This window comes from Elgaria multicarinata, chromosome 14 (genome assembly GCF_023053635.1).
Source record: "Elgaria multicarinata webbii isolate HBS135686 ecotype San Diego chromosome 14, rElgMul1.1.pri, whole genome shotgun sequence".
Lineage (NCBI taxonomy): Eukaryota > Metazoa > Chordata > Lepidosauria > Squamata > Anguidae > Elgaria > Elgaria multicarinata.
Genome location: NC_086184.1, coordinates 16,095,836 through 16,167,924, shown reverse-complemented (window position 1 = coordinate 16,167,924; position 72,089 = coordinate 16,095,836). Strand labels below are relative to the sequence as shown.

The 72,089-nt window shown below is 40.4% G+C and overlaps 2 protein-coding genes across 2 annotated transcripts in view; both read right to left on the bottom strand.

Moving 5' to 3' along the window:
• The window catches only part of DPY19L3 (dpy-19 like C-mannosyltransferase 3), a 38,255-nt gene extending 11,423 nt beyond the window's left edge, over window positions 1–26,832 (bottom strand). The window contains exons 1-15 of the mRNA XM_063141199.1: window positions 26,695–26,832; window positions 24,014–24,138; window positions 18,513–18,603; window positions 17,398–17,519; window positions 16,907–17,052; window positions 15,709–15,832; window positions 14,928–15,062; window positions 13,442–13,573; window positions 9,181–9,282; window positions 7,414–7,487; window positions 7,066–7,224; window positions 5,035–5,157; window positions 4,530–4,641; window positions 3,946–4,002; window positions 172–254 (exon numbers count right to left, since the gene is read on the bottom strand). Coding sequence (XP_062997269.1) covers window positions 172–254; window positions 3,946–4,002; window positions 4,530–4,641; window positions 5,035–5,157; window positions 7,066–7,224; window positions 7,414–7,487; window positions 9,181–9,282; window positions 13,442–13,573; window positions 14,928–15,062; window positions 15,709–15,832; window positions 16,907–17,052; window positions 17,398–17,519; window positions 18,513–18,603; window positions 24,014–24,138; window positions 26,695–26,797 — 1,688 coding nt within the window. The 5' untranslated portion in view covers window positions 26,798–26,832. The remainder of the gene's footprint in view (window positions 1–171; window positions 255–3,945; window positions 4,003–4,529; window positions 4,642–5,034; window positions 5,158–7,065; window positions 7,225–7,413; window positions 7,488–9,180; window positions 9,283–13,441; window positions 13,574–14,927; window positions 15,063–15,708; window positions 15,833–16,906; window positions 17,053–17,397; window positions 17,520–18,512; window positions 18,604–24,013; window positions 24,139–26,694) is intronic.
• Window positions 26,833–35,829: 8,997 nt separating this feature from the next.
• ZNF507 (zinc finger protein 507) lies at window positions 35,830–55,568 on the bottom strand. Its single transcript, XM_063141511.1, has 7 exons — window positions 55,540–55,568; window positions 47,133–49,243; window positions 46,000–46,105; window positions 43,519–43,633; window positions 42,760–42,864; window positions 41,469–41,603; window positions 35,830–40,494 (listed from the first exon to the last, which is right to left on the bottom strand). Exons 2-7 carry the CDS (start codon window positions 49,236–49,238, stop codon window positions 40,131–40,133), a joined length of 2,931 nt encoding a protein of 976 aa, XP_062997581.1. The 5' UTR covers window positions 49,239–49,243; window positions 55,540–55,568; the 3' UTR covers window positions 35,830–40,130.
• Between the last annotated feature and the right edge of the window lie 16,521 nt (window positions 55,569–72,089).

Sequence of the window (72,089 nt, the reverse complement as noted above, 5' to 3'; positions counted from 1 at the left end):
TTGTGATTTCAACAGTCTCACTAACTGTGGCCAAATGCTTCCATGTGCTACGTAGCCCACTTTTTAGAATCGGTCAATGTAGGTCACTGGTAGAACCACAGGGCACCACCGCTGAGTACATGAGCTCACTCTAAACAGCATCTAATTTAGATAAAGTAAAAACCTTCTTACTTAATCCAGTTCATAAGCTCCACTGTGTCTGGGTCATAGAATTCTCTCAGCTCGGACAGCTCAGCCATCACTCCGGGCCAGAACTAGAAGAAAAATGAGCACACGAAAAAGCCACAGAGAATAAGCCACGTCAGATACTAGAAAAGAATGTAAGCCTATGCGGCAGGGTCTTGCTATTTACTGTTTTACTCTGTACAGCACCATGTACATTATGGTGCTATATAAATCATCATCATCATCATCATCATCATCATCATCATCCACGCTTTTAAAGCACTGGTGAGAAAAGTAACCACTGACACACGAAGCATCATCTCTTTTTCTCCACTCAGCAATGGTTGTCTAGTATGTTAAAATGTGGCAAACAAGAATTGTACAGAACAAAGCAGGACAGTAGGACAGTAAATGGGGAGACTGCACTGGAATATATCTCATATATTGCTCTAAACGTCGTATCAGAAAGTAACTTGCAGATCATCAGCCACTTGAAGGAAAGGTGCTTTTCCATGGGAGCACCTGATAGGGCCAAAAATAATCTTAAGTCTGATGGCAAAACTAGACAATACATGCAAACACATGTTTCTAAACCCCAGTGGCCACTTGGTTTATGAAAAAAACAGATGGCAAGGAGTAAATTACAGTAGAAAAGTGGTGGTGGTATGTTTAACTCTCTTCCCTGCCTGCCATTTTTCACCCCCATGAGCCAAGCTTTCCCTTGTGACATCCCAGGTGTGTTGGTAAGGGTAAAAACACATCTAGAATCCCACAGGGAGAAAAATAATATGTGTGGGGGAGGTGGTAGATATTCAGTGGAAAAGTGGAAGGCAGGGAAAGGGTTAAACATACCAGAGCCGTCTTGTAAATTTCGTGACACACTGTGGGACGACTCTAAGTCGGCTTGCAAAGCAACCAAAGCTGAAGCTGAACAAATAAACCTTTCAAGCAATGTATCTGGACTTAACAGCGGCCACATGCCTCCAAAGAGGCTTTCATTAGCTTATTTGAGATTAGGTTATAATCCCACAGAAAACCTACACGTTTGGTGGGGGGACGGGGGGGGGGGGCGGGAGGGGAGGACAGCTAATGCAAATTTGGCTTGATAACCTGTAACAACAGGGGGAGAAAAACAGATGTGAAAGACGGGCAGTTAAAAAGTTTAAGGAAGACACAGAGCTGAATGCGGAAAAAACCGAGGGGATTCAGGACGAGTAGAAAGAGAATTCTAGCCTTTGAATAACTTTCCACGTCTGTGTCGGCAGACAGAGAAGGTGATGCATAGGGGAACCAACAGGCTGGTCGTGCAGAGGGCATCCAGTGCCTAGGGTTGAATGCACAGTGCTTTGATATGCATAAAGAAGTGATTGGACAGCTTTGAGCACCAGTTTGAGGTGGGGGGACTGAATTGAGGCATACCCTTCTCTGACTACCCCAGTAGAGGTGATCATGGCTGTCAGAAGTGATGGTACCAGTCATCTGTTCAGTGAGAAGAGAGAGGGCGATCTTTTCAAACATCAGCCGCTATGAAGCCTGCTTCTGGATGTTTGGACTGGGGAAATGCTTTTAGATATCTATGAACAAAAGATGGAATCTGCCATCCTTTGCTCCCGAGAAAGAGCTAAAAATAAGGCACCTTGCAGCACTTTCTATTTTTAAAGAGTGTTGTGAAATAAACACTAATTGGTAGAGACTATACAGTTAATTATTTGTTGCTCTAGAAGTGGCTCATACACAGCAAATACGATGCAACAAGTATTTAAGGGCTCAGTCCTATGCATGTTTAGACAGAAAAGGTTCTACAACTCCCAGCATTCCCCAGCCAAAATGGAGGATTGGTATGTTTAGAAAACAATTAATGCAGAATATTACTTAGATATTTAGTTGTTCATTTACACAGGTAATTACTGGATGAGGAAAAACAAACTGGAGCTGAATCCAAACAAGATGGAGGTGCTTGCTGTCAAAGGTCATAACCTGGGTTTGGAGGTGTGTCAACCAGTTCTGGATGGGGTTACACTCCCCCTGAAAGACTGTGTTCGTAGCTTGGGGGTGCTTCTAGACCTGTCGCTCCAAATGACAGCCCAGATAGATGTGACAGCCAGGAGTGCCTACTATCAGCTTCGGCTGATACGCCAGCTGCACCCCTTCCTAGAGTCGGAAGACCTAAAGACGGTAGTGCACGCGCTGGTAACTTCAAGTCTTGACTTCTGCAATGCGCTCTACATAGGGGTACCTTTGTGCCTAGTCCGGAAACTTCAACTAGTTCAAAATATGGCAGCCAGGTTGGTCACCAGTACACCTAGGGGTTACACATTACACCAGTCTTAAAATCCCTTCACTTGGCTGCCAATTAGTTTCCAGGCAAAGTATAAAGTGTTGGTTATCACCTTTAAAGACCGACATGGTTTGGGTCTAGGCTACCTGTGGGATCGCCTGATCCGCCCTGCACACTCAGGTCCTCTGGGAAGAATTTACACCAGCCAATAAAAACAAGGCTGACAACTATTACCCAGAGGACCTTTTCTTCTGCCGCTCCCAGTTTGTGGAATGGCTTGCCGGGAGAGATCCGTCAACATAACAGTCTTCCAGAATTTAAGAATGCAATGGTTCTAAACGTTTGAATTAGTTGTATGTATTTTATGGTGTTTTTATTAGTGTTGTACCGCGCCTCGATCCAGAGGGAGAGGCGAGTAACAAATAAATAAATATATTATTATTATTATTATTATCATCATCATCATCATTGTTTGTATGTATGTATGTATGTATGCATGATGTTTTTATGTTTGAGATATGGATATCTTGCCTTTACAGTAACTTCCTCACAAGGCAACTTAAGTAATTAAACATTAACAACAAAACCAATAAATTAACAGTTAGAAAAGCAGCACTTAGAACATGAAGTCAAATAAAGCTGTTAATAAGGCCAAGTGGAATAAAGATGGTTATACAATTTGCTTAAATGACACTAATGGCGGGTAAAAACACATCTCCCTAGGGAGGAAATTCCAATGATGTGGGGCCTCCACTTGACAGGCCCTGTCCCTGGCAACCTGATGATTCATAATAGCAGGCCATAGAACTGGGCTTCTGAGACCTATTTCAGGTCCTGGGCAGATTCTTATAAATACAGTATGTTATGATGCAAGTAGAATGTTGTTTGGATTTTCACCAAACACCAAAGTTTAAATAAGAAAATAGGAAGATCTACAGATGATGGATGAGCAAAAATCTGCTTTTTAAAAGAGGCAATTGGCTTTAATTGGACCAACTTGGGTTTGGTTCTGGAATATGTCTCCGTTTTCAGACTGAATGAAAATGCAACTATTATTCATCAACTATTACCCCAGGTGGTTATGAATGCTAATATTTTTATGGAGTTTTCCCAGGTTACATTTTCATTCTCACAAATTCTTAGGGGTTGTTCACATGTAATGGCAGCAAATCTTCGGTTCATTAACCCATGAACTGCGGGGATGCAGTTAACACATAAGCCACTTCTAGTTGCAAGCCACAACCTACAAAAGTCACATTCATAGGTTGTTACTATGATGACTGAACCTGGGTACTTTTGTGTTGTTCATGGGTTAAATAACACAAAGTTAATCCATGGTTTGTTCTTTACATCCTTATACAAGACAATATGGACAAATTTAATAGTGTGAGAACTGACCCACAGTGACTTAGAAATTTGCTTTATACTTAAATAGGTACTTTGTCATAAAAATAATAATCTTGACAAATGAAAAAAGAAAAAATACTAAGTAAAAGTCCTACCTTATAGCAAAGATACAGTAATATGAGCACTGGAGTTAAATATCTAATCACAGATACCTAGGCAGAAAAGAAAACAAGTATATTTCAACCACCATACGGATCAGCTTCATAAATCACATTTTGAAGTCAAGAGAGTAACTTTACTATGTTAATAATCACCCTTTTTGAAATACATTCTATTAAGAACTTTTAAAAATACCATGCATCAATTTAGCTTCTGTGCATTGCAAAATATGTTATTATCCTGTATGTGAAAAATATACTGTTGTTCTTACTATTTTTCATGAAAAGCATTATTTTGTTTATGCCTTCCATAGCTTCTGCAACATCACCATCTAGTGGACTAACAGCACAGTCCTATTCATGTTTAGACACGAAAAAGTCCTACTACAACTCCCAGCATTTCCCAGCCATGATGGGATTTAAGGACTGGGCCTTTAAATAGCATTCCTTTTAAAAAAAAGTATTACACTCCCCAAATACACCCTAAACAAATTAAATCATATCTACATCTAAATAGTTCTGGTCCAGTGAATTACAAATCCATTTTAAGCATTTAAACGTCCAAACATAACGGCTCAAACCCTTTGAGGTGTGTAAAGATGGACAAATCTCAAGATCAGTCCCCACATGTCACTACTGCACAAACCAGAAGCTGCAAACACACATATATGGGAAGTCCAGAGATATTTCATCCTGCAAGATGAAAAAGAATAGTAATAATAATGTGACATGTAAAGGAAAGCTGAATAGCATTTATGTTGTCTATACCAGCGTGCACATGTGAACATAATTTTAATTTGTTTCCAGAATATTCAATATTTAAAAGCAATTATAGAGACAAGGTCATAATCAACTTTGGGATCCCATCATGAAGAGCTGGAAGTGAAATTCCTCTCTCCTCTCCCTATTTCTGAGTGGTTTTGTTTTTTTGGGTAGAATTGATATAGTGCAACAGGGATGCACATATTATGAAAAAGGAAGCTGAACGGGCAGTAGAGATATTTATAGCCTGCCTTATTTGTTATTTCATATTGCACACTGAGTCTCCAGTGTTTTGCATGCTAAGATATGTCAAGTAAAGCATACCTCATTGTGCTAAAAGCCAGTAATCCAAACAGAATAGTGTGTACTAAGTTGTAAGCAGCACCAGGTTTCAGTAGTGTTGCACACTTTTGTAGTTTATCCGTGGCTTTGATGTTTGCAGAACCACTGAGTTAGAGGGAAATAATAATAATAATAATAATAATAATAATAATAAGAAGAAGAAGAAGAAGAAGAAGAAGAACACAGCTATGTTATACTAAGCAATATGTTATTTTAAAACAGGACATTTGTATGCACTTCATAGTAACCTCTTGGTTTCAGGGAAAATAAAACATTCTAAGGCAGTACTAATAGATTTTTCATTCTTACCAAGTGCTTTAAATATTCCCCTGTGCAAGATTTTCCATTTCCATGCAGGACTGGCAAATCATGGTGCAGGAGTGATGATACCCATTAAAGGTTTCAGAACTCTAGAGAACATGCAAGGTGTCCACAGGTTCTCCAATATGTATTTCAACCAAGTGTAGTTCCGGGCAGGTGGACAACAATATAGTACTTTTTTTTAATTGCTAAATTTAATCCAGGATTACAGTAGCAGCAGCAATAAAGTCAGTAAAAACGATATAATCCAGCAGAGCCCATCAAAACTCAACCTAACACCAGCTATAAAACATGCAGGAAGGCCTTGACAAATAGAAAATTGTTTGCCTTCTGTTGAAAAGATAGCAGTCAGTGCCAGGCAAGCTTTACTGGGGAAGGTATTTCATATGTGTGGCGTCCCAACCAAGAAAGTATTCATGTGTGGTGCCCCAACCAAGGAAGTGAAACAGTGGAGGGCTTCCTTCAAATCAAAAGGCAAGCATCAAGGCAGGGCCATATTGTAGAAGGCGATCCTTCTGATAACTGGATCCTTTTAGGGCTAGAAAATTTTCAGTACTTTGAATTGTGCCTGGAAATGGCATTCCAATATAGCTCGTCGCAGTGAGACTCCAAACAGCTGTGTTTTGTACTAACGGACGCTTCCAGCCATCAAAGACAGTCTGACTAGATGTCAGTGAGAGGGTTCTAGCCTTCTCCTTTGTAGGAAAGCGCTATAGCTCAGGGGTAGAGCATGTGCTCTAAGTCCTGGGTTCAATCTTCAAAGTCTGAAATCCTGGATAGCTGCTGATAATACTGATAATACTAGGTAATTCTGAGCTAGGTAGACCAAAGGTCTAACATGGTATAAGGCAGCTTCCAAAATTCTCTGTGAACGACAATTTCTTATTTGAAGGAATTTGTGTGTATAGAGGAACATTCCATCATGTGAGGCCCGCTTGCAGCCTGAAGCGGTATAGCCCAGACACAGCTTTATTGCCTGAATGTCTCTAGGCCTTAGTGATGTCAAATATCCATACTCCAGTGTGACTGAACTTGCTGTAATCTGAGGACTGCAACTTTATCTCTCAGTCACAAACATCTGTGGCCTCAAACTTGGATGGCTTTAAAAGGGGATTACATAGATTCATGGAGGAAAAGGCTAACAATGGCTACAAGTCAAGATGGCTGTATATCACTTTCAGTATCAGAAGAAACAATCCCCTAACTTTCAGTTGTTGAGGAAGACAAGTGCTTCAGGGATTCCCAGAGGCATCTGATTGTCCATTGGTGGAGCAGAGTGTTGGACTAGATATGCCTTTATTCTGATCCAGCACAACTGGGCTAGCTACTGACCTTGCTAGCTACTTGCCTGAAATGAAGTAGTAATGCAACCTTGTTGTGCTGATATGACTTTAGTTAGTAAAGCGGTACATATGCACTTCAATCTAAGCACTCATCTTGTTGTTAGCAAACCTTATGACTGAGGCTGCAAGAGTTGCAGCTTTTGGATTCAGAAGACCAAATTCAATCCAATTAGGACGTTTCCTAACACCAAACTTGGAATAACCAATTCAATCCTTTCACAACACAGCTTTTAGATATTTGTTTCAAATCTGTGGTGAGTATACACTGCTGTGTATTCTTGTTCTTAGCAACCAGAAAAAGAAAGACACACATTAAAAGTAAAATCTTACAAGTTATAAGCAGACATACCTGAGATTTTGAAAACTAACAAATACAGCTGTTATGGCCATCACAAAAAGCACAAATATGTAGGCATAAAAAACTAAAGTGTCTGAAAGTCTTGTGAAAGTATTAAAAGGTAAAACACGAAAAGCTTCTTCACACAGATACAGGTTAGCATCAAAATCTCTAAAGAAAGAGAAGAGAGGAAATATTACAACTTGAGGTGCATATAAACTAATATAAAATTATTCACTCAGTTGCCTGTTACAAAGGCTTAATGTGAGACCAAGAATTACTATTCAGCATTTATAAGCAGAAGTAACTGATGCTTTATATTGAGAAGATATAGGGAAACATTTTACTTTTGAAAAGTACCTTGTGGCTCCAAATCCAAATTTTGCTTTCAGGAATTTAAATATATGCTCGTCTGACTCCAGATTAAGAACTTTCTATGAAGAGAGAAAAATAAAATCATAATGTTCTCCTACCTATGAAGATTAAGAACTCTCTATGAGGAAAAAAAATTAAAGTTATAAGGCTATGAAAATTAATACACAACTGCTCCGCTACGAACAATCCCATTGTGACATTTCATAAGTGCAACACAATTTTACTTTGGCTTTTCTTAGAACTGTAGAACAATTCATATCAATTCAGGTCTACAAGCAGAGTGCTGCATCAATAAGCAGCGGGCACAAATACCACTGCCACAATCGCATAACAATTCTCACTGCCGTATATTGTTTTAGCTTGCAAGGCCAGCATGCAATCTGATATTTAACTGGATTCCCCCCCCATAGTGTACATCTTTTATAGAAATAAATAATAATTTATTATATTTGCTATTTTGATACAAATTTGTAGTCTTAAGACTTCACAAATGTGGAAATCCAAGGAGTCTCTAGTCTAAGCCTGACATGTACGCTCTTCAGTGTGAACAAAGATGAAGGAAAAGCTCCTTGTTCAGCAGGGTTAGATATGCTTCTCCTATAAACCTCACAGCTGCTGGGAAGGGATGGACCCCTGGGCCCGGATTGCTTGCCCAAGAAAGTATAGATGAAGTGGCAGCATCTAGGACGTGGAACCCCTTGCCCGGGGAGATCTGTCTAACCCCCTCTGTGCTTTCCGCCATCCATTTTCTTTTATTGTAAAATCTTTAACTGGTTGCTTTATTGTGTTCTATTATTGATAGGTTGTTTTATTCTTTAATCTTATTCTGCATCTTGAGTGCTTTATAGTGGAAACGCGGGATATAAATTATCTTATAAAGGAACAAACAAGAAAGAAAGTCTAAACTGATTGAGGGAGGATAGGAAAAGGGGAAAACAGGGCGGCCAGCATGTAGTGGTGAATGTTATGGAGCTCGTTATGTATCGGGACATTCCAAACAGAAAGCAGCACATTTCATTTCTCTCTCCCCACCTCGCCCCCTGCATTTGTAGTGGGAGGAATTCAAGCTGTCTATTGAACAGACAAATAAGAAACCACATTCTTTATCATCTCAGTGGCATCTCTCTGTCCTGAATCTCCCACCAATCAGCTCTGTGAGACGACCCTGGGTTCTAGTATTTTGAGAGAGGGATAAATCCTTGTTCAAAATTCTTATCGGAGTTGTTTGTGGCAGGGAAGAGTAAAACAACCTCCCTGGAATTGTTCTTTCCCTGGCTAATATATGGGGCTGGGTTGGTCTCCCACTTGCCATGAGGGTCTTCCTGGAAAACAGGTGATGCAGTGGCTTATGTGTTGTGTAGTGATTTTCATATTGGGCTGTGATCTAAATGTACATTGGGTTATTTGTGTAATTTTGTATACATCCAACTGTGTCCATCCACGGATGGAATGGCATTCATCAGCGGGGCAGAAATCCCTTCTCCATGCAGCCCCCTGTGCCCTCCCAAACTCTGCTTAGAACGGCTGGGGGACCCTCTGGAGCAGGTTGGGGTGGTGGTGGAAGGGGATGCAGAGGTAGGAAGAGGACTTGAAATATTTGTTGTTGTATGAATGGAAGTCAGCGCATGCCATGTTGGATATAGCCCACTATGATTTAATCCACAGAGCCACTCAAATTCACTACCAACATCTAACGAGATGCTAGATAGATATAAATTGGAAAACAACAGGAAAGAAAGCACATTTACCCACCTTAATAAAATTATTTACAAGAAACGTCAAACATAGCACTAAGAGGACATGAACGAAAAGTTTCCCAAGCCTGCTAAACAAACCTCCAGTTTTCAGGTTATTCTGGAAAATGAAAGCAATAACATTTTAAAGTTTAAAACATAGCTATCAAAAGACAAATTATGTCACTCAACATTACTGATTTATCTATTTTAATTTAAAAATTACTGTTAACAGTCGTGTTAGACATAGTGCTATGACACAAAGGGCATTTCAGCGTCACTTTCAGATTAGTATTAACGGGAGGAGCCGTTGCTGAAGCGAAAAGCCAAGGGCATTTTCAAACCACTGACTCTGCCAGAGCAAATACAAAATCAGTTGTAAGGACCTGAATATGGCTACAGTAGGCAGTGGCAGCATGAAACTGGAGCCATACATCTTGCAGAGATCTTGTTGTGAGAACAGGAGCTCATATTGAGCAAGACGCTAAATAGGATGCAGGGGAAAATACTGTATATATATACTTGGCAAAAATATAAGGGAATTCTGATCTAAAAGAAATTTATGACTTCTGCATGAGAGGATGCATAAGGATAACAGGTCCCAGGTTTCCTTTCCCGCTACTGCCTGCTTAGCACTTCTGCTTTCGAACTAAAGAAAGCCATTGTCCAAGAGTGATGTGGCCATCAAATGACTGACTCCATCTGCTAAATGGTCCTTGTGTGCCATCCAAATGCAGCTTTCAGTTGAAGGCTGCACTTGACTGTCTTGTCAATTAATCTCAGAGTTCTCTCTCATTTGACCAAGAACTCCCAACTGCTCTGTGTGCTCTCCAAGGTACTAAGATCAGTAATGACTTCCTAAGGTCAGTTCCTTTGGTACGTGTTCAAGTAGACGTCTCATCGCAAACTCTTGCAGCCCAATCCTCTGCATGTTTATCTTGAAGTAAGTCTCACTCTGCTCAATTACTCCCAAGTAAGTGTCCATGGGGTCAGACCCCAAGTTAACCTAGAACTACTATGTTACATTTAGAATTGGTGCCTCAGCTTGCTCACTGCGCTCAACATCCAAGGTCCTCCTCCGGGTGCCTACTCCGAGGGAAGCTCAGAGGACGGCAACAAGGGAGAGGGCCTTTTCTGTGGTGGCCCCCCAATTGTGGAACAACCTCGCTGATGAGGGTTGCCTGGTGCCAACATTGTTAGCTTTTCGGCGCCAGGTCAAGACTTTTCTCTTCTCCCAGGCATTTAGCAATATGTAATTAGCCTGGGTTAATTGTTATGTTTTTGGGGTTTTAAATTGTATGATTTTGTGATTTAAATTTTTTTGTACATTGTTTTTAAGTGTTTTTATCCTACGTAAACTGCCCAGAGAGCCTCGGCTATAGGGCGGTATACAAATGTAATAAATCCTCCTCCTCCTCCTCCTCTTCCCTCCTATCTTTTCTGTTATATCGTTTAGATTGTATGCCTATGGATAGGGACTGTTTTGTTTTTCTTGAGCTTAAATAACCTTAACAGCTGAAGAGCAGGGTACAATTGCTTTAAATACACAAAATTTCAGAGTAAGAAACCATCAGTCTCATCTAATGCTGATTAATATCAGAAAGCAGATAGCTGCACTATCTTCCTAGCATTCCTAACATTTTGGTAATGGACCAAAATGTACATTACCACTTAATAAGTTCTTCTTATAAGCCTGAATCTCTGTGTATAAAGAAGTATCATGTTAAATCAGCTCTTCACGTACTAAGAGAAAGACAAGATCTCAAAGCAGCATGGCTGTAAGCCAAGCCACACAGAATTCTTAAGATTATCTGTTTCAGTTCTGCCATCTGTTTGGCTCTCACTTCCATGAAATCTTGAGTAGAAGGGTGGTATTGTTGAACTGGGGTCACACACCTGGTATCAATCTGCTACATAAGGATGGATTAGAAACTTTGGTTACAGTTTATGCTACCATTTTTGTCACCAATCTCATTTAGTATCTGTTTCCAGAGGGTAGCTGTGTAAGCCTATTGCAGCACAAACAACACAGTCTTGTGGCATCTTAAAGACCAACACATTTATTTTGGCATAAGATTTTATGGACTCTGGTGCAGTGGTGCACTTCATAAGATGCATGGAGGATTATGGAGAGTTTCAGATTTAGATAGATAGAACATTAAAACTTGACTAGGTGGGACTTGAGACAATTACTGGAATAAAAAAGGATTACAAGGGTTGTAGACTGCTGCAGAGTCCAAAGAGAAAAGTGAACACCAGACATTGGAGAAAAATTGGAATCCCTCTTCAGACCACATGGGATTACATTTAGGACTTAGAGGAGTTGCAGAGCTGTCTAGGCACAAAGGTGGGTGTGGTTGGGGGTACTCTAGAATTAAAACATCACAGCAGAGATATTCATGATTAAACAAAAAAGTATTCTATAGTCAAAGAGACAGCACAGACAAATCATCAAGCAAAGAGTCCTCGAGATAGGAGTTCAAATGGTCATAGCTGCGTTTTGTCCCCTTTAAGCGCTGCACACTGGTTAGCAAGTGGAAAATGTCAGCATCAACATGAAAAAATACTTGACATTCTCCATGAAAGCTTTTACTCATGTTTGTTTTGAACAGATGGAATCAATGGTTCAACTGGGGAGATTCTTGGACATACAAGCTAAAGACTGATTATGCATTTGTGGGGCAACAGTATTGGAGGGTTTGCCTTACGATATTTTGGAATGTTTGGCTATACTCTGCTATTAGAGAGCACTATCTAGAACCTTATTAAAGAAAATGAAATACCAGAATGTGAAAGGAAAAAAAATAAGCCTTTTACTATAAGAAACTAATCAGTATATAACTCAGAGAATAGCTTCCTTAGAAGTAAAGACTTCCAGACTTAGGAAAAAAAGTTATCTAGAATCCATCTGGTGAAGATTCTGAGCTCTGAGAATATAAAACCCACACTGGTAAGTACCTCTTCAATTTTTAAATTCTATCGCTTTTGGAATACTTTTAACCTTAATTCTTAGTCTTGTTTAGTAAAGCCCAAATATTAAATGCTGCCCTTTGTATAATTTTGTGTGTGGGATTTTAACATGTATTTTGTTTTGCTCTCTTTTAATATGATGTGCACCTACTTTTACATGGAATTTTTCATGTATTGTATCTTGTTCTCTTTGATATAGTCTTCAGTCTAACTCAATAACCTCCTATTCTGTTCTATTCTATTCAATATAGAAGCTTGTTTTGTTCATTGAGTGTTCCTGAAATAATGGTCACTAACTTGAAATACTTTTTTTTAGTACATCCTTGAAATTCCCTCTGTCATTGTTTCCTCATTAGTGCCCTCAGTTCTTTCCTTCCTTAGGGTCAGGTGAAGGTCTGATATGCTGCCAAGGGAGCTCACTTGATAAGAACGTAAGAGGAACTTCTGATGGATCAGACTATTAAGTCTAAAATCCTGTTTCCAACAGTGACTAGATTCTGAGATGTCCACAGCAGGGCAAGAAGGCAACAAAATATCCCTGCAATTTGCAACCATATCTCCAGCAAAACTAGCAAAAAATGCCTTTGACTCTGGAGGTTCCATTTAGCTATCATGGCTAATACCCAGTCATAGACCTGTCTATCATAAATTTGTCTCATCTTCTTTTTAAGCTTGCGGCCATCAGGAAGAGGGTCTTTTCTACTGTTGTGTCCTGGCTGTGGAATGAGCTCCTTAGAGAGGTTCGCCTGGCACCTACTTTGTACACATTTCAGCACAAGGTGAAGACATTTTTATTTCCCCAGTATTTTAGCATTCTACCAGCCTAGTTTTTTAGCTCCACTATCTTAAATCTGTGTTTTAAATCACTGTATTGCTGCCTGGTTTTATTCTGGCTGTACTTTTATATTGTGGTTTTACACTGTGGTCATAAGCTTCTTATTTTATATTTTCCACTGTACTTTATGGTTTAATTTTTGTGAATTGCCCAGAGAGCTTTGGCTATTGGGTGGTACAGAAATGAAATAAATGGCAGATAATTTCATAAGTAAATTATGTGTTGCGTGAAGAAGTACTTTCGCTTCCCTGTGACCTTGTCCTGAATCTGCTTCCAAAAACCTCTATTTATTGACCCCGAGTTCTAATATTATGAGAGCGGAGAAACATTTCTCTCCATCCCCTCTCATTGCACCATGTGTAATTTTATAAAACTGAGCCACAAAAAATAAGCAACAGAGTAGACAAGTGCATAGTGTGTTCTATTTACTGACTACTTTAAAAACAAAAGTAATCACGTTAAAATGCATACATACCTGAAGTTTTCTTGCTAACAGGGCAGACGTATTAAAGCTTACAAGTAATGATCCTACTATCATGGAATTAAAGAACTGTAAAAGACAAACAAGCAGCAAACTAGCCACTTGTATGATATAGATCCAAGTCACCTGCAAAAATCAAAATAAGAAATTATGCATGCCAGTTTTTTAAAAATGCCTGTACAAAAGCGAGGCTTTATTCCATTACGCTCTCTGCATTTCTTTAACAACTGATGTTTAAAAGTGAAGTATTTAACTTGAACAACATTCACTGCAGTCCCGTGATAAGGAAATTGGCACAGGAAACAGAGAGAGTAAAACCCTCACTAGGAGAACTGAGCTTACCTGCAAAACTTCGTGTTGTTTGTTTAAAATGAAAAAGAAAGAAAGAAACCAAAACTGCATAGAATTAGTTTAGATGGCCTTTTGGAATTTTTAGATACACAGGACTTAGGTTTTAAGTCGCTTTCAAAACCGACTTTCTAGTATTCAATGAAAAATATGAAATGAAAGGACATGCCATCCTAAATATATGTAGCAAATCACTTTCTTTTAGACAGATACTATTCATTGCTTTTTTAAATTGGTTACACACTGGCTGAAAATAGTTTTAAGGTCCTGTGTTGTTGTTATTATTATTAGTAATTTTATTATTAGAGTCTATAGCTGTTTTTATGGTATTTTGATATGTTATTCACTTAAATTATGTGTTTTATACGTTGGAAGCCAACTTGTGAGTCTTCTGCACTAAAAGGTGGCCTAGAAATCTCTTAAATCATAGAAACATAGGATCATAGAATAGTAGAGTTGGAAGGGGCCTATGAGGCCATTGAGTCCAGCCCCCCCACTTAGTACAGGAATTAACCCTACAGCATCCCTGACAGATGGTTCTCCAGCTGCCTCTTGAATGTCTCTAGTGTGGGAAAGCCCACAACCTCCCTAGGTAACTGGTTCCATTGTCATACTGCTCTAACAGTCAGGGAGTTTTTCCTGATGTCCAGACGGAATCTGGCTTCCTGTAACTTGAGCCCATTATTCCGTGTCCTGCACTCTGGGATGATTGAGAAGAGATCCTGGCCCTCCTCTGTGTGACAACCTTTCAAGTATTTGAAGAGTGCTATCATGTCTCCCCTCAATCTTCTTTTCTCCAGGCTAAACATGCCCAGTTCTTTCAGTCTCTCTTCATAGGGCTTTGTTTCCAGACCCCTGATCATCCTGGTTGCCCTCCTTTGAACACGCTCCAGATAGGTAGATAGATAGATGATAGATAGTGTCTGTGAATACCAATTTCATTTTACATCTAGTATAGTATAATGTCACTATAGTTTTGTCTCTCTCTAAAGCTTCAAATTATATACAGTGGCTGCAATGGAGCATACAATCAGGTACACCTAAATATGATTGTTTTCCGCTATTTCAAGGAGACTTACTGTAAGTGTGCATAATTGTGTGCCAATGTTGCCATATCCAGCCATTAACTTACTTTTCCTCTAGGAAGCAAGTCAAGACAGTCAAGTGTAAACAAAACCAACGCCTGTATCAACAGCATAAATTGATTAAACTGCCAAGCCAAACTGAAGAGGAAGGTTGAAATAAATACTGCAAGAAGTGTCAATCTCTGGGGGGGGGAAAAAAAAAAGAAACATCAACTAAATGAGAAACATGAGGAAAGATCATTGTAGACAAAACAGAACATAATGGTTGGCTTTTCCAATGTAGCAACCAGTTGCTTTTTAAAACCACCCAAACCTCAACATCTGCAAAAAATATACTCTCTGACTGTGATCTAACAGAACACACACGGACTCAGAAGCCTTTTAAAAACCCTTGAAACTTCAACTATTAGGTGTTTGGTGGGCAAAGGGGCACAGGGGGGCAGAATAGAATCTAGATACACTTCCGCTCCTGAATAATCTAGTCTGCAAGGCTGCTGCTTTTTTTTTAAAAAAAAATCTATATGTGCAGCCCTTTCTTCTAGTTCTTGCTCTGGAATTGGGTGCTCCACGTTCATCTGTGCACACAATTCCTTGTCCACGAGGAATGCATGAAAGCCTACTTCTGTGGAAATATGACTTCAGTACTCAACCAAAGATATTACATTTAACTATGTAAAAACAGAAGCCATTATTTTTAATAGCATATGTATCTGCTATATATTTTTGTTTTGACAGTTTTGTCAATACTAACTTAGTTTTATCAAAGACGTTTGCCATTACATTTTAATAGGAAAACATTTCCGCTATTAAAAAAAAAAAAAGACTCACTTCATGAGTAGGCCGTAAATGAGGTCTGAACAGGAATGTAATTGCTGCTATCTGAACAGCAAAGAATGGCAGTGCCCAGTTTTCTCTTAATGGAATGGTGAATTCCACCCTGGTGGTATCTATTCTGCATAAAAGAAAAGGTTCATGTAAGCATGAGTGGGCAAAGATGGAAGTACTCAGAATTGAAAATGGACTTGGAATATTAATTGGCTACTTCCAAATATGGCAGAAGCTCTTTCAGGCTAATCAGATTAATGCGTTACAGAAAGGCATCAATGCTAAACAAAAAACAAACAAAAAAGATTTCAACCAGAGATGAATACTGAGAAGAGGAATTTAGTGCTGTTATAGATCACCTAAATCTACAGCAGCAATGTCTTCACAGTGGCTTTCAAATACTAAATGCCACAGACTTCCAAAATTCCAAAAAGACTCAATTATTGGCCCTTGCTATTTAGTCAAGAAAATATGAACAGCTTAATTGAGCATCCTCAAAATATCATCTGCAGTGAAATATTGTAGCAATTATTTTTCTTAATTGATTAAAAGCCAGTTAATGGATAACTTATTGACTGTTTCATGTCTATGTTCTATATACTGTCTAGCACTCTAATGGCACTAAATAAATATTTAGCAGCAATAAAATACCTTTAAATGGCTGACAGCCCTACTTTCAACAATTTCTAAACAAAGGAAGGTTTTTTCCCCCTTAGGGATGCTCTAAATTTTAAAACTAATGCAGGCTTTTTAAATGGTTTTATTATACTGGGCCTTCAGAGTTCCAGCCCATCAATCCAATCCACCTGAACCTCCCTGGGTATCATGTTTTGGTCATCTACATCATTCTGTTCCCATTGTATTCTCCCCTCCACTAATTTCTCAGTAAGTCATGTGTCCAACTCTGAGGAACCCTGGAATAAATCCACATATAAAGGAAAGTCTTGTGAATGGGAGATCTAAAACAAGGGTAGAGAAGCTGTAGAGTCCAGATCCTGTTGGACTCTAAGTCCCATCAGCCCCAGCCAACATGATCAATGGTCAGGGATGATGGAAGTTGTAATCTAACAACATCTGAAGAGCAAAACGTTCCCCACTTCTGATCTAAAGCCAGCATACCTTTACTAGAGTTTGCATATACGCCTTTCTATAGCATGGCAAAAATCATATTGTTGTAGAAGGATTTACAAATAATCCTCACCTGTTTGTGATATACCAGAAGGCCACTAATACACCTGAAAGCCAAGTTCCACTAAGAAGCCAGCTGGTGACATATAAAGCAGTGACATAGACTGCCTGAAGACTAAACAATGTGTAGATGTAAAAATAAACAGGTTCTAAAAATTTCTGTGAAGGAAGGATATATGAGATAGTTAAATATGCATTGTTTGTTTTAGCATGAAATCAACTGTTCATATCATAAGTAACATCTATAAATTAAAGCTGCAATTCTTCACACACTTATTAGGAAGTAAGTCTCACTGAAATATATGGGATGTGTTTCGAAGGAACATGCACAGGATTGCACTGTAAGACTGCAACAGTATGCATTTTTACTTCTGAGTAAGCATGTTTAGGTTTACACTATAAATTTGGTCAGTTTCCACAGAACCTGTGAGCAAGGTCCATACTATACTGACATGGGGGATTCAGTTCATTGTGTATTTCAGGAATTTATAATTGATCACTTACCTTCATATGAAAAACTGAATATAGAATGCTGAGAAATACTTCTTGGTAAACATTCATTCTTCCAAGTATGTTAATTGTCCGCAATGATTCAGTTTTATTGTCATAGATCAAGCCATGTAAACCTGTATAGTAAGAAGGAAGTAAAATGAGGACATGCCTACTTTTTTAAAAAAACAAACAACATTAAAATGTTAAAGTCTATGGAAAACAAGAATTTACAAAGTTAGAAACCAAAATAATTTAAGTATGCAATACCACTTTTTAACAGCCCTTTGGCTTCCTGCTTTAACATTTTAAACATTAAGTACAACTTATGTATCATTAGTAATATGGAACACATATCTCCATTATCTATGTGTTGGGCTTATACGTGTCTTTCCAAACCCAATTAAAAATGTTGGTGTTGACCTTTAAAGCACTAAAAGGCTTTGGACCAGAGAATTTAAAGGCATGTCTTCTCCTGCATGTTCCTGCTTGATCCCTAGCTCATCTTCAAGAAGATGGACCCTCTCCCAGGCGCTCCCAGCAAAGGAGGTGGCTAAAAGAGAGAGGGTCTTCTCAGCTGTGGCACTGCTTATGGAATAAACTCCCCAGATAGGTTTGGTTGCCATTTGCGTCATTATATTTTTTTGGCACCCGGGAATGACCTTTCTTTTCTCTCAGGCATTTTAGAACCTACTTCTAGGTTATTATCACTGTTTCTTTGATTCCTCTGCTGTTTACTGCTTATTATATTGCAGTTTATTCTGTTAAATATTTGTATTTTATATTTTAAACTGTTTTAAAATGGCATTTTAGTTTTTAACTAGTTGCAATCTGGCCCAGAGAGCATTAGTTATTGGGTGGATTAAAAATGTACTAAACAAACAATGATTTCTATAATATCAAGAAACCAGAAACACCTCCAGATGTGACAAGCACTGACAACATATATAGCCATTTAAAACAAAACAAAAAAGGTGTGTTCTTTGGAGTTGTACCCAAAGCCCTATGACAAACAAGATAGGAGATGATAGTCAAGCACTATCCTTAAACACAGAAGAGGTGGTCTTCAGAGAGCTATTTGTGCTTTATGCAGTTCCGAAAATCAAAGGTTAAAAAAGATATTACAATACCTAGCTGAATGGATGGAGCCCGCAACATCTGCTTGTAATAAGAGTAATAAAGGCCACATTCTGTCCTAAATGAAATCTCCCGCTCTACCTCCTGTAAGGAAACAAGGCAGTTAAGATACAAGGAAACACTTAACCTGATGCATGACTTAGTTTTGGTGCACCTTCACCTGTTTAATAATATTAGTATAATGTAGTTAAAATGCAAAAAACACAGTTTTAATTAATAGGAAAACTACCCTTGCTAACCCTCACTACAACAAGTCCATGCAATAGATCATCCTCCTTCTTAATTCAACCAGTGGGGAACTGAGACTCAGAAATTAATCAAGGGCATTTGATGAGTTGATAGCACAGAGATTTAAGCCCAAATCTCCAAGGTCCAAATCTACCAGACAACTTTGGCTTTGGTCCAAAAAGTAAACTAATAGAGATAAAAAGCAGCTATAACTTTCCCTTCATTTTGGATAGTCAGTATATTGGCAAGAATCAAGAGAAAAACTAATTAATATGATCTCCTAAATGTTACTTCAGTGTATCAGCTGTCAAAGAGTATGCTACTAAACATGCTTATTCTGAAGAGAGTAGTGTATACTTGTATAAGAGCAAATGTGTTCTTGGACACGGCCCACTAGTCAATTTAAGCCTGGCAATTTGACTCCCTTTAAAAAGGGGGGGGGAGATTTCCAATCCAAATCTAGGAAGAAACATGGGGTTGTATCCAGACTGACTGGTCATGTTTAGAGTAGACCCACTGAAATCAATGGAACTTCAGTTAATCCTGATTAACTTAGGTCCCTTTGATTTGAGTGGGTCTACTGTAAGCCTGGACCCAACCCACAGGTTTGACGATTTGTAAATAATAATAATAATAATAATAATAATAATAATAATAATAATAATTTTCAATTTATACGCCACCTACCTACAAAATCCCCTAGGTGGCTTACTGTCCCCTAAGCCCTTTCCTCATTCTTTTTTTGAAGCCATTTCTATGCTAACAACATTACCATGATATTTTCTGATCCCCAGTTTTGGAACCTGTGTTTAAAATAAACATGTCTTCTATTGTCTGGCTAAGATGTTTTTATTTTGGCTGCAGGCATCTGGTCTGCTGGGTTTAGGGGTTTTAATTGCCTATTCTTTGTTTTAAAGCAGCCCACAAATTTTATTGTTTGTAATGTTTGATTGTATTGCTGATTGTATTGCACTGTTTTTAAATTGTTTTTAAATCATACGTTGCAAGTATGAATATACGTTTTCTTACTAAGAATATAGTCAAATTCTCACGATTCAAACCAAAGTTGCATCCAAATTTGAGCCAAACCGATGAAGAAACAAAGAATGACAGATGGCTCAACCTGTACTCTTTACATGATAAATGATTTGAGTACCAATGGAATGTCACTAAAGTACCTGAAATACTGGAAGTCCCATCTTAAATTCAATCAGCTTATAATGACGAGTTAACACAACTGAAGTTTCCATGTTAGATGTATGTCTTCTTGAAGTATATGGAGGGAAAAATAATGTCTATGTATTAAAAACTGAAAGGTCTCTGATGCATTTTGGAATTTATTTTGGAGGTCTGGGCATAGAGGGGGATCTAATTAGCAGGAATGCATCAAACATGAATGATTAATTTGTAAGCCTGGCACCAGCTGTATTCAACCAAATGCCATACTTTACGAGGTAAACACTACTGTTTTACATCTGTTTCATACCAAGATAACATCTGCTTTCCTCATTCACAACAAATTTCCAGTTCTATAGCAATTTATACTTTTCCTAGAGTCGTATCTCAATAAATTGGCCACAGCTATAGGTTAATATTTTAAGACGAATATTTAGAAAATAGGGTATGTTCTACACATGCAATGCTGACTACATCATATGCAGTTGACTATATATAGCCCCATGATACTTTGCTGAGAATCCTGATGTTTAAATGTGTTTATATGCCAATCCTAAACATTGTTATTTGGAAATTAAATGTACATTGTTTTTGAGATATCTGATAAACTGAAAGTACAAAACCATCCTCAGTCATCATCGCATGATCAACTGCTTCCTCCATGTAGTGATTACAGAACAATGGAAGCTAAACTACAAGGATATACCTATTGAATATTTGATCATCCTACACAGTGGTCACGAGCCATTACCTTTTACCTATGTAGACTACAAGTGTTGGAATTGATTCACTTGTCTATGTACATCACTTGATTTCACTACACTATTATTTATTTCATTTATGAGTCACCCTATAACTGAAGCTATCAGAACGACATACATAATAAACCCTTCAAAAAACCAATAGCATCCCCTAAAAATCAAAAAATTCAAAAGCGCTAATAACAACATTTTAAAAGAAGAAGGTAAATATGAAAGCAGCATGGAGAAGGGAATATTCAAAATACAGCTATAAAACACATGAGTAAAACAAAGAGTAAGCTAAAAAAATATTTATTTTTACTAGACGTTTGATGACTGACAGTGGAATATGTGACCTGACTATTAAAACTCAATGTGTTCGATGTAATATAAGGCAATATGAACGTGCTATCTGTGGTATTGTGTCAGTGATGGATGATTCATGCGTGAATGACATGACTTGTTGTTGCATTCATCAAGTGGAGAACATGCATGTGTGAACAGGCCTCGCAGTCAATTTGTGAGCAAGTTTCATTCCTAGGAAACCCTGGAAACCAGAACTCATGGCTCCAGAATGAAATCAGTTGCAACTAGAAACGTGAAGGCCTAGAAGAAAACCCAAAACGATTTCTGCACGTGGCAGAGCCAAATGTGAATGTCTTCATTTAGGAACTAGATCAGTTGAAGCTAGATATAGTCCTTTAGAACAGCCTTTCTCAACCTGAGGTGCTCCAGATGTGTTGGACTACAACTCCCAGAATGCCCCAGCCAGCTCTGCTGGCTGGGGCATTCTGGGAGATGCAGTCCAACACATCTGGAGCGCCCCAGGTTGAGAAAGGCTGCTTTAGAACAACACAATCTCATACACTGAGGACAGTCTTTGCCTTTCAATATTTTGTTTGTTTAATAAAAGCAAAAATGAAAAAGAAGAACAAAAATAAAAGAAAATTGCCTCTAAAAATGTAGTCCAATTAATTTAGCAAATTTTCTCAGGAATCAAAGTGATATGACCAAGGCTTCATAGTGTGCCTTCAACAAACATAGTTAATACACACAGAACAATTGGTCAATTGACCTCAAGCCCTCTTGTTTCGACCTGAGTGTTTATTCAGCTTTGAGGAAGGAAGGAAAGAAGGAAGGAATAAATTTATTTTTATAGTGATTACTCAAGTATTGAAACAAAATTGAGGTTCAATTCCCATCTTAGATATAGTAAATCATTATTTCCTATCCAAGGCATTGGGAATAGGAGAGATTATAAGCCTAAATAAAATCACTCACAAATATGTTGTTCTCTTCTAAATCACTGGAGGAAATACCAATTCATATTTGCGCATTATAGGCTTGCAAGAACTACGACAAGCAAAAGATGTGTCCAGACTAAGCTCTCTATCCTGTATAAATCATTTACTTCTCTCTTTACAGAAAGAACCTGTGCTCAAAGCACCAAGCTTTCACTCTCTTCTTTGCATATTTTTTGTCACCATTCAACCCGATTTATCCTGTGAAAGCTGACAACAAATTGCCACTGAGTTTGCCCTAATAGAAACGTAAAAAAAAAAAAGTGCTATTAACATATCATAATTAGATGAAAATATTTTAATGTACCACATAGTGAATTCTACTACTGCAGGGTGTGATCCCAACCTGCTGCAGTCAGGGAGGAAAACATCAAGACTTTGATTTCATGAACTGAGTAAGTCCACATCATTACAGTCCACAATGGCATCACTTTAACATGTGGTAGTGAGCAAGAGTCAATTCCAGGTTTCTGGCACCTGTTCGATACAGAGAGCCAATTTCTGTTTTATTGATGACATTCTGTGTGTAGAAATGCAACATCTGAAGCTGCCCTTATCTGAAGGGAAATTTAAGACTTTAGCCTTCACTCTCTAATTAGGTAAGATCTGATTGAAAAAGAATCATGCATATATTAAGTCAGTTGTACGGTCATCATTCAGCCTGGATAATCCTGAATTCTTTATTATGAACACTAGAAGTGTACACCAACTACAAGATTTGACTTGGAGCTGGACTTGATGCTTTGAAAAATGGCCTGATTTATTTATTTATTTATATTTATTTAAGCATTTTTATGCCGCCATTCAGCCAAAAAAGGCTCTCATGGCGGCTTACAAAAGTATTTCTTGATTCTGCTTGGACAGTAGAACCACACCCAACCCAAGATTTGGAAATCTGAGGCTTTGTGCCTCCTATTGACTATCATGGGAAATAGATATGTACTAGCATAGCAGCCCCTTAGGAGCAGATTATGCCTGTCAAATCTCAGAGCAATAGGTGCAGTGGGGTTTTTTTTTGCACTGTACACCTTTATATTCTGATTTTATTCTTAAAAAGAGAACTGGCAATAATGTTTTTATTCATTGGCAGAGTTGGATAAAAATTGCAAGGATAGTTGCCTCTTCTGAGGGGATCAGGCCTGCCAAGTTTCAGATGAAAAGGTGCAGGAATCTTTGTGCAAGAGCAGTGTTTGTATTTTGAGGGTACCCCAAAAGGTACATATTTATCACACACACCCTCTGTCCCTTGTGGGCCATTCTTCTTAAAATGACAGACAAAACAGAGGGGATCCCAAGTAAGAAAACTGCAAAGTTTTAGAAAGATAGGTGCTACAACGAATGTGGAAGTGGAGTCCTCAAATTTGGGAGGGGTGAGTAATTCTTTCCCCCTTCCCCATTATGATGTGTGTGATTTGTATGCAAATCACACACTTCATAGTGATGTCACCAGGCTAGAAACCTGCAAAGTTGCCGAAGGACAAGTGTAGGAGCTAGGTAGTTATGATGACTGAAAACCAGTTTAAGGCCTTTTCAAAGTGAATCCTGGTAGTACTGAAAGAATGTCCAACTCATGGTCCCATCCCTGCCTTCCTCCAAAGAACAGGGACTACAGAGCCCCTGATAAAAAAAAGGGTCCTGTAGACCTGGCAGTCACTCTCCCTTCCCCCTCCCTCCATTAGCATTTAGAGAATAAAAAGCAAAAGATGCCATTTTTGGAGACAAGCTGTCTATCTTCCCAAAGCCAAATTGCAAACAAAGCCTTTTGCAGGAACCAGCTTCCATTCCGGTTACTTCAGCAAGAAGATGGCTTTGCCTCCGGAAGCACCAGGGAGGGTCCAAAGGGCCCCAATTCAGGTCAGGGTTCAGCTGAATCTCACACACATCCTTAATAAACACAGAATTATAGATCAAATGTGGCTGCTACTTTCAGTGAACTGATGCTATAGTAGTCTTGGAAAGCTTTGTAAAAAAAAAGGGGGGATCCAGTTTCTTCCATATTGTGAACAACGCCTTAGGAAATCAAAGATGCAATTAAAGTCATTCTGTTACCTTGATGTTGGAAAACCATAGATCATTTTCATGTAGCGTAGCAACATAAACAGAAGTGAGAATTCCCAGGGAAATGCCAACAATTCCACCAACGATTAATGAAACTTTCTTCCATAGCTTTCCACCTGCAGAAGATGGTTCTAGTAAATATTTATCATCTAAGATTTAAATCCTGCCAACATTTGCGTCTTGGATTGTTTTGGTATTAGAAGATTCGCACTGATTCATTCCTTGCATGAATAAATATCCTCCCAAGGTGACATATATAGAAAACAACAATAAAATCCACACAGAAAACTCTAAATGGCCCCAGCTGGTTCTTAAAATGTTGGATCCAAAGATACACTTTTGTGTGAAGCTGTCTTTCACTCAAAGAAGGGCAACTTTACACTTCACACTAGAACGCTGCATGGGATGCATGAAACAACTCCAAGTATATCCTTCAACTTCTGAAACCTGTTACAAGTAGAAACATATAGAACCTATCTATTATAGCACTGTATGAACTTTGGGAAAGCATTTGAGGGTTAGTGCTAACAGTTATTTTCATTCCACTTGTGGTATTTTAGCTCCAACTAATTCACTGAAAGAGGCAGTACTAACTGTTTTTTTTTTCTTATTCTTGCTAAGTCTTGTGCATAGAACAGTTTATTGCTGAGATGTTTGTTATTAAAACTATGATCTGTCCACTGTGTTTTGTCCTTTCTACAATAATAGAGCTTAGTTTAGCCTTATAAGCTAAAAATAGTAACAATACCCACCACCTCTCTTTTGGAAATCTTTTGAAATATGCTAGGTGGCACATTTTCTAATAAATTGCAAGCAGGGTGACTTCATTAACATTTTGTTTAATCTTTAAAGGTTTGATTATCTAAATTGTGCATTCCACCTTCCCTAAGTGTTCACTGATCAAAGCAACCTCTCATAACAGTACACAACTCTCATCACCTGATGGCATCAAAGTAGCCAAACTGTGTAACAGGGATATTGATCCTCTTTCAGCCATAGGGCCAAAATTCATTTTGGAGAAGCTCTCAGGGGTGGGCAAGGCAGGGTGCAAAAGAGACAGGAGAAAAGGAGATAGGGAGAAATACAAACACCCCCCAAAACACCACCCAAAAAAGCCATCGTATTTGAGTGTAAAGCTCTTAGTGTCAGTAACTAGCTAATACCCTGGAAGACAGAAAGAAACTTCAAAGTGATCTTGATAGGCTGGAGTGCTCGGTTGAAAACAACAGAATGAATTTTAATAGGGATAATTGCCAAGTTCTATACCTAGCAAAAAGAAACCAAATGCACAGCTACAAGATGGGGGATACTTGACTTAGCAACACTACAAGCGAGAAAGACCTTGGAATTGTTGTAGATAACAAGCTGAATATGAGCCAACAGTGTGATGTGGCTGCAAAAAAAGCAAATGCTATTTTGGGATGCATTAATAGAAGTATAGCTTCCAAATTGCGCGAGGTACTGGTTCTCCTCTATTCAGCAGTAGTTAAGCCTCATCTTGAGTATTGGGTCCAGCTCTGGGCACCACACTTCAAAAAGGATGCAGACAAGCTGGAGGGGGTTCAGAGGAGGGCAATGAGGAAGATGAGGGGTCTGGAAGCAAAGCCCTATGAAGAGAGACTGAAAGAACTGGGTATGTTTAGCCTGTAGAAGAAAAGATTCAGGGGAGACATGATAACACTCTTCAAGTACTTGAAAGGTTGTCACACAGAGGAGGGGCAGGATCTCTTCTCAATCATCCCAGAGTGCAGGACACAGAATAATAGGCTCAAGTTACAGGAAGCCAGATTCCGGCTGGACATCAGCAAAAACTTCCTGACTGTTGGAGCAGTACGACAATGGAACCAGTTACCTAGGGAGGTCGTGGGCTCTCCCACACTAGAGGCACTCAAGAGGCAGCTGGACAACCATCTGTCAGGGATTCTTTAACGTGGATTCTTGCATTGAGCAGGAGGTTAGACTCGATGGCCCTTCCAACTCTACTATTCTATGATTTTAAACTTTTAGAATGAGGGAAAAATGTATAGAAGCCAGGAAATCACCAAATGATTGGTGGTCAGAGAAAAGGAGGCAAAGACATCTGAGAAATGCTGGAGGGCTATGCCCGATTTAGGCCCTGGGGCTAAAGGGCTACATCAATATGATGTATAATATAATGCCACGTGAAGAGACAGCCATTTTCTACATTTAGATAGTTACTTCTCCATGTATACTACATTTATTTTAATTATTTCTCTCATTTCCAGCTTAACCCTGTTATTTGAAACAAGAGCCAAGTTCTACCAGCACAGGACCAAACTCTGAAATAGTACCAAACTCAGTGGTACTAGAGCTATGTCTCCCTTATTAGAAGAATGGATTTTATATAAATCTATATTTGATGAACTAACAATTTTTGTGACAAGATGTTCAAACTGTGTTTGCAAATAGCAATACATGAAATATTTTGTAAGCAAAAAGTCAGAAATCAAAACATATCCCTGTAAATAAACACAGAATCTTGTGGAAATACAGACGTCAAAGCTAGTTTGAAATACTGGTTGAGAAGAATCCTGTTTTATTTCTAACCATAGTTAACACTGGCATTTGAGCTTTTTTAACCTAAAAAAAAAATCACAGTTCTAGCCAAGAAGTTTATAATGATTAAAAATACATAAATAACTGCAACCTACCAGCTACAATCCTCCCATTAAGTTTCCAGCTCTTCTCGTGTGAGTGACATTCTTCTGGAGCTTCTGTAATTTTTATTCCTTTTCTCTGTCTAACAGTTGTCATGATGCCAGTAACATTCACACATTATACTTCAAGCTGGTTCCTAAAGATACATAAACAAAAGTAATATGGAAGATAATTAAGTATGTATTTAACAGTCTATCACTCCTACTACTCTCAAAAAGTATGCAAGAAGATATGGAAGCACACTTCAGAGACTTATTGTATTTCCAAACATCTTTATTTTTTGCAAAATATCTAAGAATAAATAATCTTATTCTCTCAACTTTTTTCACAAATAAATTAGCAAAACAAAAATGTAATATTGAATGCACAGAGTTGAGATAACTTTCAGATCAGTCAGTCAGTGCACAGAACGTAGAGAAAAATATAAGCTCCTTAATACACTAGGTACAGTCTAGATACAACTGCATTATCCAAAAGTATTAATTCTTGCATATTTTCCAATGTTTTAATGGCTTACTGATGCCTTCTGTAGCAGTTAAAAATATTTTAAAGAGGTAAAATTGCCTGCCCAACAATAAGTGCAATCTGGCAAGATGGCTCCTTAATCTATAAAGGCGCATGCCAATTTTGGAAAACAGTAATTCAAAATAGAAGCGATGAGTGACGTCAAACAAAAATGTTTATGCAAAATCTGGAAATAATATAATTAGCTCTTGTTCTGCATGAAGGAAGGAAACAGTTTAACAGGCTGAAGTTTTGTTCATATTTATGGAGGGTATGTTTTGTGGACAACTTGTGATACACCACTAATGGAGGTGGATCTTTTCTATGCTCAAGACTCGCATCTTGAGCTTAGAAAATATATCTTACTGTTATCTAGAATATTATCCATCCCCACTGGTCCTGTAATAGCTAATACAGGACCAGTGAGGATGGATAATATACCAGATAACAGCAAGGTAGCTATGTCATGTCTGTTTTAACAAAAACAATAGAAAGTCTTGTAGCATCTTAAAGGCAGATTTATTGAGGCATAAGCTTTTGTGGACTCAAGAACATCTCTTACATTTCACGGCCTTTCGGACCCACTATTTACAATTTTCCACCTCTGTACTTACATATATGTATAGATCTCCCAACTGAAGATAACTCTCTATGCATCTGACAAAATGGGTTCTGGTTATGCTTCAATAAATCTGTTAATCTTTAAGGTGCCACAAATTTTGTTCCAGATCAAGAGCAAAAGCACACTGAAGACACTTTCGAAGGACAGCAAGGATTTGGGGGGGAAATAGTGCCAGCAACATTTACTGTTTTATGATTGATTCTAGATCGGATGTTGTAGGTGGGTATAATGAGTCTTGCAGCACCTTTAAGACTAAAGATTTATTGTGACACAAACCTTTACGAGAGTAGAGCCCACTTCATCAGATGCATGAAGTGCTATTTTCGGTTTACATGGATTTTGAGAAAAAAGAAGCAGCAGCAAACACTGGGGCCAAAAAAATCATGAAATGAGTCTGAGACATCTCTATGCAAAGCTCAAATGTACACAACAGAAGCATGGAGTCTAATCGCCACTCAGCCATGAAGCTCACTGGCTGAACTTGTGTTAGTCATTATCCCTCAACCTAACTTACATATATCTGGTCACTCCACAAAAGACGGCAGGGCTCCTGAAGCTTTAACTGGTGTGAAGAGGGAATTTCACCAAGTGCTGCATGCATACAAATGACACCTGCTGAAATTCCCTTTTCTATACAACTGTTAAAGATACAGGAGCCCTGTCACCCTAGACTAGAGTCAATTTCATCAGTCAATTTCAAAGTAAACTCTTGCCCACAAAACCTTCTGCCACAACAAGGCTATAATCCTACATAGACTTGCCTAGGAGTAAGTCCCACTGAAAGCAATGAAATTTCCTTCTTACTTAGGATTGCACTGCAAATCTGTTAACAGCCCAACTAATCGCATGCATATTTATCTAAAAGTAAATCCTACTGAGATCAATGAGCCCCAGTATGCATAAACTGACTTCCTACGGAATAACCCTCATTGAACACAGTGGGTTATTACTTCTGAGTAAAAACACATAGGATCGCACTGCTTAAAGGTTGGATCCAGGATCAGCCTTCCATGAGAAGAAGGGACCTTCTGTGAGAGGAAGGGCTCCAGTTGTGAAAGGTCTCTCCATTTGATTTTCGGGGATTCTCCTCCCCATTCACCCATTCAGCAGGGTCTCCTGACCATCTGTTGCAGAAATTTAGGGGGTTGGAGGGGCTGTTGTGGGAAAGAAGGTGCAGGGAAGTCCACTTCTACCAGCATAGTAGATCCAGCACAAATCTGGACCCAACTAGCAGAGTGGATCCACACCCAGTACGGTGTAGTGGCTAAAGTGTTGGAGTCCTGAGATCCGGGTTCTAGTCCCCACTGAGCCATGTAAACTCACTGATTGACTTTGGGCCAGTCACAGGGTGAGTTCGGACAACATGCTAATCAATGGGTGGGGGAGGTATAGGAGGAACACTGAAATCAACCATTGATTAGCGTGTCATCCGAACTCAGCCACAGACTCTCAGCCCAACCAACCTCACAGGGTTGCTGTTGTGGGGATAAAATGGAGAGAAGGATGATTATGGGTTCCTTGGAGGAAAAAAGGCGCTGATCTAAATGTAATGAATGAATAAATAAATAAACCTTAAATCTTTAAGGTGCCACACCTTTGCAACAGACTCTCAGGTCAGGTATACCCGGATGACCGTTCGGGACAGCAGGAATAACACAGGTGAAGACAGCAAGTCCTTCCTAGCTTTGCCAGCCGCTCCTTTTCTCACCTCACCCACAGGACCGGATCCATGCAGTGCGTTCAGCCTGGGGTCGGGCCAAACCAGAGCGAGCCGGGCCAGTTCCCATCTCAAATTCGGAGTGAAACGCGCCCTCACCACCGCGGCCCAAAACCAAAGATGGGGCAACGCCGGAGTCGACTCCAGGGCGGGTGGGAACCTTTCAACCCCGTCGACTTTGGTCGCACGGGGCTGAAACAAAGGCCCTCCTTCCTCAAATAATAATAATAATAGTGGTGTGTGTGTTTTTCAAAAGGGGGAGAGGAGAAAGGCAGGGAAAAGGGGGAAGGGAAGAGGTCACCCAAAGGTGCGCCGGGTGTCAGGTGCAGGCGGCGGGAGGCGTTCTGCTCGAAGAGACCCGGGGATTGGGGTGGGTGTGAGGACGGGTTCGCGAAGCCGGTTATCCGGGTCGTCCCCAGCAGAAGCCGGCCTAGGCCGCCGCCACCAAGCCCCCGGCTCCGCCATCCCACCTCCGGCTTTTCTTCCCTCAGCCGCCCGCGCGGCCTGCTGCTGCCCCGCCCCGTTTCAGCCCGCCCTGAGGGACCCCCCGGCCGTTACCTACCTATGGACGGACACGCAGGCGGTGGCTTGCCGGCTCGCGTGTGGAGAAGGACGGAGGAAAACGCCGCCGCCGCCTCGTCGTCGTCCTCCTCCTCCCTCAGAGATGAAGGCGGGAGCGAGTGAGGGAAGGGAGAGGCAATGGCGAAAGGAGGCGCCACCCGTTTGGCTGTCCCTTCCTCCGCGAGGGAAGGGAAGAAGGGGCCTCGGGTCACTTCGGGGGTGCGTTTGGAGCTGGGGCGAGGAGCCCAAAATGGCAGGGGGAGGAGGATTTGGGGGGTGGCGACTGGGGGGGCAGGGCTTCTTAGGGACCCCCACCCCCTTCCATGGTTTGTATGGGTTTGCTCGTATCGTTCTATTTTTTAAAAATTTACACTCTGCTTTTCTCATAAAGAAACACCCAAGCTGTGGAGCGCAATGTCCCCTGCAGGTTTACTCAGGAGCAAGCAATGTCGCGCGGGGCTTTCGAGTATAACTGAGCATAGGGGGGGAAATCCAACGTAAGTCTTATTTAAAGACTGACCCTGTTCAGGCGACATGCTAGGCCACCGTGGTTACGCATTTTGAGCTAGGGTGACCCTATGAAAAGGAGGACAGGGCTCCTGCATCTTTAACAGTTGAATTGAAAAGGGAATTGCAGCAAGTGTCATTTGTATATATGGAGAACCTGGTGAAATTTCCTCTTCATCACAACAGTTAAAGCTGCAGGTGCCCTGCCCTCTGTTAAATCTGGTCACTCTAATAAAGCTCCTGCAGCTTTAACTGTGGTGATGAAGAGGGAATTTCACCAGGTTCTCCATATATACAAATGACACCTGCTGAAATTCCCTTTTCTTAACTTAACTTTCTTTATTGCGATCTATAGATCCATAAAAAGAAAAGAAACAAACAACAACAACCAAACACAAGAATCAGACATGAAATCATACAGTTAGAGCTATTATCAACTTTAGTCTAAATTCCCTTTTCTATGCAACTGTTAAAGATACAGGAACCCTGTCCTCCTTTCCATATGGTCACCCTACTGTACCTTTAATAGTTGTATTGAAAAGGGAATTTCTGCAGGTGTCATGAAGAAGCTGGTGAAATTTCCTCTTTATCACCACACTTAAAGCTGCAGGTGCCCTGCCCTCTTTTAAATCTGGTCACTCTAGTATAGCTCCTGCACTTTAACTGTTGTAATGAAGAGGGAATTTCACCAGGTTCTGTACAAATGACACCTGCTGAAATTCCCTTTTCTATGCAACTGTTAAAGATACAAGAGCCCTGTCCTCCTTTTCATATGGTCACCCTAGCTAAACATGCTGGCTTAGCGTGTGGTGTGTTGAACCATGGCTTAGTGTGTCGTGTGAACCATTCTTAACCATGGTGGCTGCATAACAGTGGTTTAAACATGCTCACTAACAGTTTGCTGCAAAAGGGTTAGTGGCCTAACCATGGCTTAGTGGGTCATCTGAACAGGCCCACATAGACCCATTGAAATGAACGGGTCTTAAGTTAGTCATGACTAACTTAAATTCTATTCATTTTAATGGGTCTACTTCCATTGGTTTTTACCCCAGGATTGCAGCTGTGCTGTGAAATCTTACCCATGTCTACTCAGAAGGTAAGCCCTGTTGGGTTTAGTGGGGTTACTCTTATGCAAACCTGGGAATAAGTCCCATTGTTACTTCTGAGTAGGCACATATAGGATAGCACTGTTAGGCTACAATTCTATGCCAAAACAGTGGAATCCTGTATATGTCTACTCAGTCATAACAACGAGACTTACTCTCAGGTGTCTGCGTAAGTCTGGGAGTAAGTGCCTTTGAACTCAGTGGGAGTTACTTCTGAACAGCCATGTATAGAGTTTCAGTGAGTTTTAACAGTTTTTTTTAACCCAAGTCCTTCAAATAAAACTACCAGGGTAGTTTACATACAATATAAAAATACAATACAAAGTTTATAAATACAGTGTAGCAAACCATTAACCACAGATAAATAAACCAATTGTGCCAGGAGGCAGGTATTTCTGATGCCAATGGATAACTTTGAAATAGTACCCATCTCTGGTATTATTATTATTATTATTATTATTATTATTATTATTATTATTATTATATTTATTTATTTATTTATTTATATAGCACCATCAATGTACATGGTGCTGTACAGAGTAAAACAGTAAATAGCAAGACCCTGCCGCATAGGCTTACATTCTAATAAAATCATAATAAAACAATAAGGAGGGGAAGAGAATGCAAACAGGCACTGGGTAGGGTAAACAGGCACTGGGTAGGGTAAAACTAACAGTATAAAGTCAGAACAAAATCAAGTTTTAAAAGCTTTAGGAAAAAGAAAAGTTTTTAGCTGAGCTTTTAGCTGAGCTGCGGTTGAACTTGTAGTTCTCAAATGTTCTGGAAGAGCGTTCCAGGCATAAGGGGCAGCAGAAGGGGTAGCGTTTGGTGTGCCTGTTCTGGAGTAAGTCTCACTAAGTTCTTACTCATATAGCATAACTTATGTCAGAGGTGCAGATCCTCAGGCCCAGGGTCCCAATCCAGACTTCCGGCATTCCCCCTTTTCCCCAAACACCAATCATTGGAGCCTTTCTCCCATTTTAAAAGGCTGAAAAGCCTCTCCTAAGGCGTATGCTACTGTTTTTGATTTTTTGGACTGCCTCTATTGCCTTTGGTCTGACCCACCACTGGAATGAAGCCCGAGAACTTCTCCTAAATGGAATTTGGTCCTTGAGCTAAAAAAGGTTCTACATCTCTCATAACCTGGGGTCATCCCATGAAGCTGATTAGTGGGAGATTCAAGATAGATGAAAGGAAGCACTTCTTCACAAAGTGCATAGTCATACTATGGAATTTATTACCACAAGATGTGGTGATGAGCACCAATTTGGATGGCTTTAAAAGGGTTGGATAAATTCCTGGAGAGGGCTATCAATGACTATTAGTCCTGATTCTTCTATGCTACCTCAGTAATGTATGCCAGTTGCTGGGGAACATGGGCAGGAGGGTGTAGTTGCACTTATGTCCTGGCCGTGGGTTTTCTGTGGGAAACTGGTTGGCCACTGTGTGAACAGAATGCTGGACTAGATGGACCCTTGGTCTGATCCAGCAGGGCTCTTATGTCCCAGATCTGTGTGCATAGTACCAGGTATGTAAAGCCAGGCCCCTGCCCCAGAGGGCTTACAATCTATAAATGACTGCAAAGGGGAGACAACAAAAGAAAGCGAAGGAAATGGAGGGAGGGTAAACAGTTTCTTTAAAAGTTATCTTTAGAGAATGCATTTCTCGGTTTGATTTAATCAGTCAGCTCATCCTCTGTTGATGCAGTGCAATCTATATTGTCATCATTCTCATATCCTTTTGGTACAATGTCACAAGATAGGGACATTTCCTTCAATTTTTAATACCAAAATACAATGTAAACACTCAGGCAGCTCATGCTCATTTAGAACAGTGGATATGGTAAATTATTGATCACCCATCATTTGACCAGATTAAAACTTTGGCAACTGTAGTTTGATGCTCTGATGTTAAGATTGTAAGCCTATGTGGCAGGGTCTTGCTATTTACTGTTTTACTCTGTACAGCACCATGTACATTGATGGTGCTATATAAATAAATAAATAAATAATAATAATAATAATAATAATAATAATAATAATGAGCTATTTCAATTTCTCTATGATGACTACTTTTTGGGTGCCTGTTCAAGTTTGTCCCCTGAACTCTTTAATAGTAATTAATTATCAACCAAATTTGACAGTATCTTGTGTGCCCTTCCGCTGGTTGTTTTGGATGACTTTTGTTTTTGGGATTTTTAAAATAGTTAATCTGCTATTTAGTGTAATTTTTAATTGAAATATTAAAAATATCTTGCAGGTGATTGAACAGAGAAGAGTCAGGACATTCTCCCCACTCCGCCCCCTATGAAATAAAACCGCATTATACCAGTTTTTGCCAAATGTATTTGAAAGAGCTTGGCACAAGATACGGAACTACCTGTCAGAGAATCCGGCTTCCTTTGTACTCTTAATTCTCCATGACCAATCCAGTTTTCTTTTTTGTTGGAAAGGCCAAAAGAGGTGGTCTGGTAAGATACAAGCAGTAGCAATGTTCATTATAGATATCACAAAGCTTTTATACATGTACCTGCTAAGGATTAAAAAACAGCTTGAAGAATACCATAATTGGTCAATTATACTTCAGCTCATAATTAACTTTAAGTGCCTATCTCAAATGATAGCAAAGTAACAAGTTAGATTAGAATCACCAGAGAAAAAGGAAAGAAACATCCGTTTACCACTTGCTAGCTTAAGCTCACGCTACTTGTGATGCACAGCTTTTACAGCTGAATAGTTTTTGACCCAGTTCAGACAACACATTTCTCAACAGTAGATTTAGAACTCCGCAGTGGAGTTTTTACACCACTGTTGAGAAATGTGTTGTCTGGAGGGAAAACTCCACCCCATGGTTTTTTTTTTAGAAAACACTCCACGCTGAATATCCACGCTGTGCAGAGGAGAGTTCCTGCACAACTGCTGTGTTTTGTGGAGGGCTCCGTGGAGTTTCCCGTTGCATTGAGCTGACCTTTCCCACTGGCTAGAGTTCCCTGGCAAGAGCGGCAAAAGCAGGAAGTGTCACTAGGAGAGCTGCTGGGATTTTTTTTTTTGGCAGCAGTGGCTGGTGGGATACTATTGGGAGGACCAGGGGAGGAGAGAGGGCAGAAGAACTGTAAGTCAAATGTCACATTGCCTTTTACTCAACTCCACGGTAGTCCACAGTCACACAGCGGTGGAGTTAGAACATGTTGTGCAGGGAGTACCTCTTAAAAACTCAACCATTGAGTGGACTTTTTGCACTGCATAGAAAAACATGTTGTCTGAACTCAGCCTTTATTAAATGTATCGCCCAGCCTTCCCTAACCTGATGCCCTTCAGATCTTTTGGTCCTACAACTCCCAGCATTCCTGACCATTGGCCATGCTGGTTGGGAGTGATGGGAGTTGAAATCCAAAACATCGGGAGGGCAGCAGGTTGGAAAAGGCAGCTGTCGCCCGACATACCCTTGAAAAGCACTCTGGCTTTTGTAGTCCCAGGCAGACAATAAAATTAAGCTGCTGGTGGGCCACCATACATGGTTGGTGGGCCAAATATGGCTTGGGGCAGGAACCTCTTTCAGCCTGAGGCCTGAATTCCATTTTGGAGAAACTCTCAGGGCTGCATTCCAGTGGTGGCGGGAGGGCCAAAAACCCAAAAATACCAGCATATTTTAACTTAAAAGTTCTTACTGCCAGTAACTGAGTCTTAGCAGAAGCATTTCAACCTTTTTAGAATGGGGGAAAATGCACAAAAGTGGGAAACCACCAAACAATAGATTTGTTGAGTTCGATGGGAAAGGGAGCCTGGTTATCTGGGGATCCCCATGGACAGGATTTGAACCCTCGTTCCTGTAGTTCTGCACCCCTGGCTTAGTAGGTCACAAGATATGCAAGGCTACCCTGCTGGTGAAAATACAAGGGTGGGCAAAAAAAACCCCTATAGTATTTATTTAGCATTTTATTGTTCAAATAAATCATACATATTATCTCAGTGTTCCCTAAAAAACCCTTTAAAGTAGATCAACATCCCCACATTGGGAAAGGTGTCTGTGTGATTTTTTAAAACAAACAAACAAAAGAAAAGCTAAATTTAGTTCTAAACTGTATGCAATGCAATCAGGAGCACAGTACTGATGTGTTCAACATAGGAGTTTATTACCAAAATACAATTAGTCAATACATGACAAAACTTCTGTAAAGCAAAATAAATTATTCTAACAATGTACAGTATTACAGAAGGTAGTCAAAGTAGTACTACAAAGTTCGCTTCCATAGTTTTCAAACAAGACAATCCTAGAGAGAACTTAAGGCATGCAGCTTAATGTGCGGGAAAGATCTTATAAAATAAGCCATCCTATCAGTAAGATATCTGCAGTTTTTTTACATGTCAGTTTTCTAAAAGTTTTATACTTTGGCTATAAAAATCAGTGCCACAGTATTACAATTCCTTTTCTTAAAAAAATATATGTACCCATGCCCATGAATATCAAATGCAAAATTCTATTAAATATATTTTAACATTGCTTTGAGCACCAACTGTACATTTTTTATTTTAATGATTAAATAAGTGCTTTAAAATGCAGTAACTGGCTGAATCCCACTCTGTCTTTCAAACGAAGGACAGTGTATAGAGCTGCAAGGAAGACAGCCTCTGTCAGTGAATTGGAAGCAAGTCCCATTGATTTTAATAGTATGTTTCCAAGTAAGTTACTTACATTGAATTTAAAGGGTTCAGGCAGGGAGTGGTTTAACCTGCTGGGGCAGGGAGAAGAGAGTGGATCACATCAGCTCATTGCACATACCAGGTGGGGCTGTCTTACAACCCACTGAGAACTTCATGCGTTGGATCCAATGAATGCACAGTCTAGACACATAAAGGTCCAAACCACTACACTGGTTAACATTTCCTAGAACAAGCATATAGTTCAGACCCACATGCACTGGATCTTGTGCTTACAGGCCCTATGTAAATACTGCTTGTAATGTGTAGATGTCCAATGGGTCTGAAAGCAGGCTATGCGAGCGTGGTTCCACTACCCTTACACACACACACCGCCTAGCCTGTATCACATTTGGCCAGCCCAAAGAATTGCAGCATGCAGATCCATTAGAATAATTTCTCTCACTGAGCACAAATGGATAAGCTCTACTGTTTAAGGATACAATCTGTACCCCATTAGTTTGGAAATAATTTCAGTTGATTTAAATGAAATTTACTCCCAAACAACTATTTGTAAGTTTTGCAGCCAGAAATATAAACGGAAACTTTGTCCATAATGGAACCATAAGAACTTGGGGCAAAGGCTGAAATTATAACTCAGAGCACTGAATTTGCTCCTATATAAATAAAATGAATAATAATAATAATAAAAATAAGAACACTATAGTTAGAAGTCCAAGCATTTTTTAAAACTTATATCCTAAAATTGAAAGGGAAGACATGCCATATATCTGAAAAGTGCTCTTAAACAACAACAAAAACACGGAAATCCCTGCACCCACATATACCACCTCAACACTTTCCAAGGCAGGAAACATGATCAATAAACTAGTTTCAGGCTTCTACATGTCAAGTGTGTACATCTGAGGCAACATGTGGACACTAAAATGTACATGTCAGTAAGAAGTATACTCAGATCCTGTGCAAATGAAGGTAATATTAAACTAAGCATTGAAGATAAAAGTCAATTTTTTAAAAAAACCCACTTACTGTTTAACAGTAAGAGTTAATGAAACATTGCGCGTACAAAATTCATTTCAGTTGTTTCTCACATATGGTGTTATTTTTTAAAAAAAACCAATTTAGATGCCTAAAAATTAATACTTAACTTCAATAAGAACCTATTTTATAAGTTCATATTTTCACAATTTTCTTGTAGTGTAGTGAAGAGGCATGATCCATTATGATTATTTTTTTTAAAAAAAAATGTTCATGGCAAAAAAACCCTACCACTATAGTTTTGAAACTAATTAAAAATGAATCTATTACTTTGATCATTTTTAACAGGATTTAAACTAATTGCAGTAAATAGATGGTATAAAGATAGGAGGTGGAATGTTAATACACTTTGTATAACCTCAGATAAGAGAAAGGTTTTTGTTTTATGGATTTTCTACATCTTGCTGATCTTGCAATCAAAAAAATCTGGACAAATGAGGATTTATTTTTTTTAATGGCCACACTACTGTTTTGGTGCCACCTACTTTTCGCCAGTCTCAAGAATGTTTCAGTGTCGGTTTTGGTTGTTTAGTCTCCATTCTGCTCCTAGTTGAGATGTTAAATAGTTGCCCGATGATTTCCTATTTCTGAGCACATTGGAAGTCCATGCTGAAAATACAATGCCAATATGCGAGCAGAGTACAAAAAGTAATAGTAGTAGCCAGATGTACTTTATCAGGTTTTGTGATTCTAATCAATCTTAAGAATTCATAGCAAAAAAATTAAATATATTAGCCTGAATACGAAACATCCCCTCTCAATATCCCCCTAGATGTTCTATTCTTCAAGAACACAAAAGCATCCACATTTTAACTCCCATTTTTCATATATATGAAATATTCTTGTAAATGATAGGTTATATGACAACCCTGTCACTATTTTTATGTACTGATGCATATAATTTAGAAGCAAGTAATAAGACTAAATATTCAAGATTAGATTGGGTAGTCTTACAAAATGCCTTGTATTTCTGCATTCAGCATTTAAAACTGGAAAAACATATACAAAAACTTTCCATTTGCCCAACTTCACAGTTCAGAAATGGTAGGAACACCCCCTCCCAAACTCAATTAGCACCATGTGAGCTTCTAGCTTATTTCTGCTAAAATATAATTATAAATAGATAATAAATACACAAGAAATATGTTCTGCAGCTCTTGAAATATAATTGAAATTTGTATACAATATGTTTGGTGAGTGGAGTAAATGGAAATGCAGTGACCGGGAGAAAAGGTTCCACTCAAATGAAGCATGGCACTAATATGATGATGAAAATAATGTCAATTGGCTACAATTCTGCTTAACTCCCACTGAAGTCAATGGGAGTTAAAATAGTCAAATTGTGCTCAGGATTGTAGTCAAAGAAAGAAGCTCAAGACATTTATTTAGCAAGGTGTGAAGGAGCTCTTTTTTGGGAACAAGTACGCTAAGTAAATGAAAGATTTTTAGTGGCTAATTTATAAGGTTGCAACAAAATTAGCTTATTTTCCAATGGGTTGGATACAAAGTTCTCTTTTGTTGGCAGTAGCCGTGGAATTTTTCTCAGAATGCTCCCACCGGTGGAAATGTTTTTTTAAAATCAATTTCCTTCCCCTCGGCAGCCCCCAGTGCCTTCCTCCCCACTGTTCCAAAGGGTCCCCTCACCCTCCAAAGCAGACTTTCAAAGGCCATACGCGCTGCAGAGGGAGGGGGGAATTGATTAAAATTGCTTTCTTCTTCATTCCACCAGTGTGGTTCCTTCACTGGATGAGCAGCCTTCTGTTGACGGAACTCCTTCCATCTACAGGAAGCAAATTCTTTATCCAACCCATTGACTTTTCATTCCCCCACCCCCACCCCATTCCAGTAGACCCAAGTAACTGCATTTTGAAATGTTAAAATGTTACTTGATGAAAGAGATAAACCTTTATTTGCTTTGTTTCAAAGTTTGGATCAAAGTTTTCGTATGACCATTAGTACCTCCCTCCCCCATCTGCTCTTCCAAATTATGGCACCTCAAGCATGCTGAAATGAAACACCACCTAGTTAAATGCCTGCTTACATATATAGGTATTAAGAAGTTTCAGTGAACTCTTCAGGTCCAACAAGAAACGTTTAGACATAAATTCCGAATAACTTATTGTAGCATCTCATACTGAGAAAATCTAGCCAGCAAAATAATTAGCAAGATACCAACTTGTTATGCCGTCTGTATGAGCAGGCACAGCCAACAACTGTTACCTTTTCTAAAAAAAGAAGCAATTAAGAGAGGAACTATAAGGCCTAAGAAGTTACTCAGTGTTCCTCTCTCTGGAAACTGCTGCTTCATAATCTTATAGTCAGTCATGTCATTTTTTTTTAATTTACCTGAAATGAATTTGACACCCTTTATATAGTTTCAAGGCAGGAAGGTTAAACCACTTAAGTTAACACCTTAGTGTGAATTTCCTATTATGCTACTATGCTTTGGATTAGGAATAGGCATTGAAAATGGCTCTGTCGGCAAGGGATAACATTCTCAATGGCCCTTTACTGTAAACAGAGTTTTTCCTGTTCAGTTGCTTCAAGAGCTCCTGAAATAATCCATTTTCTTGTTGATGTAAAGACTTCAAAATTTAGGAACATTGCTATTATTATTATTTTTACTCAAGTTTTTCTCTTTAGCAAATATTTCAGGTAATGTTAGAGAGCACAGGAAAACAGCACTTTAAGGAATCTTTTAAAGAGGCAATTTCATCTAGTTTACACTCTGAGCGGTGGCGTGGTCCTTGTTTAGAATTATGTTTATAATTTCACCTTCATGTTCCTTCATGTGATCCAACAAATTCTCTTTGTTGGTCGACTCAAACCCACAGATGCAACAGCAGAAGAGCAGAACACAGTATTCCGTGCCAAGGTGGGAAAGGCTAGTGGTTTTGTCTGAACTGCATGAGGTATTCATTGTAGAAGCAGGGTTCTGATTTTCATCAGAACTCATGGTTTTGTTAGCCGTCTGGTTAGAGGAGTCCAAAAACATCAAGCCCTCTGAGTTACTTGTCAAAGGAACCGAACTGTCTTCAGAGGTTTCAGTTATCATCTTCCCAGGCAATTGGCCTGGAAACCTAAGGAAGGAAGGAAGTGGTTTATTTTTAATTTATTAAAGCTGAGAAAGCAAGGCCACAAGCCTTGATATACCTGCTCTGTATGTAGTTTGGTTCTTGCAAGTGAACTGCATGATGGGAGTGGAATGATGTATGTGCCTGAATGTGCTGTAATGCTGAAACTGCTTAATTGGAAGGAAATGCTTAAAATGGAAATTCTAACTGTCAAGAACTTTTGATATAGTATAAGACAAATAAGCTATCTTGATAAGGAGGACTGACCATCCAGGTCAATCTGACACTGCTAGAAGAGTTATGGGCCATCTATTGATAAGGTATAATGAAGTAGTTTTCTTTGATCTGTCTTCGTTATGCTTTAGAATTCTGCCAACTGCTAATTGGTTAAGATGCTACTTTGTATAAACATACCAGCTTTTCACACTGCCAGGAGAGAAGTTCTTTGTCTGTAGAACTCTCTCCATACAGCTGTATTACGCTCAATAAAATAGAGTTGCCTTACAACCGAAGTGGATTTTTATCCTTGACAATACTGAGCAGTTGGTAATTATCCTGTCCTAAGGTTCAATACTATACAATATTTAAAGATGATCGCTAAGGTTCATGTTGCACAAAAAATATGTTCAGCATTTCCTTAACAGTGCCTCTCAGTGTGCCCTCATTTTAGCAAATCCTCAAACTAATTTTTTAAATTCCCCATCACTTTAACAAGAAATGTTGACGTATTGAACGACCGTTGCCTATTAGGAAACTGCATCCAGAGTATTTACATGGTGGTTCTGTATTCCCATTCTGGCAACTTTTTGTATCAGTACATTTGTCCATCAAACTGTTTTCTGAATTTAAGGGATTTAAACCCGTAGGTTTTAGGATAGTTCTAGGATGTGTGGAGGTAGTAGGAGTAACTGATGTGTTCATGTCTTTGGATTGTGCCTTGTATTACAAATGCAAATCGTAACTCCAAAATGCACACACACCTCCCGTTTTGTGAAATTGCATCATTAATAGCTTTGTTCACTTGTTCATAGTTGTAATTTTGGTCACTTGCATGTTTCCACATATGAGACTTCAGGGAAGGAGGATGGCTACACACATATCCACAAAGGGAACATCTGGAACAAAAAACCATAAAAAGCAGAAGCGGTTAAGAGTGCAAAAACATCAACCCAATGCGACTTGTCCAAAATGCTCAAATTATAGCGATTCTACACTCCCTCCAATTTCCACCTTGTCTTGGTTTAACTGGTATTTCAATTTAAATGATATTTTTAACGACTATGTACTGGACATCTACACCAAAAAGTAATTCTGTCAAATGAGGAGGAAAAAAGGCATACTTTCATGCCAAGGCAAATCCAATAATTAAATATTCGTTATTAAAATGAAAACCAAAGGATTAAAAAGGGGGAAAAGAGGGTATGTAGAATATTCTCACACTTTCAGGATAATTTCAGAAGCACTTAACAAAAGCCACCACTAAAAACCTGGATCAAAGTGATATGGGAGGATTCAATCATTCTGCTGAATTACTACATACCTAAATTAATCTAAATTGATACAATATTATCCTCAGCCCTTCTTAAATAGGTTCCTCAGTGGAACAGGAGGAGAGGCCATACCTCTGTGGTAGACCTCCTGTTTCACACACAGAAGGTCTCGGGTTCAATCCCTGGCTTCTCCGGTTAAAAACGTAGGGCCTCTGCTGGAAGCCTTGAAGAGTTGTTGCTGGAGAGTAGACAATATTGGGCTATATGGACCAACAGTCTGACCTGGTATTAGGCAGCTTCTTACGTTCCTAACAATTTCCTTAAACAAACTATTGATCAAATTGACGAAACAAAATACTGATCAGCTTCCATCTTTTCTTTGCCAAGCCTCATTTGATCTGGAGTGAATCAGAACCACATCCAGAACATATTTCAAGAACCAGGGCTCAGCCTGGAAGATACAGATAATACAAATGTGCGATAAGAGGTGCAAAGTGCATTCCCGTCACCACTTAGTAACTCAAGTCCTCTCAAATACATCCAGAGAGGCACTTTTTGGCTGCAAGAGCTCCCATCACTCATCTTTTTAGAGGTTATCCAGTCCCCCAAGCATTGAGAATATCAGGTTATAACAGCAGCAAAGTACAAAGAAGAAAAAGACACAGTTGATCCCTTAACCAAACAAATTGTGAGCAGGTCTGCACAGAATGCTCACAGGTCTTAACTTCCAAGTAACAAGGCTGCAGCTGTTACAGCTTTCTTCAGGTTGTTAGTTACCTACTTGAACTGCTCCATTAGCTGCACTGCCTGGTGCTCCTGTGGGTGTTGCCTCATATGACATTTCAGACTATTCATACTGGTTGTGGTGAAGTCACACACTCGACATCTAAAGAAAAATAAAGAAGCAAGTGATTACCAGCCATCTTGCCAATTCAAGCACTAAGATGAACAATGGGCTTTGTGGATGGATAGGAACAGTTCAAGGAAGCTTGGCGGTTTATCATTCATCCCAGAATCTTACCAATTCATTGGTCAAGTACATTAAAGTTGGCTGCTGTTCAGGTAAACATGCCACAGATTAAGGCCTCCAGAGGGGTTGGCTGACTACTTAAGCAAGGAACTAATGCTCTAACCATTTGTTCTAAGTGGTAAACTTTCACATACATCATGCAACTGAATGTGAAAGTTCTCTGGACAGTTATGCTTAATTAAAAAACAAACAAACTTAAGTCACTTACAAATCTATACACTTTTTTTTGGTAACTTCTCTACCCTGGTCTTCTTTTATTTCATTTTTCACAATTGAAAAAAACAACGCTATATATGACAAGTAGACGCTTATACAGTGATGTGCAGAAGGCTGTTAGATTCTAAATATGCTGTCAGAGTGAATCAGTGATAAATGACACACTTCTTCAAAATCAGGTTATTTCAAATTGCCCACAGTATTCTATCTTTAGAACTGGCAACTAAAAGAACATCATTTAAAAGAAAAAAAGGCTCTTAAATTCTAATTAACAGAAAATGCCACGACACTCACCTATAGGGCTTATCAGAGTTGTGAATCCGCCTGTGATTCCTCACACCAACATATGTTGTGCTTGTGTAATCACAAATGTCGCATCTGTAGAGTTTCTGGACTGAAATCCTATCCCCTATACAAGAAGAACATAAGAACCATACTGGATCAGTCCAAAGGCTTATCTAGTCCAATATTCTGTTCCCACAACAGCCAGCCAGATGCATCTGGGAAGCTCACAAACAGAACACGAACATAATTGTTCCCTGCTGCTCATGTTCCCCAGCAAATTCTTCCTCACACTACTCAGCTACCCTGGGTAACTCCCAGGCTCTAGTACTATGAGAGAGGCTCACAATGAAGCTGAACAGTGGGAGATTTAGAGCAGATAAAAGTACTTATTCACACAGTGCATTAATGACTGGAATTTTATATCACAAGATATACTCAGGGCCACCAACTTTGACATTTGTAAAGGGGCTGAGAGGTTTTCCCCTCCACATCCACTTTTTCCTAAGCTAAAAGACCCCAAAATGATAATTTGGCTGCCCTTTTCTGCATCCCGCCTAGTTCTGCAATATACTTTCTGATGTGCGGCGTGACCAGAACTGTACAGGTATGCAATGCAATGTTTAGAAGTAATTTTGTTTAAGACAGAGAGATTCTATTTGAGGTTGGTCAGGCTGTAACCTTCCAACGCTAACAAGAACAGTTGCAAAAACGTTGGTATACCCACTTTGAGTTGACCTAAGGCTGTGCAAGGGATTTGATTTAGGATATGTTTATGTTTCCTTATAAAGCACTTAGGACTGGCCCAAATGCACAAGCAACCCAAGTGGGATTCTTTTAAGGAGCTCCAAGGCACAGCCTGCAATCTGAGAAATCCAACCTAGGATCACACAACTCAAGAGTTGGATCCCAGCATCCTCTGACACTGCCGGGGAGCCTGGGTATCACTCTTACACCTGGGAAGTGCTTAGGATGCCAAATTATCTTTAACCAGTCTAGCAAGCATCTGAGACTTTTCTTAACTAAATCTTTACAGCAAGGACTGAAATAATGTTGCTTGGCAAATGAAGATATAATAGGTATCCATTAAGTGTCTAATCACTAACTCCATTGTATTTTACATATAATTATATCACTAGCTTAGACTTGGTATTTTATGAAACGCAACTATTTCTCTCTCACTGCATGCTTTAATTTGGGAACTGCTTTTATCCCTTGTGCATGTTGGCTGGGGGGGGGGGGGGGCAGGCAGAGGAGGACCGGCAAGCCCTGTGGTGTGTAATGAAGTGACTGATTTGAATCGAACAGCAAAAGCAGGTGTTCCTGTAATGCATATTATTACAACAGTCTTACATTATTAGGCATTTACAATCCAATCATATGCGGTAAGATCCCTCTAATGTTATAGCACAGCCGTGATAAACAGGGCCGCCAAAGCTTTCATAAACATGAAACGAATGTTTCTGCTCAGATAACTCGCACATAAACAGATGCTGTGCCATAAACTTCTTGGGTTTGGGCTGTTTTATAGAGGTGACATCTGTTTGACAAGAGGGCTTCCTTCCTGCAATCGTATCATAATTTGAGTGCAAAGAGTTTCCAAAATACTTTAGAAAGCTTAAATTCTCATTTAATGAATGCTATTAAAAGGAGAACATTTTCAGTCAAGTCATACTTCCAACCCCACATTTAAAAACGCACGCACAAAGAGTTGAGTGAGGGCTTGCATGGAGTACTTTTTGAGATGGGAGGCCAGCAGAAAGGCTGCATCAAGAAAAAAATGCAGTTGTTTCCCTCTGATTCCAGGGCTCTTTGGACAGTACTAAAAAGACTGTGCAAGCTTCTTCTTGTACCCAGTCTGCCAGGTTTTAAAACCTTGCACTATCAAGCGATTAAAAGCCCTATATGTAAAGTCCTTTGGTGATGCTTCATGGAGTGTAACATTTACAAGCTGCTTATGTATATTGCCTCAACTGTGTATACAATATTTGCGTATCCTCTAATGGTGGTGATGTTGCTCAGCTACTACACATGATTGGGAAAATGAACATAGCCAAGTCTTTTAATGTTACAGTCGCTGGCCCAGTTTGCACATGGCATCTATTTAAGGTTTAAATAAACCCTGGGTAGCTGTGAGCATGCTGGTTCCCATTCGCTCACCTGCTCCCACTGTGATAAACAACCCTGGATTCAAACTCTGGGTTGTTCGTCCCCCCAGCAACCTAGAGTTCTGGGTTCAGATAGCATGATAAACAACCCAGGGACGCAGCATACCTAGATTGTTTTATCACAGCAGGAGTGGCCAGGGAACCAGTTGACTCCCTCCTGCTTCATTTTCAACAACCCATGATTAACAAACCATGGCTTGTTGACAACGAGTGAACTGGGTTGCTGCATGGGGCACCATCACACTAAAGAGATTCTCATGAGTCTGCAAACATTTAACGATCGCCACAATCCAATCACTAAGTGAGTCAAAAAGATAGACAGTACCAACACTTTCATCCACTTCACTACAAGTTATTAGACTGTCAGATGAGGATGTTGAGTATATATCTGGAAGGCTGTGCTGCTCTCTCTCGTGGCTTCGCAGCTGACTCTGAAATACAAAATTTGCCCGGTCTTTAAAAAGCATGGAAATATGCAATGGTCAATCCCTGATACTGTACACTTATTCTCCTATCAATTGTTATCTGTACTTCCTATGTTATCAGATAGCTAAAACAAAAAGATACAATTAAACAAGATTCAAATCTTTTTAAATTATGCTCTCTTAACACCACACTGGGTGGGAGTTGGAAAAGAGCCTACTTCCAAATCAAGGGGGGGCTGACGAGGAAACAGAACATGCTCTGGTGGTGCAAATCTAGTTTCAAGCTCTGCAAATTGACTTCATTGTGCAATGAAAATAGTGACCAGAACCCAAAGATCTACTGCAATTGCGCATAACACCCAGTAAAATTGTTGCCTATTCTTGGTTGAAATGGTCAATTCCATGGCATATCATAAACTCCATTTAGTTACAAAAGAGATTTGATATGGCTCATGATTGGCTACTGCTCAAAAAACACAAGTCCATAATTCTCCCAGCATTTTAACAGTCTATAAATAAATTTTAACTTTGTTAAAATGTATAAATAAATTTGTAATTTTGCATTGCTGCTATTTTTATCGGGTTGAGCTTTTATATTGTATTTTAAATTATGGTTTTATACTGTTGTTTTATACTTTGAATGTTTTTAATTTTTGTGAACCGCCCAGAGAGCTCCAGAGGGCTATTGGGCGGTATAGAAATGTAATAAATAAATAAATAAATAAATTCATGGCTTTTGGCAACCACTTCAATCTTGAATGCTAAAGGCTCGCGGACTAAGCATTACTGGACACTCTACTGCTGGAATTCCCAGCAATGCTTTGCCATGCCACCCCAGTTAGTTTACCAGGTTGCACCTTTTGGTTCTCTTCGTTCAAGATTTCTGTAACTTTTGTAAACCGCCCAGAGAGCTTCGGCTATGGGGCAGTATATAAATGATGATAATAATAATAATAATAATAATAATAATAATAATAATAATAATAATAATAATTGCAGTCACAATAGCAATCACAAAGTCAAACATGCTCACCTTGTAATGAAAGGATTCTTCGCACTGTTTGCACTGGTACATTCGGGATTTGCAGTGGTTGATCATATGGCTTTCTAAATCCTTACTGTTGTCCGCTATATGCTCGCAGATCGGACACTGATAGGGCTGCCTCTGGCGATGTACCCGCAAGTGTTGCTTGATGTACCCCTTGTTGCCACTGCTGTAGTGGCACAAGCGACACCGGAAGGGGCGATCCACATTGGGGATATATTCCACCAGGTTACTCCCCAGCACGTTGGCCTCCGTCGCAGGTTGGCATTGCACATTGTCTTGCAACTCCTTCAGAATGTCGTCGTCGGAGGCATTCTGGTCTGTCCGCTCTTTCAGTTTTTCAATTACGGTGAGCAGTGACATGCTAATGCCCATTTTCATGGGACCTTCCGTTAGCTCTGGTTTATCCTTCTGTATCTCCATGAAAGCATGGTCGGTTTGGTTGAGGCTTGTCAGTTCCTCGGTTTTAAGGGAGGTTACCAATTTAGAATGGGCTACATAGCCACCGTCAGTTTGCCGTTGTCCCATGTCTGAACCTAAAGAGTTGACCTCAGCAAAGGCTCTGAGGCTTGACCGGGCTAGCTCTGCAGCTCTGATTGGCATCGTCACCAGAGCTTCAGCGGCTAGCGAGTGCAGTCTCAAGGACTCGGAATTGGTTCTTCTTCTTGTGGGAGGGGCATTTTCATCGGCTGCTTTGACTCTGCCAGGATTTAAGTCACTATCTTTCTTCTCTGTGCTGCTCCATCCAATAATTACTTCTTCAAGCTCAACAGAATTTTTATCCATGTGATAAACGTCCCCTGATCCATCACGCACGACGTGAGTCGGTTCAGAGTTTTTGCTTTTTTCAGCCTCAATGTCAGGGTCCATCGAGAAAGGCTTCTGCAAGACAGGCTCTTCAGCACTCGGCATACGTTCCACTATAACATTAACGTGGCCTTTTTTATTTGGGCTGCAGTTAATTATTTTCTGGGCCGAAGAAAGCAAGCTATCGGTTATCAAATGCTCTTGTTCCACCTCTGTATCAGACATAGCCTCCTCTAACGTTTTGCCAGGGGGTGAAAGCGTAGCTGACTGACTGAGGACGGCCTCCTCTTTTATAGGCTCTTCCGCTGGCAAAGTTTTATAAGTCAATGGCTCGGGACTACAAATATGGAGTTGAACGGCCTGGTCGCTACAGACACCCAGTTCGTGATTTTCTAATGAAAGGACAACAGTGTCCACATTGCGAGGAACACCTGCAGCAGAAGAGTCTGGCAGTGTAGCTTGCTCGTTTTCCTCCTCAAATATGGGATACGAGCAATCGACTTCACCTGCATGCTTCCAGGCGTGTGTTTTCAACATTCTTTGCTGACCACACGTGTAGCTACAAATTAAGCATCGGTACATTCCGTACTGCTCGTAAGTATACCATTTTCGCCCCGTCTTCTCAGTCACATGGGGAGACTGAAGCTGGGCCACCTGATCAGTGCCTACTTTGACGAAACTTTCCGTTGGCCCATGCGAAGTGGTATTAGAAAGACTTACACACTGCTGCTCCTTTGGCAGAGGGTGGGTTTTGTCGCCGTCCTCTGGATGATGCCTGACATGAGCTTCAAATTCTTCTAGGCTTCTAGTGGCAAAATTGCATACTGAACACATAAGTATTACCTCATTCTGCTGACCGTGTTGTTTTATGTGTTCTTTTAGGAGAGGAAGAGTGGGAGACAGAGTTTTACAGAGACTACACTGATAGCAAACCACCTTCCTTCTACTCTGTGGAGAACAATCTGCCACATAATAATCTTCTACATTTATGGTGGCCAGAGCAGGTAGTTCAATGAGTTTAGCTGGTATCTCTGGGAGGTTTTGTGACTCAAGTGACAGCATGTCGGGATACAAGCGTTTTTTCCCTACTAAAAGACATTTCTGTGATTTTTCACTCTCAACGATCTTGCTTAGCTTTTGGATGACTTGGATTAGTGGATCAGGGTTGCACTTCCTCTGGTCTTCAACACTTTCTGAAGTTGGGCTTACGATGGCTTCAGAGATCAGCACAGCCTCCTGTTCCCCAATGTTTGAGACGAGTGCTGTAATGTCGCTGCCTTCTTCCATACTATCTGAAATGTTAAAAAGTAAAGATTATATAGATGCTTGTGTTACAGAACAAAACATCAAGTGTGTGGAACAGAGATAGAAATGTGACAATCACAGGTGAACTCAGTGGCAAAGAGCACCTTTTATCAGCTTAGGCTGATATACCAGCTGCGCCCTTATCTGGACAGAGATAGCCTAGCTACAGTTATCCATGCTCTGATAACCTCTCGTTTGGATTACTGCAATGCGTTATATGTGGGGCTGCCTTTGAAAATGGTCCGGAAACTTCAACTGGTACAAAACAGGGCAGCACGTTTATTAACAGGGACTGGCCCACGAGACCACATTACGCCAGTCCTTTTCCAGCTTCATTGGCTGCCAGTCCAGGTCCGGGCCCGATTCAAAGTGCTGGTATTAACATTTAAAGCCCTAAACGGCTTGGGGCCAGGTTATCTGAAGAAACGCCTCCTCCCATATGTACCTGGTCATCCTCAGGGGTCCTTCTCTGCGAGCCCCTGCCAAAGGAAGTGAGGCAGGTGGCTACCAGGAGGAGGGCCTTCTCTGCTGTGGCACCCCGGCTGTGGAATGAGCTCCCTAAGGAGGTTTGCTTGGCACCTAACATTATATGCGTTTAGACGCCAGGTGAAGACCTTTTTATTCTCCCAGCATTTTAACAGTCTATAAATAAATTTTAACTTGGGTGTTTTAAATTTGTAATTTTGCATTGCTGCTGTTTTTATCTGGTTGAGCTTTTATATTGTATTTTATATTATGGTTTTATACTGTTGTTTTATACTTTGAATGTTTTTAATTTCTGTGAACCGCCCAGAGAGCTCCGGCTATTGGGCGGTATAGAAATGTAATAAATAAATAAATAAATAAATAAATCCATGTCTTGAGTCTTAACTAAGCCCTGTTCATTTCAATAGCAAGGAATGCACAAAAGACTGCCTCTTCAGTGACCCATAATAAATACATGTACCTTTAACTGTGAAACAAATACACAAATTATTCGACCTTCCCTCCACCCTTTGAAAATTTGCTTTGCATCAGCACATGAATCAGTTGCATCTGTGCATCAAGAAGCAACCTTCCATACAGAAGTCCTATCCTTCTTACTAGACTTTGGTCTATCCAAAGATTGGTTAGAAGGAAAAGGGCTCTGAATTAGTCCTTCTTGCCAATCCTGCTAAGCATCTCAGCTGTATTGTTTATCTATTTCTAGAGGTGATCATGGATGATATTATCTGTATTTGCCAGGGTAAAATTTCCTTGATCTGAACATCTGCCTGTTGTTCAATTGCAAGTGCCTAGGGAGTTCCCTTGCCAAAGCTAATTGAAAATGTTCATGGCAATAAACTTTGGAAAGACATTAATAAGGCAGGCCTGTTATTAAGGATTTCAGTATTTAATCAAATTATCTGATTAGAAATATTTCTAAAGAATTATTTCACCCGTAGTGGGTGATGATTTGAAAAATCAATACAAATTATTGTAAGTCTGCAAGCACACAAAAACGAAACAGCATATGTAACTATGATCTACTTTCAGACAGGTTGTTTAGGGTAGAAATCACCATGTTTCCCAACTCCATAATGCAAGCTTCATGTGTTTAGTAACAGAAATGTATCAGAACACATGATTGCAAGTCTGAAAAATTCTACAACTATTCCAAACCAAGCTAGACAAAATTTGCTGTGTATTTCACACTTTAAGAAGGTTGTAAGCAATTGTTCAACTTGGCAAGGAACACATTTCATTTTCAGAGTAATTTACTGCAAATACTATGCCATTAAACAAGCACATCTAAATGGTGCCCCCTCCCCACAATTCCCTATGGTGTATCTTCACTTAGTTAAAACTGTAATGACAACAGAATGACAACCCGGGAATTAGATGACATTACACTTTGACAGTTCTTTCTTAAAATTCAGGCAGATTGAAAATGACAAAAGTTTTGGATCTAAAAAGCAGCAGAATGCAGAAGGATTTTTATTGTTTTTACACACATACACACACACAATTTTACAATAATATCAAAAAATGATGCACCTACCAAATATTTTCTTCTGTGTTAAAACAATGGTAAAACTGCAAAATGCACACCTTTTTAAAGGCATTTGCTATATGTGATGTAGCAAAGATCTGCTAGTATATGCTCAAGATACAACAATCAATTACTGTAATCCTACACCTACTTATCAGAACAGCCCATTGAACTCAGTGGACTTACTTCTGAGTAAAAAAAATGTTCAGGGATGTGTTGTTAGGCTGCAGTCCTATCCCCATGGCAATTAAGCTCCATTTGATCTCAGTAGGATTTAATTTGGACAGACATATACAGGAATGCATTGTTATATCTTTAGTGCCACAGGGCTTCGGTCTTAAAAGAATATTTTCTTTTCTTTCCCGGAACATCCCATTTTATTGTTTAGCGTAAACCTTCCAGTTTACAGACAAGAAAAACGAGTTCACAAGAACTTGTACAAGACAATGGCCCACTTTGGACAATCACATCTCTGCTTAATAACATAAGGTATGAATAAGCCTTTGCCCGGGCGTGCAGCCCCTTTGGGGCTTGAGCAGTCAAACCAGGAAGCGTCTAACCATTGTTCCCTGTTTCCTCAGAACTGGGAAATTATGGTTAACTAAAATCTTCCTGGTCTTGTTGCTTGCGCAGAAAAGAGGCCACATGCATGTACAAAAGGCTTGCTTATACCTTGTCTTACTGAGCTGAGATACGTTCATCCGAATGTGACCAATGTGTTTCAGAGTACATAAAATTTTAATTATTGAGAATAGTAGATTCAACAGCAATAATTGTCCATTATTGACAGAAGAACTCTAAAACAAACTAAGGAACAACTTTTGAAAAGAGAGATGCACGAAAGTTGCTGGCTCCAATTCCCCTTTACGAAAGGAGGAATGATTGAATCATAGAATAGCAGAGTTGGAAGGGGCCCATAAGGCCATTGAGTCCAACCCCCTGCTCAATGCAGGAATCCACCTTAAAGCATCCCTGACAGATGGCTGTCCAGCTGCCTCTTGAAGGCCTCTAGCTGTCAACTATCTTCCCTTTCCTGTACTTGTCATCTTCTTTTACGTGGAATATGGTTATGCATTGTAAACCTTGGGTGATTTGCTGGCACATACAAGGTTCCTAGGGTGACCATATGAAAAGGAGGTCAGGGCTCCTATATCTTTAACAGTTGCATAGAAAAGGGAATTTCAGCAGATGTCATTTGTATATATGGAGAACCTGGTGAAATTCCCTCTTCATTACAACAGTTAAAGCTGCAGGAGCTATACTAGAGTCACCAGATTTAAAAGAGGGCAGGGCACCTGCAGCTTTAAATGTTGTGATGAAGAGGGAATTTCACCAGGTTCTCCACATATACAAATAGCACCTGCTGAAATTCCCTTTCAATACAACTGTTAAAGATACAGGAGCCCTGTCCTTTTCATATGGTCATCCTAAAGGTTCCATAGCTAAGATATGTAATGTTTCTTGTTCTTGTGAATGTTGACAATCTCCAGCTTCTGGATTATTACTAAAAATTCACAATTCCTCCACTGGTGATGATCAACATTCACCAGAAAGAGACGATAAAATCAACATTGATAGTTCTGTAATTCCGGCTTCCCCTGAGGATTTTCTTTTTTGTTACATTACATATTTTATTACATAAACATTCGTCAGGGAAAGCAGCTCAGGTGTGGGGAGGGGTTGAAGGAGAGAGAAAGAGGGAGGGGGAACATGATTAACCTTTTCATGCATAATCATTTCCCACTTAAAATCAGCCCCCTTCCAACTTGCTTTTCTCCATAAGAGATGAAAGATATGGGAACCTCATATCTCTTATTTCTTGGGGAAAAATGAGCAAGGAGGGCTGAATTTGGATAAATGGGTGGGAAAGAAAGGGCTTAACAATCCTTCCCTCCATCACCCTGGCACCTGCTCAACCTAAATCCAACCACAGGTGGGATATCCTATAAAAGAAACCCCTCATGGGGTGGGGAAACAATTACCAACCACACATAATGTGCTGTTCTGACCACAGTTATAGATGCTTAATTGCCATTGTTTTCAGTGAAACGTAAGCACAGATAAGTGCTGGATAATGGCCATTGTTATAAAGAGCCTGGGAAAGGGCCATTGCTCAGTAGCAGAGCCTAGATAGTCCCAGGCTCAAGACTTGGCATCTTCAGTTCAAGGATCTCAGGTAACAATGCTGGAAAAGGCACTGGAGAACAACTGTCAGAGTAGTCAATACTGGGCTAGAGGGCCATGCATCTTATTGTATAAGGTGTTACATATCCTTAAACTTGACCACCATACCTAGTGTCAAAGGCTCACCCATAAAGCAATCTTTGCAAGCACATCCTAAAAGAGGCATCGTACAAGTACAGCTATAGCATCAGATCAAAGAAGATAACTTTCACATGACTTATCGTATCTTTCATTTTCAAAATTACCATATCTAGGATTAAACAAGCATTTTTTGTAATTTTTAGAAAACAAAATAGAAAATTAGGTATTTTTATGAAACTGCTACCTGTTATGATGCTGTTATCTTTTGTTTAATCTAAAGAAACTTACTACTGACACTGCTGTTGAAAGAGTCTGCTAGCTTGTTATGGCTTCGTGTCAAGAAAAGTACTAACAATCTTCCTTTTGCAACACTTTTGAAAACAGAGTACCAGATACGGGGGTTTCTAACTCCATTAGCATTTTACAGCCTCACGGAGATCATTAAACATAAATCATACTGTCCTGGTTACCATAGTCTAGTATGGTGGGAATGGCTTCAGTTTGACCCACCTTAGGTCAAACTGCAACCCAGTCAGGGTGGTGGTCTCTCAACGCACCAGTTAAAGATGAATGTAAAGAAGGATGGGTAGAGGACTAAACTTTCCACTGAGCCTTGAAGTTCACTAGGTGGCTTGGGGCTACATCTCTCTTTTAACCTGTTGTGAGAATCTGAAGTACTACAGAAATGATAACCGATAGCTGGCAATGATAATATATAGCAACTGAAGCTTGAAATAATGAGGACTTGGGAAAGTCTTAGGAAGGCTTTTTAGACTCGTGGAATTCATTGGTTAGGGTGATAATTATGTGTGTGAGCAAATGGATATGAAGTGATCAGATAAATAGGGAGAGGAAAAATGATCTTCTAGGCTTTAGGGGCAATAATAGCATAAAGTGGGGGAGATAACAGAGGATCTATGTATATATTCTAAGATTACAGAGCAAGGACCTGTCTTTTTCTTGGATAAACTGTAAAGCATGTTTCACACTGACGGAACGACGAATGGGCTATCAATAGGAGGGTACATGTGGGGCTGAGTGAAAAGGAACCCCAACTCCCAACTCTTTTTCATGAAAGGTTGATGAAGGAGCAAATTCCGCTAAAGGGGCAAATTCCATAAGCATAGCAGAGCCTGTTATAGCACGAAGAAGAAAAAGTCTAGCAGCGCCTTAAAGATGAACAAATTTACCATGGCACAAGCTTTCATACACTAGCTGAACGAAACATCTTCTGGCAGATGTTATATGGAGTGACCATATGAAAAGGAGGATAGGGCTCCTGTATCTTTAACAGTTGCATAGAAATGGGAATTCCAGCAGGTGTCATTTGTATATATGGAGAACCTGGTGAAATTCCTTCTTCATCACAACAGTTAAAACTGCAGGAGCTATACTAGAGTGACCAGATTTAAAAGAGGGCAGGGCACCTGCAGCTTTAACTGTTGTGATGAAGAGGAAATTTCACCAGGTCCTCAATATATACAGATGACACCTGCTGATCTTCCCTTTTCTATGCAATTGTTAAAGATTGCAGGAGCCCTGTCCTCCTTTTCATATGGTCACCCTAATGTTATACTACAGGATACAAGATAACATCTTTTGCAGTTCATAGCCTTTTCACTCCATGGCCTATATACCCCCCATTCACGTGTGTAATATATGTGTGCACACGTGTGTGCGCGCGAGAGACTTTACACACACTTTGCCATGTGAGGATAACACTCCATGCACCTGCCGAACTGGCCTCCGATTCCCAAAAGCCTCGTTCTCAAGAATCCTATCAACCTGTTTTTTCGCCCTTTGAATTCCATCTCATGCCTTCCTTTCGGTTACTGCTGAGGATCGGGGCTCTGCCGGAGGCAGAAGCGGGTCCCCGATGAAGACACCGCTTCCCTCCCCCGGGAAGCGCCTTCCCCGCTCCATCTCTCGCGCTCTTCCAAGGCCGGCTCTCCCCTTCCTCCCCTCTTCCGTCCGGACCCCACCTCACCGCCCTACCCTCACACCCACCTTCCCAAAGGGATTCCTTTTTCCTCCTCCCTTCTCCTCCTTCTTCAGGCAGCACCGCTTCAAAATGGCGACGATGGAAACGGGATCACGTGACCCGCGGAGGCCGATCAGGTGACCAGAGAGTGAGAGTTCCATCCTACTTTCTCTCTTCCCCCCCTCCCACCTGTTACCATGGAGACCCTAAGGGGCCTCTAATGCTGCGCAGCCTGTCGCCAAACGCAGCCCCTCCAATCCAGGACTTTCCTTCCTTCCTTTATTCCCCTCCTGCCGCACCGCGACTGGATATAAACTTTACAACGTCTGTGCGAACGAAATCCCTTCATTCTAAAGTGCTGCTTCGTGTGAACGGAGCCTTGGACGCGGGTAGAGGCGCTCGGGAGGCTGTTTTTTAAACCAAGTCAGACCATGGCTCCATCTACTCAGGCTCCTCCAACCTGGCGCCCTCTAGACGTGTTTGACTACATCTCCCAGCATCCCCAGCCAGAGTGGCCAATGGGAGCTGCCTCTGCTGCTCACTGTCTTTGGACCTGCTTTCTCTGGGCAGTGCCACCTAGATTAGGGTGACCATATGAAAAGGAGGACATCTTTAACAGTTATATTGAAAAGGGAATTTCAGCAGGTGTCATTTGTATATATGGAGAACCTGCTGAAATTTCTTCTTCATCACCACAGTTAAAGCTGCAGGTGCCCTGCCCTCTTTTAAATCTGGTCACTAGTATAGCTCCTGCAGCTTGAACTGTTGTGATGAAGAGGGAATTTCACCAGGTTCTCCATATACACAAATGACACCTGCTGGAATTCCCTTTTCTATGGAGCTTTTAAAGATACAGGAGCCCTGCCCTCCTTTTCATATGATCATTCCAACCTAGATGGCTGGTCACGGCAGGGGCAGTCACTTCATCTTCTCCTTCCCTCCCCTGCCCTCTCCTTCGGTGTATTGTGGCAGTGGGCATTGGTCCAAATTAGCCCACTCCTCTGTACCACCCAGCGAGCAGGGCGAGTGAGCGGGAAAGGTGGTGGCCTGCGCCTCCTCCCTCGCTACCTTGGGATGGCGAAGTCCAGTTCCTCCTGCAGCATCTTTTTTTTTTAAAAAAAATTCTTTATTAAACTTTATTTAACAAAGCGGTTTATAACATACAAGTCAGACAGCGTTCCTAATAAAGACACAGAGACCTCACGATTTCTGTAGATGCCAAACCAAGCTTGTTTCCTTCAATTTACTATGGCCAAAGGAAGATTAGTTAAACCAGAGTTGGATGTCACATCTGTACCATTGATGTAATCGAGAAAAGGAGACCATATTTCATTGAAAGGGTCATAGCTAAGTTGGCCCAATGAAACTGCGGTGGTAGGTTAATTTTTCAGAGCAGGCTATATCCGACACTTTCCCTTTCCATCCAGTGAGTGTAGGGCCCTTCGGATCCTTCCAATGTTCAGCGATTTCTAAATGAGCTGCCTTAAGGAGGATAAATACCAATTCTTTATGGGTAAGGGAGGGGTTTAGAGCATTGGGCAGGGACAGCAGGGCCAGGCTGGGTTCTGGCAAGATTATCTGATCAGTGGCCTTAGAAATTATATTGAAGATAGTTTCCCAGAACTGCTTCAGGGCCTTGCACTCCCAGCATCACCCAAAGAAATAGTATGCGAAAGCAGGTGGAGCATTCCAGAGGGACAGGGCAGGTGAGCAACTGCTCCTGTAAGAAGGAGGCGTTGCCGCCTTTCTCCTACCCACCTGTGATCACTCATTCACTCACTCTGGCTGGCAGGCGAGCAGGGTAGATCTGCACTACGGCTCTATAGCGGTATTGAGGTGCACTCATAGAGTTATTTCCTGCTTTTTATTCCACATTCGTAATGATTTGACACAGCAAACGGAGGCAAGACTCTGCTCCTCTGACTCAGTTTTTCTCTTGCTCACTCTCTCTGGACACTGCAGCAGGGTGGACTGGGCCTGTGCTTTGCGAGAGCGTGAGCCGCCACCTCTGCCCGCTCGCTCATCCTCTCTCTCTAGGCTGTATGGCATGCAGGATTGGTCATGGAAGGAGCAGCCACAACATAGGGGGCTTAGATTCCGTTATCAATTATCGCACAGGTAAAACAAAAGGGGAGCATTGGAGGAGTGCAGCGTCATGAAATTGACCAGGAAACTTGCGTGAGTGGCCAGTCATAGCTCTTAGTCTCACTTGCTCACCTAAAGTCTTCCTCTGGGCAGTGTAGTTGTGGGGATTTTGCCCACTAATCCAAATCCTCCCTTTTGTGCTCTCCCCCTCCCCTGGGAGAGGGGGGGGGGACAGAGAAAGGGAGTGATCCAGAGGAGGTAAAGCAGGCATTAATGTTGTTGTTGCCTGCTGAAGACCTCTATATTTCTAGAAGCTTTCCTTGATTTGACCAGCTACAGTTTTTATGAGTATTCTGTTTTTTAGAAAAACGTTTAATAGGGTGTTTCATCCTTTTTATCTTTTATTCTTCACCACTCTGGAATCTCTTTAGATGTGGAATATAAATGTAAATAAATAAATAACCTGGAGTAGATTTTTGTGTGGAAGAACTGCAAGCTCCTTTCAGAGCAGCTATCATGAAACTCCTGGGCTGGTCCACCCTATCTCCTATAGTATTGCTTCGTCAAACCATTCATAGGCTGCAGAATGTTACTGGCTCAAAATATGTTGCTTATGTTTGCATCATAAAGCTGTTGAATATTTGTTGCAAATACTGGGCTGAAAATTGGTTTAAACTGGTTTATCTGCTGAGCTGGGTGCCAAGTATATTCTGGAGATATTAAAAGAAGTTAATGATGTAATTGTGTGATTTTCTTTTTTAAAAAAAATGCTCTCTCTTGAGTTTTCAGATTTAGAAAGAATAGGTTGTTCAGTAAATCTGCAGACCTTTCCATAATAGAAGTCCATGCAGAGTGCTTTGGTGATAAACAGTGAAATCTCGACCCCATTTAAGTCAATTGGAGTCCTGCTTTTGACCCCAGTGAAGTCTAGCTTGCTTCCGCAGTATCTACTTCTTCTTTGTGTTCCAGGTTCAAAGTATTTTTCAGTCATTAAGATGAATGGGATGTCTTAATGTTATTAATGAGTTAAGTAGCAGTGAGTTCCTCAAGAAACATAAGATTAAAGGATGTAGTATATTTTATGTATGGTTTGGGGTAATAAATTTTCCCGGCTCATGCATTTTTCTGCACTTGGGAACACGAGTGTACCGGAACCCTTTCAGATACTTTATAACAGGCACTTTATTATAAATGTAACACCTAATTGGGGTCCCAACAATCATAAATTTGCAGCACAGCATATTATGTCATGAGCGGCAGTGAAATGGCTATAGCTCTTGAGTGTATGGTGCTAAGATCTTCAAGAGGTTTCAAAGTCAACACTTGATGGACTGTTCCAGGGATCAGGACCATCAGTTGAAAGCTAGATGACAATTACACACACTTTGCCAAGTGAGTATAACACTTCAAGCTCTACACCATGCATAATTTTGCACACCTCTATCATGTTTCTTCCCCCCTCCACCCAAGCTAAACAATCCCAGCTGTTATAACCTTCCCTCATAGGGGCGATGCGCCAGCCCCTTGACCATTTTAGTTGCCCCTTTCTGCCTAATACTGAAATCTGTGGTCATCCCCTGAAGCTGATTGGTGGGAGATTCAGGAGAGATGAAAGGAAAGACTTTTTCACACAGCACATATTTAAACTATGTAATTCATTAACAAAAGATTCAGTGATGGCCACCAATTTGGATGGTTTTAAAAGGGGGGTGGATAAATCCCTGGAGGAAAAAGTTCCTTCAGATTTTTTTGGGGGTGTGTGTCTCCTTCCCTCCCACAACTCACCCCATTCAGCAGGATCTTGTGACTCTCAGTGTAGCATTTTTAAGGGGATGGAGAGGCTGCTGTTGGAAAGTCAGGGAAGTCCACTTCTGCCAGCACAAGGAATCCAGCCCAAATCTGGATCCAACTCATAGGATTGCGCTTAATTTCATGTTGTTACAACCTATGGTCACACAATAAAACAGCCCCTATGGTGCTGACCTTGGGGCTGTTTTTGCTACTGCCCCATCACCTGCTGCTCTCTTGCTGGTCATTCGTGCCTCTCCTGGTTTGCAGGGCCCAAGACCTCTCCCCCAAGATCCAGTCCTACCTGCTACAGAGAGAGCCCAGGTGCTACATTTCTGCGCAGCTGCGCACAGATTTATGAAGAAACATATTCACGCTGCGTCTCGGCGTACACGTAATCAATAAGGGCCCTTTGGATAGAAGCAGACTGAAACGAACCATTACACTTTTCCTCAGAGTCCTTGAGGTGGCAGCAACACTACGTTCAACTTCTGTCGTACGTTGGAAGTGTGAGGCTAAAAAAAAAAGGCACTAAATCAAAACGATCCTGTTTGTTATCGTTTTATGGCCCAAACATTAAGTCAATAAAACTTATCTGGAATGTCATTTGCATTGTATACAATTTTTACTAGTTTATTCAACTATGTTTTAAAAGCACGTTTTAAACAGCTAAATGAAGAAATGGGTGATAAATGGCGGGGAAGCTGGGAACTTGTCTAACGCTATAGTAAAATGGAAAGTCCCTTTCGGAGCACTGTTGTTCTAAAATATTCTTTCCAAGAGGATTTGATAGCGCAATAATGTCTTGTGTCTCGACTAACTGTAGTTAATGTCCTAATGCCTGATTGAATATTTTCCCGTTTCTTGTCAGACTCTTTTTATTCATGATTATATGCGGGAAGGTCATCTTGTTATATGGCTTCTTTTCAGCAATGGAGAACGTGTTTGTTTCTTTTAATAATGAGGAATAATGAAACTTATTTATGTAGAAGTCAGAGAAATTTATTGAAGAATTACCACATGACTAATGTGAATAATAATAATAATAATAATAATAATAATAATAATAATAATAAATAAAAACTTTTAATAGCATATTCATTACTACAAAGCTTGCTGGTAATGAAACAGCTGTAAGAAAGTCCAAGTCCGGCATGAGGTAATAATGCTTATGTTGGTCTCAGGACTTGATTACTATGCATTTCTTGCTTGTCAATTATTATTGGATTAGCAGTTTATAATTAGATAATTATTTAAGATGGAGGATATTATTAAATAATGTTAAAAAGCCGCTTTTGAAGCCATACGGTTTTTGTGTGCGTGTGTGGGAAAGGGGGGGTTGTAATTTCTTGCTGACGTGACATTTGTATGTCAGGAGGACATATAATTAATTGTGCCCATCATGCTACTTTACAATTCAGCAATTTGGATCAAAGGACAAATGATAGTTTGGTTCAAATCGTTTCAAGCATACTGAAGGGACTGAACAATAGATTCTTTCAAACATGCAAACATATATTACTGCTTGCATATTGTCTGTCGCTAAACTCCAAGGGCTGAAACAAACCTGGCATAGGAGTTCTACAGTGACTACTGTCCTGATTTATTTGTTTTAAAATTAACCAAAAGCAGCCATCTCAGGGTCTGATTTTGATAGGAACAATGACACTGGTGGAGAGATTTAATTCATTGCCCCATGCCATTTTTCAGATCTAAATCTCCTAGAAAACTGCTATGAACTCCTCAGCAGAAAATAATGTCTGTATTCCCCACTGTAATGGAGTTAATAACTTTGTGGGGGGTGGGGTGGGGGGCGGAGGAAGAGTTAGAGCTGGGAAAATAGCACAGGGGAAGGGGTTAAAGCTCTTGGGAATATTGCAACCTTGTCTGCAAGTTACTAGAAGGGGACAGTGTTGCAGTTAGTTAGTTCATGAGAATGTTGACCACAGCTAGCCCTAGGATCTCTATAGCTTACAGTGTGGTTTCCTGTGATTTCTTTCTTTTGCTTCTCCCCTTCCTTTCCCCCACCCCTCTCTCTGACCTCCACCATTGCTGGGAGTACATGTGTTTGCTCCCTTGCTCCTGCCCATATAATGGAATGCAAAATGGACTGAACAAACCCTTTTTGAAACTCTACACTGTACCTGCATTTTATATGCAAGAATATTTGTGAATAAAACCATTTTACCTTTTCTTCACTTTTCTTGTAAGTATGTGGGACTGGTAAATGCTCATTCTTTGCCTTTTGTTTTCTCTCTCTCTGCTAATTGCCTTTCTAACAGGTGGCATCATTACTAAATAATCCCATCAGAAGCTAGGCAAGCCATGTATCATACTTTATGTAGGGCAGTCCTCCTTTTAAAGTTACCCATCAGCAGTTAGCAGTTGGACAGCAGAATGAGCAGAGATATGGTGAGATACATTATATTTTTATTTAAATCACAGTGGTTATTTCTAAACTTGCATCTGAACATATCAATTTGCATATGGGATTTTTATGTAAAACTGTGCTTTCTTTTCTCCTCTTGTTTTGGTGAGAAATTTCCTCTTTTTTGGTGATATATAAGCAGTCGCCCTACAAGTCTACTATACATTTTAGCAAGGGTTAGGGTTAGCACAGAGACACCCCACCCCTGTAAATGGGATGAAAAGCCAATAACCATTTACTACAGCTAGCAATGGTTAAGGTTTCTGCTTATAATGCTTTGTTATGCTGAAAAACTGGGAGCCAGCTCATTTTGACAATGCGCTCGTTCAATATTCAGTAGCAAGGATACTCCATAAATTCATATATTTGAGCTCAAGTTTGCTTATGATGTTGAAATACACATATTGCTTTATTTCTATTAGCTTTTGCCGATTCAAATGCTTATAAAAGTAAAACCCTTGCAATAATCCGAAGGCATAAAACACTGCCAGAATGATACAATGTAATATACAAGAAAACATTCTGGATAACTTCTCCTTTTTTGTTTTTGAATAACATTAGCTAAATGAGCATGCATGCTTAGAGCGAGTGGTGTGGAGTGCCATTGAGACTGCCGTGAACCAAGGAATACCCCATTCAAAGCTTGCCTCCACCATTAACTCAATAGCTGGCATTTGAGAAGCCGCTCATCTCTTTCTGCCCCACATTTGTGATATGGTTTTAATATTTCATACCTCCCAGGACTCTTGTAAGGAATCCGAAGGAAATGGATCTAAAGTGCTTTGATTTCTCTAAAGTTAGGGAGGATAGCGACGTCTGGCAGGATTCACTTGCTGTCTTATGTGGCAGTGATGGCTGCCATTTTGAATTTCCTGAAATGTCGTGGATTGGACAATGTAGTGTTGCTCCAATGCATTGTGGGAACTTAAAATGGTGGGTGGATGCCTAACCACTGCAGCCAGTAAAGATCATGGGGGCAAGTAGGGACCCCAACCAGTATGGGAGTCCACTATCGGGCGCTTTGGTGGAGTGCTTCCCTGGTACCAGTCCTGTCTAAAATGGTATCAAAATATAACTTAGGGCACAATCGTCTACATGGTTAGGCAGAAAAAAGCCTTACAACACCCAGCATCCCACCAGCCAGCCATTGTGCCCTTATTCAATTTATTATTTGAGCGACTGCTACCCTGCTTTTCTATGGCATTACTTTCTAAAGTGGCTTACAAATTTATAAACCATAGGAACAGAAAGCAGGTAAAACACACGTTAAAAATTCACACTACACAGTAACAGCAGCAGTGCAGTTAATCTATCTATCTATCTATCTATCTATCTATCTATCTATCTATCTATCTGTGAAATATTCCAAGACATAGAAAGCCACCAAGCATTAAGTGGCTGGTTATGTGCCAAAGGCAGTCTAAATGTAGGGAAAAAAGGAGTGTATAAAGAGGCAACCGTGAGTTCATCCTGGGAAATCTGACAGATGGGCCCAGGCACTCTGCACCACTAGGATACCTTGTGGGTAGAGGAAATGGCTAGTCAGAGTCACCACCTTTAATGTGGCAGGAAGAGAGATAGTGGCCTTGTTCGTACAACACGCTAAGCCATGATGGTTAAGCATTCTCAGCTAACCATGACAGCTTAGTGTGTTGTGTGAATGACATTTTTTCTAACCAAGTCACATTCAGTTGTTATCTGACTGAGAAGGAACAGGAACACAAAGACCCTGAGTGTTAACGAAGCTGGAGGCCAAATGAGCATGCCTGTATGTTGCTCCAACAAGCAGCAGACTGAGAATGAGCATTAAGTATGGGTTTGGCTTCCCTTTGGGTGGTTAGGGTTGGGGTAGAAACATGTGAAATACATGAATAAAGCAAATATGTAAGCCCTTGTTTATCCAGATGCTGTCATCTGCAAAGCCAATAATTTCCCAGTCATGGGGTGGGGTTGGGGTGGGTAATTTTTGTTCAGACCATGGCAGAGGAGTGGAAGTGTTAAATATGCTTCCTTGTGTGATGTCGTCCTGAATTGAATATCCCCTCCCAATTCCAAGTTTGGCCCTAATTCTGGGACTCAGAATGTCATATTAATTAATTAATTAATTAATTAAAAACATTTATATCCTGCCTTATACCATTAAGGCAAGACCTTATCCATAGTCCCAGATGTATAGGGCTGTGGTTACCTAGTGGAGGGAAAGCTATTATTTCTCCCCATGTCCAAAGGCGCTCCAGACCTAATGTGCCTTGACTCCAATTAATCCATGACTATCTCAATGTTTTGGCAGTTGTCTTCTGTTTCCCTCTTAGTTGTTAAAAATGACTCTGTACTTTATTGTCTATTATGGAGTAGTTTTCCACAGCAAATTGTATGGTACGCCTATTATTCTTCCAGTGAAACTCTCTTAGAGTACAAATGCCGTCCTCTTAACATTGCCAGTAACTGTATTAGGAAAATTAATTCCTCTGTGTTTGGATTTCTGTAATTTTGTTGGTTTAAAAAATAATAAGATGGTGGAGTTGCATGTTGTTTTATTTTTTTGTACATTTATTCTTGGCACAAGATTCACACTGTCCAGAAGGCAGCGTTGATCTTGATGGATAGTTTCATTGTTTATGGGAATTCATTTGCAAATACAAGTCCAATGAATTCATAGGGCTGTCCTGTGTGTTTCTCAATTTTTCAGTTCCTGTTGTTGTGCTCTAAGATATTGTTCAGACCATTTGGTAACTTAAGAGACCAGTGCCTAAAAGCGTTTAGGGAAAACACAAACAACTTAACCTAAACAGGTTTATTTAGAACATCAGTGGCAAACTCAAATAAGCCTGCAATCCTGTGTATATATTTCAGCCAGGTTTGCTCTGTTTTTCAGAGGATTGTCCCAGGGAAAACTCCATCCACCTATTATCCCTATTTTCAGAAAGTGACTACATTTCTCAGTATCTGTACTGCACTGCATCTGATTTTTATACCATATTAGGCTGTAGATAGGTATAGATCCCATGAAAAGCTACAACTCTGTCTAGCATGCTGCCCTTACTAAGTCTCCCAGCAAGCTGATAATTTATTTTGAAAATAAGTGATTTATTCCAAATGGAGAAAAAACATACAGATAATTTCACATTTTATTGTAATGTATAAAAAGCCCATTTTGCATTCCTATGTACATGTTCACTGAACTGAGTCACATTGAACTCAGTGTTACTTGCTTCCAGGTAAACAAGCTTAGGATGAGCCTGCATGTGTGCTTAGGGTCATAGCCTTAAGTTAGGATAAGGCTGCCATTGCTACTTCTACTTTTTAAATATGGCAACCTGAACCTGAACATTGTGGGCAGAATCGTGCCTTTGCATGCGTGACCAGCCCGGGTGTTTCTGGTCTTGTGGAATGGAACGGTAGCCCTTCCAGAAGCAAGCTCCAAAATGAGGAAAAACGCGCAAGGACACCATTGGATATTGACCGGAACTGGGAAGTAAGACACTGATTTCAATGGGACTTAAATCCATAAAACATCCTTAGGATTTATTACAAGTTAAGCCCTAAATTTATCTCCCTCTTATCATATGTTTGACAGGTCTTCAGTCAACCTTTCCTTCTGTTGGGACTAAGATAAAACACATTTGTTAAACATCACATTTCAACAGATCCAGCAAGGAGCTTATATTACATGGCAGTTAAAGCTATGAACTGGCAAGAAAGCTATCAAGACTGATCTCTTCCGGCAGGCCTATCCAGTAGAATTTTAGGATGCTTTTAGGATGCTTTTAGGATGTTTTTAACAGTGTATGCTACGTTTTTAATCAGTATTTTATGTATTTTATGATTGCTGTTGTTCCCCGCCTCGATCCAATCGGAGAGGCGGGTAATAAATAAATAAATAAATTATTATTATTATTAATAATAATAATAATAATAACAATGAACGTAAGCTCTGTGGGAGGCCTTAGGTTCTCTTTCGTGGCAATATGAGGCTACCTTACTGGGTTGTTGTAAAGCATAATATATGTAAGAACTTACAGCATTATTCTTAAATTCTCAGTAAATGCCAAGTATTATATTGACATGGTGTAACAGTTTGTACTGACTATTGTGCAGCATCGCAATGTCAAAACCACAGAGTTACACAGTTAGAGTAATAGAAGTAGTTATAGTATTTTAGTCAGAAAGAGCAGTGGTTCTGTCAGGGAGTTCTGGCTCCATTTTTCTGTGGGCTCTTGGGGAAGAAACCCAATGCCCCCCCCCCCCCCGTCATGATTCCAAGTCGTCCCACTGAGATGTGACACCATAAAGAGGACTGCTGTGCAATCCACAAAATGGATTTATTTAGTAAATGGACACCTCTTCACACCTGATGGGAGTGTGAATGCTAGGAGCAATCCTCTCCGCATAATTAGCCTAACAAAGCAAGGCAGTTGCCTATCAACTAAATGGATGGTTTCCCGCCATGCCCCAAAGGGTTTTTACCAGACCCCTCCTTCAGGGAGGGTCTTCAGGCTGTAACTTCTGTCATGTGGCAAGTCTGGCAGACCACCTCCCACCTCATCTCAGCTCTGCTTGCTTGACCCTGTGGTGGACTCTGGGATCTGTCAATTCTGACGCTCCCTCCCCCTCTGATAAAGACTGAATTCTCAGGGTGGGTGGAGAAGGGGAAGGTGATCTCTGAGCCTGGGCCTTCTGTTTGATAAGCTCTTGGAGAATTTCCTCTCCTGCTTCCTCATTCTTCAGCCTCCGAGTCTGATTCGGAATTCACACCAGGGAGACCGGGCCACATCCTGACACCCTCCTTCAGTGAGTCTACCTTCTCACCATCCCTGTCACCAGCAACTATTGCTCTTCATCCTCTTTCTCCTCATCACTATCACTTCTGTGCTTGACAGTCACCTGTGAGACCCAGTGACTAAGTAGACAAAGGCCTCTACGGCTTCTCCTTTTCACCACCACCACTGCCAAGGATAGAGTGAAAGGCAAGTGAACAGGAAGATTGCCATGGTGAAGAACAGGAGCAAGTCTGGGGGGTTCTTGTCGGTGGGCCACCGCTGCGGAGTGGGCCTTTACAGGTGCCCAGTCATGCTTACCCTTGGTGCCAGTCCCACACAACTTGGGGCAGGAGAGGTGATGCATTGGTAGTAGTTAGCTGAGGCATAGGTTGAGATAAAACAAGGCTGGATAAGGCAGGGGCACAGAAATGATGGAATCCTATGGCAGCCAAGACTGGGCCTCATTGCTGCTCAGAAGAGAGAACAGAGAAAATCCAGGAAGTATGCATATATAGGAAGTTGAGAGTCTTGTCATTGGATGTTGTGGATCACATTACTGGATGTCTCATCAGAACAGACTTTTAGAAGCTCCAAAGCAGCTTCTTGTGGGACTAACGTACCCGTATTTCTCTGCCCAGCTTTCCAGGGTTGACAAAAAGTATAGGAGCTTCTTAGGATCCAGAGTTTGTGACCCAAGTGCCTGGCAGTTTCCTAAATACTAAATGTCTGGGCACTGGTTACTTGAAAGACTGTCTTCTGAACCTTAAGAACCTCTTCAGGGGCCCTGCTTTGAGTGTCACATGAGGCGAGTATCCACTAGAGAGAGGTCCTTTTCAGTGGTGGCACCACAGATATCGAACAGCCTTCCTAGGGAGGCTCACCTGGTGCCACCTTATTCACCTAGGTCTTTTAAATAGCTCCTGTCTTATAGCCTTGGCCCGTTAGCTGGAAATGTCACATTTTAATAGTGTGTTTTGTTTTTCTTATTTTATACTGTGTGCTGTGAGCCACCAAGACAACTTCTGCTATGGGGCATCTATATAAATGTAGAAATAAACAAATAAATGAATACTGGATTAGAATCCCATGGCTGTGGGATCCATCCAGGTGGGCTGCCTTAAACGTCACAACACGCCGAGCAAATGGGTCCGCTTCCTAGTGAGGTGGTGGAACCTGACACAATTGATCCCGAACAAAGAAGAAACATATTCTGTGACTGAGAATAGAATGTCCAGCGCCCCCACTGAAATTCTTTAACCAGTCTTGTATGTGGCCATCTCTTGTTACATCAAATATATATTTTTCCCTTTGCTCTGGCTATAAAACTAAGTGCACCATTTCAGCAAATAGATGGCTTGGATTTGTGTTGACTTTCAAGTCAGGCCAACAGGCATTTCATAAAATAAAAAAGGTGGGGGGTGGAGAAAGAGAGCCATCTGCTACTTCGTTTTCAGATAACAGAGGCAGCATGATGTCCAACCATAAGATCATACTGTTTGGTTATGTACAGCACTAATTTGTCCTGTGATATCAATGAATCAGAGGAGAGTTGCTGAAAGGAGAGAATCAAAGGGGGAATTAATCTCCCCCTGATAGCAGGAGTAATTTCAAAAGAGACCCGTTTTGCTGAATTATCCATATCTATCTATCTATATAAAAAGCGCAGAGTTTGTGCGGTTCATCAGATCAATATCACAGTTGCTGCACAAATGCAGTGTGTGAAAGTAAGACCAATGTCGCTCAATAGCCTATCAGAAATGGCATTAACAGAGAGCCAGAAAGGGTGGTGGGCAGGAGAAGAGTCAATTCAAACCTCTTGATAGGAAAATTGTCTTGAGTGTGCGTGTGTATGTGTGCGCAAGGCATGTGGTATAGGTGATGATATACAGATTACTGCAGGATTGGGAAAGGTAGTTGTTGATTCAATCTTTCCTTCCTGGTATACTGTTTTCATGATCTGCTAGTCTGTTTGGAAATGTGGTGGGAGGAGGGAAGGAAAGGATCTAGACCAGGGGTGGGAAAACCCTGGAATACTGGCCAGATTTGGCCTTGCAAGGGCTCCCCACCCAGCCTGCAGAAGGCCCTAAATAGGCCTTCCTTGAAGTCCTCAGCCCAGTGGTGTAGTGCAGCTAGGTGAAGGAGGAGACTGTTGGGAATATTTCAACCTCGTTTGGAGGTTACTGGAAAGCAACAATGTTGCAGTTAGTTAGTTCATGGGCATTTTGACCACAGCTAGCCCTAGGATCTCTATAGCCTCTATAGAGGGCCTTCTCTGTGGTGGCTCCCCAACTATGGAACAATCTCTCTGATGAGGTTTGCCTGGCATTGACATTACTAACTTTTCAGTGCCACGTCAAGACTTTTCTCTTCTCCCAGGCATTTAGCAATAGGAAATGAGTCTGGGTCTGTTTTTTAGGCTCATAGTTTTTGAAGTTGTTATAAATGTGGTTTCAAATGTAGTTTTTAATGTATGTGTATATAGTATGTTTTTGTGGTTTTTAATTTTTGTATATTGTTTTTAAGTGTCTTAATATTATGTAAACTGCCCAGCATCTACGTTATATTCATTTTGATACCAGGTGAAGGCCTTTTTATTTTCTCAGTATCTTTACAGTTTGTCATCTTAGGTTTTTTTTTAAAAAAACTTTGCTGTTTTAAATCTGCATTTTAAATCTGTCTTAATCTCTGCATTGCTGCTTGGTTTTTATCCTGTGTGTGCTTTTATATTGTACTTGTATACTGTGTTTTTATACTGCTCTTTGTTTTATACTTTGAATAGTTGTCACGGTTTTAATGTTTTGTGAACCACCCAGAGAGCTTCGGCTATTGGGCGGTATAGAAATACAACAAGGTGTCCGTGGTGAAAAATGAATATAGTTTAGAAAGAGACTGAGAGAGATACAGAAACAGAGACGGAACTGGGTTTGGTGTGAGAAGTAGATGTTGGCTATCTGTTGGCATGTTTAAGCTACTCCTCCATCTATGTTCAACCTGTATTTTTGTAAATATATACAAGTATCACAAAATTATTCCAAGAAGCCTTTCCTTAATATGCAGCCTTGAATCTCTGTTTTTGCTTCTTTAAAATTTTGTTTTAACTGTTTTATTCTGTTTTTATTTTCATTTTATCTTGTACTCCGCTCTGAAATTTTTCAATGGGGAGCGGTATATAAATATTCTAAATAAATAAATAAATAAATAAATAATAAAATGCCAATTAGCCTCCATTGAACTCCTTTGAAAGGGAAACTAACTTGGGTAAGTGCTGCATCCCTGGAACTTCTCACCACTTGGAAAAGTGTAATGATATATAAGATTTAGTTGATAGCACTTCCCCGGTGCTGCCCTTTGTCTAAGCACCACATGAGAGCAGAACAACCTGCTTAAAAACTCTGTCTGTCTTCTGAAAGGTTTGGATTACTGAAAACATAATGGATAGTGCCTGTACACTGGCTATTTGTTTACCAGCATCCCATGTGCTTCCTTAGATTCTCTCAAGCTAATATTTCTTATAAAGACACAACATGTGGAGCTTCCGACGGAACCCAACAGAGAGAGGTGCAATTAAGAATGTCGTGTAATAATGCATTCTTCTCCTTATGCGCAGCGTGTGTGTGGGCGTCAAAAATGCAATGGCCCAAAGTGCTGAGCTTTGTACTTTTCTTTCTCTCTCTCATTTTTTTGAAGCGTGCGCGCACACACACACACACACACACCACAGAACTGTGCTATGAGGAGTTTTTAGCTGTTTTAGTACAGATGGAAGTAAAAAGGGGAAAAAATGAAGCCAAAACAATATAATTATAAAAAGATGCTAATTGCTTCCAACCTTTGTCTACATGTAGTTAAATAAGGGAGCATGTAGGGGAGGGTTTGGTACTCTCTTCCCTTGTAAGGGTTTGCCTTTTGAGAGGTTTATTGAATTGGGAAGGATCAAAGTTGCTAGGATCTTAGCTGTGCCCAGACGCAGACAGCTTAGGAGGCTCTTCTGCTAGAAATGTAATAATAATAATAATAATAATAATAATAATAATAATAATAACGATGATGATGATGATGATGAAATGTTCTGGGATAAAGGGGAGTCACTAGATTTTGACAGACACCTCAGAGGCTGCCATTCTGGAAAGCGGGAAAATTAGTGTAAATCCCATGTCACCATGGGGTGCTAGTAGTCTGAGAATGATTGGATGAAAATATATTTGTCCTTTCCCCCTTGCGATTGTGTTTCTGCCTCTTGTTTTACTCTCTCTTCTCCTTCTGGTATCCTTTCTGCTCTTTCTCCTCAGCTTCTCTTCCTTCTCCACTATCGCCAACTGACTTTCTTCAGTGTGTTTCCCAGCATTCTCTGTCTGTCCTACCATTGGCTCAGCACTCTAAGAGCTCACAGGAGTAAGCATTATTACCCGTGCGCAGACACACAGACACGGTGTCACGTGTTACATGGCATGCACAGTGTGGGGCGTGTACATTAGCCCGAGGGTTCATTAACCTCCCCTTTGCCTCATTCCCCTTTGTCTTTATTTCTTCTCAAGCTGCCCAAAGCTCGAACTTTGAACGGTTTTGAATTTTCACTTTTTCTGCATGTCTACGCTGTTCCTGCTTCAGTTTAAGGGGACTTAACCGTCACACCCACAAGCCCCCACAGTTACCTCTAGGAGAAGAGATAGTGGTAGGTTAGAGCCAGAAGAGGTAGCACAAAGATTTTTACTTCTCCGGGCCCTGCTGTGGAGGAGGAACTGAGTACTTATGTACTCTCTGATGCAGGCTCCTGGAAGGCGTGGAACAGTAGAAGCACCTCTTAGTTATCCTTTTCCTGGCCGGCTGAAAATTCTGGTGCAGTTTCCTTCTGCTCAGTTCCAAGTCTGAACTCCTTGGATGGACAGTGCCTCAGCTGTTTCAGCTCTGGTGTTCACCGTGCTGGACAGCTCCCTGGACAGCCTCACTAGAAAAGACAAGGAATCCAAGCTAAGCGTGAAGAGGAAATGGGACAATTTGGTTCAGCACCTGCCCAGCAACTGAGCCACAGACTTTCTCCTCACCCCCCTCACATGCCCGGCCATATTAGCCTATGCAATCCAGATCACACTAGAGCTCAGATGGGCTCCAGAAAGCTAACAAATTGTTCCCGTTTTCTCTAGGAAGAGAACAGATGCTGTATCCGATTTCCACACAGGCTAGAGGTAGAGAGCCAGTGAGAAGCTAGTACAAGGATACCTGTCTGTTTAGCAGGCTGCCTTTGCTAAGCCTCCCAGCAAGCTGATATCTGACTTTTCTTCTAATGCTTTAGGCCACCGGGACCTGCTGTTTACTTTTAATTAGTCATTTATGCAATTGCTAATTGCATGAATAACATCTCACCTAGTTTGGCCCTTAGGCCTCCTCAACTTTGTTAAGCTAGGCAGAAATAGGTGTGTGTGTGTGTGTGTGTGCATGTGTGCGTGCGTGCGCATGTGTGTGTGTCTAACCTGATTCCATCTTGCTGCCTAAAGTCAGGAATTTAGCAGCCATGAAC

Bases quoted from the DNA above. Each gene is read 5' to 3' on its own strand.
- ZNF507 (XM_063141511.1), bottom strand. From the start codon at position 49,238: ATGGAAGAAGGCAGCGACATTACAGCACTCGTCTCAAACATTGGGGAA. The intron at 46,106-47,132 runs GTGAGCATGTTT...TTTGTATTTCAG, and splicing joins AAGAATCCTTTCATTACAAG to AGTCAGCTGCGAAGCCACGA. The intron at 40,495-41,468 runs GTGTGTGTGCAT...TTCCTTCCTTAG, and splicing joins GCAATTTCACAAAACGGGAG to GTTTCCAGGCCAATTGCCTG.